The sequence below is a fragment of the Dipodomys merriami genome, unplaced genomic scaffold, assembly GCF_024711535.1.
Source record: "Dipodomys merriami isolate MVZ:Mamm:240054 unplaced genomic scaffold, mDipMer1.0.p SCAF_88, whole genome shotgun sequence".
NCBI lineage: Eukaryota > Metazoa > Chordata > Mammalia > Rodentia > Heteromyidae > Dipodomys > Dipodomys merriami.
Genome location: NW_027206490.1, coordinates 4,118,935 through 4,191,023, shown reverse-complemented (window position 1 = coordinate 4,191,023; position 72,089 = coordinate 4,118,935). Strand labels below are relative to the sequence as shown.

Here is a 72,089-nt window from a genome sequence, read left to right as displayed (position 1 = left end):
TATTGTCAAGGAATATTTAATAAGGAGTAAAACAAAATATTTGTGGAATGATATTCTCTTTAATAAGTGGTGATAGGTTAGCAAGTATTGGGGGAGAATTAAAAAATAAACATTGACTTAAACATAACAATTTATTCAAATATTAACTTCAAGCAGGATTAAAACATGGCATATAAAACAAAAAGAGTGATGTAAATGTAAATCAAAGAAAGATGTCTTGACAATTTTGGAGATGAAGTATTCTTAACTTAGGCATTAAACTTATAGGAAAGGAAACTTGATATAGTAGAACTCAATAAAAGTGTAAAATAGAATTTGGTCTGTGAAAGCTCATATACAAGTAGTGAATACCAATTGGGAGCAGAGGGCTTATGTATCTCATCCTAGCTACTTGGGAGGCTGTGATTTGAGTATTGCTATTCGAAGCCAGCCCACAAAAAAAATCCCGGAGAATCTTATCTCTGATTAATTTACAAAAATCAGTAGTGAGGCATGACTCAAAGGGTAAATTGTTAACAAAATGCAACAATTCTCAGGGACCCTGAGTTCAAACCACAGGACCATACATACATGTACAAAAGTGATAGTAGTAATACTAGTAGTGATGATGATGATGATGATGATGATGATGATGATGATGATGATGGTAATGATGATGATGATGAAGGGTACCCAGACTCAAGGATAAAATATTTGCAAATCCTATAACTGAAAAATACCTCAAATCGAGACTCTACTTAGAACTCTCAAAACCTAATGTTAAAAAAAATTGAAACCAGCAAAATACATCTTGTGAAAAATAAGCACAAGAAAATCATCATTAGTCATCAAATAATTGCACATTAAAAGTAAAATGACATCATAAAATATAGATGAGAATTACTTCATGTAATACAATAATGACCATACTAAATGCTATCAAGAAACAGAGAAACTATGGATCATGGCAGGAATGTCAAATGGGAAAGCCACTTGTGAAAACATTGTGACAGGTTCCTAGAATATGAAATATGTAACCCATAGCATAGCACAGGAATTGGGCTCTTCAGGCTTTGTCTCACAGAAATAAAATGTAACGTTCACCCCAAAGCCAAAACACAGAGGATTATAGCAGCATTATTTCCTCTAAAAAATAGAAATCAATTCAGGCTTTCTTCAGGTGAATGGGAAAAGAATTGTGCTACGTTCTCTAATAACAGAACCAAAAGGCAACTCTCATAAATGCAATACAATATTAAGGCATACAATAATTGGGAATAATCTATCATATATTTGAAGGCAATCTTAAAAACTTATTTATTGCATGATCTAGAAGTCAGAGAAAAAATGTGTTACCAGGATGAAACAGGTTTCGGATGGGACAAAGAGAAGAAGTGGGTTTAATTATAAAAGAATAGCATGAGACAGACTCATTTTTGGTAAAGAAACGTATCTGTAAATATAGTATATTCATATAGAGTTGATAACATTATATTGGACTTAATATGTGAACAAAATAATTAAAACAACTGAATGCTGCTTAAGGTACTTGTGAAATATTAATGTCTACTTGTGATGTCTTACAATAAATATTTAAAGAAACTGGGGAAAGTATTCAAGGGATATAACTGTGTTCTTATAACATCATAAAGATCCATACTAACCTCAATAGAATTTAATGATATCAAGAAAACAGAAGTCAATATTGAATGTTTACATTGAGAACTAGTCTGGGTCCAAGCTTGAGATGAAATATACCTTGCTAATTAGAAAGCAGAGACTTAGAAGATTGATATCAGGGCCAATTTTTACAAAAAAAGTGAGAAATTACCAAACCAAAGTAAGCTAGATATAGTGTAATTTCCCTGTTACTCACGTTTGTGCAAGCCATAGGTAAGACATGATTGCTCAAGGGAGGCTTGGCCTGAAAAATAATATAAAGTGGTTAGAGCTTTGGCAACTTCAAGCACCAGTATTATCAAAGGAAAAAAAAGAAAACAGAAAAAGGAAAGGACAGAAAAGGCAACTATTTGCTCTTCATTCTTGTAGTTTCATGTCATTGGTACAAGAATTGAGAATATTTTGTTTACTGTTTGAGGATTCAGGCCTCTCAAATATGAAAGCATTTATTTCAAATAATTATTGTATTACTATTATTTATTAACTTATTTTTAGGCCTTCTTGGAGATTGAACCGATAGCTTTGTATATATTAGTCTAGTTCTACAACTGAGCTGTACCCCAGCTCTCATATATAGATTTGGAAATTGTTTATGAATTCTTCAGTAGTTAACTATTCTACTTTCCATCTTATCTTTTCTCTCCCTTTTCCTCTATGCATTTTAGTTTATGTGTTGAAAACTTTCCTCAATTTTATCTTCTAAACTTACAATGTTGCTGTTGAGTTTACAGGGAAGTCGGTTGTTATATGACATCTTTTAAAATTATATGCATATATATGTATTTCACATGTATGATTGATTCTTAGAGTTCATTTCAATAAGCATCACTTTATCTGGTCATATGCACATAGCTATTGAGCTATTGTGATCCTCTCCTAAGAATAGCTTCCATTGCTCTTGCCATGTGAATGTTTAGAGTGCTGTTAATCATATCCAAGTGCAATTATATGTCATTTATTATCTGTTGCATTACCTTGTAGATTTATGGATATATCTAGTTATTAGAAATGAGGAAAGCCATGCAGCATATACTTATTTGGATGTGGCTTATTTCACTTAATATTATTGTTTCCCAGTCTTTCTATTTCTTCAGGAATGGGGTAATGGCATTTTTTCCAATGGAAGCTCAGAATTCCATCAATACAACAGAATTGAAGATCCAGAAATTAATCCACACCTATAGGTATATAATCTTTGATAAGGAAGGCAGAAACACAGGATGGAAGAAAAACAGCCTCTTAAAAAAGATGTGCTTGTAGAATTGGCTGTACACAGGCAACTGAAGTTATATCCTTATATATCCCCCTATACCAGAATCGATTCCAAATGGATCAAAGACCTCAATGTATGTCCAGATACCTTGAAAATGTTACAGGAAGAGTTAGGGGGAAACATGGGGGCTCCTTTGCATAGGTCGAAACTTCCAAAGTAAGTCTGGATAAATGGGATTACATCAAACCAAATCAATCATTTGTCAGACTCAAAAGCCATGAAAAACAAAGATAGTGTAGCACAGATTTATTAGGGAACAAACCTACAAATGAGTGTCTCAGCCAATGCCTTTCTTCCTTTTCTAACTAGGTTATTTATAGTGGGTTTACATGAATATAAGAGTTTTCTGGTGAGGATTATTAAGAAAATAACTAATGCTAAAAGAGTGATAATATGTGAACTGAGTTGTAGCTGGAGAAAGGGAGGGACTAAGGCGGGGGGGGTCTAGTTCAAAGCCTTGGCTTGGTGCCAGTTTAGTAAGGGATAGCTGCAACAGGGAAGAGGGGTAAAAGAGGAGTGGTTATTAAAAAAAGCACTGGTCTGAAACCTCAAAATAAGGACCCCAGTCTGTGTGGACCAAACAGTCTCTAACATGAGGTTCTTTTTAAATTAACAAGCATGATTTTAGATTTTTGCAGAGTGGGATGATACATAGTTACAGACGAAGTCTGATATGTCAGGTAATCCAGTCTGCTCTTTCACATGTTACCCAATAGCCAGGTTTCAACACAAATGACTACAATGAGATTGTCCAAATTATACTGTGACATTTACCTGTCATGAATCAAAATTCTGTCTAATAATTTGTTTTCCAGATGTTTTCACAACATTTCTCATGATCTTTTCTACAATTTTGTCTTCATTATTGATGTTCATACTAATTTTTTTTGTTGTCTTGTGTGTATATGACATTTTTGGGCTTGAACTCAATGTTTAATGGTCTCCCTTGTGTTTTTTGCTCATAGCTGATGACAGGCTATTCCTTGAGCCACATCCACACCTTCTGCCTCCTGCTGGATAATTGGAGATAAGTTTTCACATTTTGTCTGTTTGGACTGATATTGAGCTAAAATTTTCAGGTGTTAGCTTCCTGAGTTTCTAGGATTCTACACATGAACAACTAACACCAAGCTTTGCTATACCATTATTTTAATTATGTCTTAGAAGAATGTGGAAGTATATTTGTGTTAAGTGTGCAATTTTAAAATACAAGTTTGAATCTACTTGATATAATGTAACTGTTATCAATTTTAACAGTTAAATCAATGAATACTACACATTCCCAAAGAAATAAAATTGAAAAAAATGCATAATTATTTTAAACAAGTAATGGAACTATGAACTTCTTTCAATTTACAATTCATGTTTTAATTAGCAGACTTCCATGACTAAAAGTAAATATATTAATTTTATCCTACAAGAAGCAAAGTGATTATAGTTAAGAATAGATATTTCATCACAGCCAGAGGATAAGTTTTTGAGCATTCTCCCTATAAAGAAATGTTACATGCAGAAATTAATGGATATGGTGTGGCTTGATCATTAAACAATATATAAATGAATGGGATTATCACTCCATACTTCATAAATGTGTAAAAAATAATTATGTTGCAAGGCGCCAATGGCTCATGCTCGTAACCCTAGCTACTAAGGTGGCTGAGAGGTGAGAATCATTGTTCAAAGCCAGCCTAGGCAGGAAAGACCGTGAGACTCTTACTTCCAAATACCCACCAGAAAACTGGCTGTGGCTCAAGTGGAAGAGCACTAGTCTTGAGCTGAAGACCTGACGGATATCGTGCAGGTGAAGATTGCAAGCTCCATGACCGACAAAAATTAAAAATAAACAGTTACAAATAAACAAATATTTTGGCATAAATGTTAAAATATGTATAATAAAACTTTTAAATCCTCACTAGATATACTAGTTGTTATTGAATCAATTGTGTAAATCACATATTTCTCACTCAATTCATAACTGTATGTTTATATACTTATATGCCATAAGTATAATTAACTGATACGTGATAGGCAGTGTTGTTTTAGGAACCTCCCTTGGCTTTCTAACATTAATCCTTCTACCGTAAAATAAATATACCCTCCAAACATGTAAGAGGTTTCATCTCATTGAAGCATAAAAGTATAAACCATAATAATTTTTTGGAACAACTGTAATATTTTACATGCATTTCACTTAGTTTAAGAACCAAAACATTAGCTGGGCGCTGGTTGCTCACGCCTGTAATCCTAGCTACTCAGGAGACTGAGATCTGAGGATCGTGGTTCAAAGCCAGCCCAGGCAGGAAAGACCGTGAGACTCCTATCTCCAATAAACCACTAGAAAACCGGAAGTGGCGCTGTAGCTCAAGTGGTAGAGTGTTTGCCTTGAGCTGAGCTCTGCGCCCAGGCCCAGAGTTCAAGCCCCACCACCGACAAAAAAAAAAAAAGAACCAAAACATTCAAGTCATCTTAACCGTACAAGTTATAACAAAATGTCTTTTGAACTTTTCAGTCTCTTAAGAGATGAAAACTTTCAATTATATATCTATTTTTTTTCTGCCTAACATCCTATTCCTTAGGAAGATATTTTGTGTAACCTTGTGTTCCTGATTAGAAGACAGGAACAAAGGCAATAATGAAAATAGCCAAGAAAAATATTTGAAAACAATTATATAACAATCGCAGACACTCCTGTTTTCACTGGTTTCAATGAGAATATACGTTAAAGTATCACGTTTTTGTTATCATTTAAAGAGCAATAATTAAACTTTAATTAGCAGTGAAGAAGGGAACAGAAAACTGAAGGCAGCTTGACTTTGAACAATCCAAAATAAGCAAAAGGGATTTATCTTGTTATTCTATGTAGTTGCCAAAATAATAGCAACACCCAAAGTCAAGAAAACTCCTAAGTCAAAGCAGTAAATGTTTGTCTATAAAATAATGGTGAGCGTCTGACTCTTTCAAAGTCAGGTTTGGAAAAAAGAAAAGTGTATTTGCTTTAGTGTGAACGAAAAAAAATTAAAAAATCCTTTATTAATGTTTTACATATCTAGACTAGGACTTCTAATGTTGGAGAAGAGGAAAGCTATGAAAAAGTTCAAGATTGACTATGCCCCAAGATCATTCTTCTTTATCAGCTATAGCAATGCCTTGGTTACTCATAGTATCCTGCTAGTTTACATTTAGAAGCATTATTTGTTCCTGGGTCATACGCTGCAAACCCTTGAGTATTAATAAAGTAATTTCCTAAGAGATGAAAGTAGCTGTGTAAACAAATCTAAAATGTCAAAGACTTAGCATAGTGGAAACTATTTTCTAGCTATATCACAATCTGTAGGTGTAGATTTTGTTTCCCATTGTTCCATGGGACCCATTTTTGTTAACTTCTTTTTCACCATCTGGTGATCCTATAACATCCTATACCATCCTGGGATTGCTTATCTTTACGGGATTCTCTAATTTCTGTTGGAAAGTTAAGAAGGAGAGAAGATTGAGTTACTGTTTCCGTTTTACCTTATTTTTTTATTACCTTAGAAACTGTAAATCAAAATGACATAAATTATCTTGATAATAATAGGAGACAGATTTCGTTTCTATATTCTTACCGTAGCCTTCTACATAAATTTGGTACTTAGTGATCTCCAAATGTGAAAATGAAGATAGGGAGCTTCTTGTTTAAATATTATTTAGGAATTCAAGACTTCATTAATGCAAGGCCCTTAGTAGTATGTATATCATACATGTGTACAAAGCTGGTGGCAACTTTTTCTTATTCTCAGAAACTAGGACGTGTGGTATCCTTGTAGTTGCATCAGGAAAAGGTTGTAGTTGAGTTAGCTTACCACAACAAATCTGCTGTAAAATATTTCTACAAGATAATTGGCTTGAATAATCCATATTTATCATTTACATTTCTAAAGGACAGAAATCTAAAATAAGTCTCACTGGATTAAAATTGAGCCCCCTACAGAGCTAAAATATTTTTCAAGTGATTCTAGTGGAAAAAGCCTTTATTTCCTGTTCTGCTTTCCAGAAACTTCAGAATCTGTGTTCTTGTCTTTTCCTTTATCTTGTAATGTAGCATCTTTACATCATTCTGATGATTCTTACCTAATGATGTCCCTTTCGAACTACAGCTTGGACTTTTGAGTATACTTTGCCCATCTGATAATTATTCAAATTTGTGTTCCTTGGGTAATGAAAGGTGATTATTTTACAACCTTATATATAAAATGTAAATCAACATTTTATGGATTAGATATTTCGGGACTATAGATATTTTGGGAAGGTATTTTACTGCCTACCACAATGAGTGTGTAAGCATTCTTTCTACAGGTTATAACCTGTTACCCTTTCATTAATTTTGAACAACATATTTCTTTAATAAAATATAACTAGAAAAAATTGGGTTCCTGAAAGCATTTAATCCTGATTATCATGTACTAGCAATCTTAAATGTCAGACAGCAGCTCCTGAAGCAGTTCTAGCACTATCACTTTTTGAATATTCTGCTTACAATCTTCTCTTTTCAAGAGCATTTGATTGTTGTTATTTTGGAATTATGGTTAACAGTTATGTGACTGCTATTTTTAAAGAATGCACTACCAATACTGGTTCTCGTCTTTTAACTTGTTTATGTGTAATCTATTTCTGAAAGAAACACAGCTATTTGAATTACATGAACTGCTTATTGAAATGTGGAGAGGAAAAGAAGAAAAAAGATGTCCCTGTGTATATGTCATATTGAAAATGTACCTAAAAGCTATTTATCTTAACATCATATATTTTTCATTTTGTTTGGATTCTTATAAAATTTAGCCTCTCAACTCACACAATGTTAATGCAGTCTTATTTTATGCCTACCAAAAGCAAAGAACAAATTACTATATATTTAAAATTTTTTAATTGTTAAAATTATTATTTATTAAAAAACAATATTTAAAAAAAATTAGCCAAGGCAAATTGTTTATTAGATGTTTAGAGTCGTGTTCAGACTCTATTGTTGAAGCCAGAAAGGGGAAAAATCATGCTTTGCTTCTTCCTTGAGCCACTCTGATTTATTTCATCTATTTCTGAAAGAATGAAATTCTGGCTTTGAAGCCTTTTGCTTGATATCCACATGTGTCATTCTTTCTTTATTAAAAGGAGAATTTGGAGAAAGGATAAAAATTCTCAGTAGAAAAAGGAGAAGAGGAAAAGAGAAGTGAGAACTCTAGATATTTTGTTCTTCCTCATCTCAATCACAAGTTCTTGATAATGATTGTGGATGTTATATACAGTGCTCTAGAGTGATTAAATACATTTATAGAAAAAGTTAACCCCTCAAGTGATCACATAGAGAATGCTTATTTATTTAAAAAATGTAATAGCATCAAACAGGAAGTGTTATCTTTTTTTAGTACTTGTTTAGTATTTCTTAAATTCTGATGTGCTGTAGTCATACAAGAATGGTAAGAAATTAACATTAGTATCACATTCTAATATTCGCTTAATTCTTTCTGTGTTTGAGTTTTGCCTCATTTTACATGCTATATTCTTCCAGTATATAAGTTGAAAAAAGATTCCCTCTGGAAATATGCTATTTTTATAGCTAAGGGAAAAAAAGTTAGCTCTTAGACACAAACAATGGGATAGAAATCTTCCCCTAGAAATAGCCTTTCACCACTTCTGGTTCATTTTTGTAAGCCAAAGTAAGTCACATGACCAATCTTGACATTGCAGAGTAGAGGTAAATCTCACCTACAGGAAGCTGATGCAGGGCAGTCTAATATGCCAAAATATGCAACACTTGAGATAAAGAGGAAAAAGAAGAGAACTATAATACAATCAGTCATACTTGCCATCACATGTCTCTGCAGGAAGGAAAGTATTATGTACCTTTGTTCCTAAAATTACTGAGATCTTCAAATCATGTCTTTTATGCTTCCATGTTACTGGAATTAGAGAACATCTTAATACTGAAGCAGCATAAAATCTCAAAGAATTCAATACTACATTTTGTTCTGCTAGGAGATGAAACCATTTTATAGACAATAATTTATACTGGTAACTTTTTCGAGAACTGGATTTCGTTAATATATGTGACTATCCACCAGAATAAATGTATTCATTTATCTGCATTTTGTGCAGACAGCATATTCAAGTAGATGTGAGAGTTCGTCAGTAGCACTTTTTAAAATTGCAAAAAATGTGGACTGGGAGCCAATATACATATTTTTCCAACATCATCTTCCACATCCTCCTTCTTCCTTCCTAGGAAATATACCCAATCAATTAAAAAGGCTTCGATTTTTGACTCTTGAACTTGAAATTGGAAGCAGAATGTTATGGATGTCGGGGATGACTTTTTATTTTTTTTTATATAATAATATAACATGCAACATCTGTATGAGTCCTGCAGGTCTTCACACTGTACTTCTGTAGGAATGTGATAGGAATGTCAGCCTTACTGGACTTAGTATTGTTTTCCACTTCCTTTTCTACCACCAAGCCTAAATTATAGTACATAGTAATTGAATGAAAAAGTAATGCCATATTAATAAATTCATTTAGAGCTCTGGGAATGTGGCTTCATGCTACAGTGATTGCTTAGAATGCATGAAACCCTGGCTTCAATTCCTCAGTACCACAAAAACAGAAAAGGAAGTGGTGCTGTGCTTCAAGTGGTAGAGTGCAAGCGTTAAGCAAAATAAAAAGAGAAAAATCTCAGGAAGAGTTCCCTGGCCCTGAGTTCAAGCCCCAAGACTGGCAAAAAATGCATTTACCTAGTAAATGCCAAATAAAGAACCTATATTTGAATATATAATTGCTCCTTCCAATTATGACTTAACAATCGTTCTTAATTCATGTACTTTACCTATATTAGAAGGCTGTGTTGATTTTAAAAAATGGTTTTGTTAGTAAGTCACAGCAATTAATGTCAGGAATGTGCTTAGATATCAGGTGAATATTAATCCTGGAAATTCAAAGATTCCAGGCTTTTGAGTGGTCACTGCTAATCACAATGTGGAGGGTAGTCTAAGTGAGAATTATAAATCTTTTTGGTCAGTTATTGCACCAAAAAGGCTCCAGCTAATTAATAGTTGTGATAGAAGTGAAGGAATAATCCAGATCGAAGAAATAAATGACAATTGTTACATTTTTTAAAAAAGAGGTAGCTGAATAAGAACAGCACCATGAACATGGTATTCAGGTAAGGAGTAAGTTTATTCTTCGTTCTGGCTGGCACCAGGCCATCTTGGTCTTCCACGCGGTGGGGAAAGGCCTGGGAAAGAGAGCTGGGAGATCTGGGAAAGAGAAAGAGCTGGGAAAGAGAGAGAGAGCTGGGAAAGAAAAAAGAGCTACAAAAGAGAAAAAAAGAGCTAGAAAAGAGAGCATCTGGGAAAGATGGGAAAGAGAGAGCTAGGAAAGAGAAGAGAAGGAAAGAGCTGAGAAAGAGCTAGAAAAGAGCAGAGAGAGGACGTCTGGGCCTGTGGTAGGCCTTATCTAGCGTATGGGCGCAGAAAGGTGTGGCCACATCAAATTCAGATGTGACCTCAGCGGATGCAGATGTGACCTCTTCCAGGTGTCCCAGTTGCCTAGGTAACGCAGGTACTGTGTGGAGATTTTGCTGAGAGAAGGGTGGAGTCTGTTAGCCATCCAGGACTGGACCTTACAATAATAATAACTAAATTATACCAGAAACTGTTCTAGGGAACCATATTTGGTTATTGAAGAACTAGTTATCAACCAAGCTTATTCTTCATTACCTTTAGCATTCTATATCACTTAGGCTAATTCTTAATCTCTGTGTGATAAATTGTATGTCATTCTATGTTGTTCTTTCCTATCTGATCTCCATTGCTTTCTAAAAATATCAGGCTTTCTATATTTCTTTACTAACAATTATTTATACTAAGTCCACCATCGCAGACATCAGAGGATGCTAAAGTAAGAGTCCAATAGCTCATGACTCATTAATTTAACAGCATGGGAAAGGAAGATATATTAATTGCTACCTCAAATTTTCTGAAAAGCTGAAATGTCATTATTTGATTCAAATTTTCATTTTTTGTCTACAGTGTCATTAAGTGCACATAAATGCAAATATGAGCCGGGTGCTGGTAGCTTACGCCTGTCATCCTAGCTACTCAAGAGGTTGAGACCAGAGGATTGTGGTTCAAAGCTAACCTGGTCAGGAAAGTACATGAGACACTTATCTCCAATTAGCCACCAGAAACCAGGAAGTGGTGCTATATCTAAAGTGATAGAGCACACAATTTAAGCTCAAGAGCTGAGGAACAGTGCCCAGGATCAGAGTTCAAGCCCCACGACCAACAAAAAAAGTCAAATATAATTTTAGTTTCCCCAAAAGGAACTATGAAGTCAATAGTAATCTTCCCAAGCAGAAGAAAAGTTTCCAGTATGATTCAGTGCACCTACTTTTGCTGAATTATTTAAGTTATGGCTTCTTTGCTGGATGTATTCTCCTCTTTTAAAAATTGTCAAATATTACCTTTATAATAAACTTCATCTAATATTTCTTTGTTCAAAAGAGAAGTCCATACATACAGTTGGTGTCACTTAGCTTTCTTACTATCTCAGTTCAAAGCCAACCCAGGCAGGAGAATCTGTCAAATTCTTATCTCTAATTAAACCCCCAAAATCTGGAAGTGGACTTTTGTCCCAAGCAGTTGTGTACTAGCTTTGGGGGCAGGTGGGCAGGAAAGACAAATGTTCAGGGACAGGGTCTAGCCTCTGAGTTCAAGCCCCAGAAGCAGCTCAAACTAAACAAACAAACATGAAACAAAGAAAGCCAAATATTTTTTTGGACCATCCTTAAAGCACTGGTTTGAAAAGAGGCTCCTTTTGCTGATCATACTCACTGGATCCTTACTGGAATCCTTATTGATATGGTGAACTGAGGACTAGAATAAAGGAATAGATATCTGACTTTTACAAGAGAATCATCTCAAGAGTTAAATATCCATGCATAAGATATTTTAAAATCTCCGTGTCTTTATTTCTTTGCAGAAGATTGTACAACAATGTTATTTCCATTTTTTCTATGCTTGCCTTCAAATGGCATATTGTTTCCTTTTGTAATACTCTCAACTAGAAGTTTACAGAAAGTTTTATGAGTAAAGAACACACTCGAAAAAGTCAGGGACAGTGATTCCTTCAAGCCTTGGATTATTTTCTTGTACAGTAAAAGGATCACACAAATTAAGTTGAACTTTGTCTTTTCCCTATGTTCAATTTCTCTCCTGGATTCAGTTTCTACTTCCTGTAAAAGTTCCTTCCAATTAGTTCCAGTAACAATCTACGGTGCTGCTCCAGGAAAAATGAATGTTTTCTGGCTTAATTGAAATAGCACAAAGACATCTTTGGGCATGAGGTAACACGTGTTTCAGAGACAACTTAGTAACGAGAAAATATGGAATTTAAATGATTTATAAAACATTATCCATGTTCATATGGCCATATAAGATTATGTTAAGTGAAATGAGCCCCAAAATAGGGACACAACTTGTTTTTTTCTTTTTTACTATTGTTTTTAACTGTATTTATTTTATTTTATTTTATTTTATTTTATTTGAGAACATACTGTACAGAGGGGTTACAATTACATGGGCAGGATAATGCATACATTTCTTACCAAGCATTGCAGCCTCCTCCTTTGCTTACCCTTCACCTCCCTTCCCAGCCTCCCCCCTCGACCCCACCCAATCATACCCCACTCCCCCCCACACACCGACATTGTTAAGCTGGTTTTGACATGACATTTTGTACTTCTCATTGTTGCAACAGGTCCACCTGTTTTTTTCTGAATAGAGACCGGAAACACAACAGATCAAAGAAAGGTTGGACAAATGGGATTGCATACGGTTGCAGAGCTTCTGCAGGGCAAATGACATAGCTAGCAAGATCAATAGAAAGCCCACTGATTGGGAGAAGATCTTTACTAGCCATACAACGACTTGTTTGTCCCCATCTCCTCCACATGTTATACTGACATCAAATATACTGGAAGCGGGGGTTACACTGTGGGGGAGGGACATACAAAGCAACAAAAAAATAATCTTATAGATGCGTTAGAAACACATGCATGAAAGAAACGAAAACATTAAAATACATATTTAAGGGTTCATTTTCCTAACATTACATTATCTGACCTTTATGGCAATACTTCCCAAGGCTATCTACAAATTCAACGCGATACCTATCAAAATTCCACCCTCATTCTTCAAGGAAATAGAAGAGGCAATCCAAAAATTCATATGGAACAATAAAAGACCCTGAATAGCAAAAACGCTCCTCAACGGAAAGGACACTGCTGGAGGAATATCAATACCAAATTTCAAACTCTATTATAAAGCCATAGTAATCAAAACAGCTTGGTATTGGCATAAGAACAGACCTCAGGACCAATGGAATAGAATTGAAAACCCAGAAATGAACCTACAGACCTATAGCCATCTAATCTTCGATAAGGAAGCTAAAACAATAGAATGGAAGAAAGACAGCCTCTTCAGTAAATGGTGCTGGCAAAATTGGTTAACTACATGTGGAAAACTAAAGCTAGATCCTTATATATCACCCTGCACCAGAATCAACTCCAAATGGATCAAAGACCTTGAACTCAAAGCAGACACTCTGAAAACATTACAGGATGGAATAGGAGAAACCCTAGGTCTCCTTGTTTCAGGCCGAAATTTTCTGAATAGAGACCCGGAAACACAACAAATCAAAGAAAGGTTGGACAAATGGGATTGCATACGGTTGCAGAGCTTCTGCAGGGCAAATGACATAGCTAGCAAGATCAATAGAAAGCCCACTGATTGGGAGAAGATCTTTACTAGCCATACAACGGACAAGGGTCTCATATCTAAAACATACTTATAACTCAAAAAATTAAACCCCCCAACAACAAATCGGTAAAGAAACAACTGCCCAATAAATAAATGGGCGAAAGACTTAAAGAGAAGCTTCTCTGAAGAAGAAAGAACGATGGCCAATAGACACATGAAGAAATGTTCAACATCCCTAGCCATAAAAGAAATGCAAATCAAAACAACATTGAGATATCACCTCACTCCAGTTAGAACAGCAAAAATGAAGAACTCTAACAACAACAGATGCTGGAGGGGATGTGGACAGAAAGGAACCTTACTTCATTGTTGGTGGGGATGTAAACTTGTTCAACCACTTTGGAAAGCAGTATGGAGGTTCCTCAAAAGACTTCACATAGATCCCCCCTATGATCCAGCAATCCCACTTTTGGGCATTTACCCAAATGTTTACAAAGAAGACCACACAAAAGCTACCAGCACAACTATGTTTATTGCAGCATTATTTACCATAGCTAAGATATGGAACCAACCCAGTTGTCCCTCAGTAGATGAATGGATCAAGAAAATGTGGTATATATACACAATGGAATTCTATGCCTCCATCAGAAAGAATGACATTTCCCCGTTTGTTAGGAAATGGAAAGGTTTGGAAAAAATTATATTAAGTGAAGTAAGCCAGGTCCAAAGAAACATAGGTCCCATGGTTAACTGTATTTTTTTTTGTCTTTTCTTTTTTGGTACTGGGGATCGAACCCAGGACGTTGCACTTGCTAGGCAAGCGCTTTGCCACTGAGCTACATCCCAGCCCTTTTACTTTTGTTTTTAATGTATCTAACATGTATTATGTGATTTTTTTTGTTTCTCTTCTATTTTCTTCCTCCATGGTATAACCCGTTTCCACTGTTTGATATAGGTTAACTGCATCGTGCATACGCATTTTTCTAATGTGGGGAGGGGAAGGGAAATAAAATGGTAAATCAAGGATACAACAGTATGACCTGTTGTAACAATGAGATGAACAAGACACTACGTTGAAAGGAACTTTACAACTTGGGGATAGGAGGGGAGAGTTGGGGTGGTGGGGAGAAAAGTGATGGCAGGGGAAAGACAAAAGAGGAGGTAACAATGCTCCTTAGATAATGTAGTCATTAACTTACTTATGTAACTCAAACCCCTTTGTCCACCCTTTTCACAATAAAAAAATGAAAAAAAAACATTATCCTGGAGTACATTAAGTTCAAATTTCCTAAGTGCTATGTAAATTAAGACAAATTTTAAGTGGGAAGAAGGTTCTCGGAAACGTTTTTTTGGTCAGTGTTTGTGTTGTGCATTATTACCCAAGTGTACATAAGTTAACAGAAGGAGAAACAATAGGTATAGGAGAAAGAGAAGTTCTGTATTTAAGTATAATGGTTCAATACTCGATAGAAGACTCTGAAAATAAGACAACGTTGAAATAATAAAGCCAAGGCCAGTATGTAGATCTATAGGAGTGACATAGAGAAAGCATTACTACTAAGTGGAACATGAAGGGTGAGACCATTCTCTTTCTTCTACTAGCTCTAAATCATGATAGCTAATCATGCAGATTTGTAAAAAGTAGAATGGAAGAATAATTCTGGTTCCAATCAAGTCAGAGATAAGACCATGGACTTAACTGGAAAAAAGTCCATGTCGAGAAAACAGGAATTATACTAGCAATAAACTAGTGGCTAAGATCACATTTCTTTTTTTCTTCTCTTTCTTTCTTTTTTTTTTTATGGTAGTGGGGCCTGAACTCCGGGCCTGGGCACTATCCCTCTATTCTTCAGCTCAAAACTTTTTCTATACCTTTGAGACTCACACCACTTCCAGTTTTCTTGTGGTTAATTAGAGATAAATGCCTCAGAAACTTTCCTACTCATGCTGGATTTGAACTGCAATCCTCAGATCTCAGCCTGCTAATTAGCTAGGATTACAGGTGTGAGCCACTTGAACCCTTCTTAGGATCACATAGAAATGTGAAAACAGTGTACACTCAGCATACGTAATGTGTATGTTCATTTATCTTTATATGAACTTGAGTTAAAAATCTGGGCTACAGCTGAGATTTTACACTCACAAAAATGGTTGTAGTTCAAAAGTTGATACCCCTGGAGAAATAAAACTTAAGAATGCAAAGGAGTCTGGGAAGTTCATTTTGCATCCAGCTTGGGCAAAACAGTCTTTGAGACACTATAATTAACCAGCCAAAAGATGCATTAGAGAATGGCTCAAGTGATGGAGTACTAGTTATGAGCAAGATTGCTGAAGAAGAGCATGAGGTTTTTGCATACATATATACATATAAATACGCACATATACACAGAGGCACTTATATGATAAAACACACATTTGGAACAACTCTCAGATTCTGTAGAAAAGTTAGAAAATATGTCCTAAGTAAGACTAAAATCAAGTGATAATTTTTAATACTAGAAAGTCTTCAAGTGAAATTTCCCCAAAAAGCTTGAGAATATTACGTAGGTGGGAACAAAAATAGTAAGAAAATCAAGTCATCATTAATAAAGGGATCGGATCCAGGAAGAAATGAATCACAGACCCCTTCAGGTGCATCTGAAAATGTTCATATCCTGTGTCAAATGTTAGAACATCTTTGAAAATAGTACATGAACAGTCTGAGCCATCAGTCTAGCGGAAAATATTATTGGAGAAGTTCAGAATTTCTAGTATGTATCTAGATTAAATAAACCAACAAACTATGGTAAGACAATGTGATACAAGCCAGGAATTCTATCACTCAGACTTAAACAGGTAATTAGAGAATGGAATGACATAGTGATACTTTCACTGGACTAGGTAGTATAATTTTATCTCAATAAAACAAACCAAGAAAGGAATAAAAAATAATTCAGAAAGAAACACACAGTTGGAAGTTTGGGCTAATTTTGTCATTACGTTTTGAGAAGTCAAGTTTCCTATTGAACTGCAACTCATATATTTAAACTCAGTTGTGTTTAAATATCGTCTTCATTACAGAACATTACTAGATGCAAAAGTGAACATGATTCCCAACCAAGAATTTGAAAGAGCAATAATCATTCTGTTAGATTCCAAAGAAATGATGAAGGATTACAGAAGCTTAAGCCTAGAGAAACAGGAAAGTTCATTTAATGTAGGACTTTGTAGACCTGGCTAAATAAGAATTGAGATTTAAAATAAATATTTTTGTTTGTAATTTAATATTCTATTAGATACTATAAAATTTTTTTTAAGTAGAAGGTTTAATTTACAAATTCACAAATGATTCTGGCATTCTATTTGCCTAAAATATTCGTCAAGTGAGGTATAATTAGAATTTAGTTAATAGTTAATTTCAACAGTTCATAAGTAACATGATAATGTGAATAATCTAGACAAAGTTGCCAACAAATTGATGCTATTAATTTATGAATTTAGCAAAAGAGCAATTTTTTGAGACTTTGCTGTAACATGGTATGAAGAGAGTAATTGTGTGACATCTTTTTTTCTACATCTTTTTTTTCTATACATAACACAGGAAGAAATTTCCTTAATTATGTACCTCTGTATACAATGAGAAAAATGTTAGGGTTAGGGTTTGTTTTTGTTTTGTTGTTTGCTTTGTCCTAGGGCTTAACTTCTAGGCCTGGGCATTGTCTCTGAGCCTGCTTTTGCTCAAGGCTACTGCTCTACCACTTGAACCTCAGTGCCACTTTTCGTGAGCAGTTTATTGGAGGTAAGAATCTAAGGAACCTTCCTTCCTGGGTGGAATTTGAACCAGGGTCTTCATATCTTAATATTCAGACATTCAGATCTCCTGAATGTCTATGATAGATAAAATATATAACTGTAAATAATATTTGCAAGTGTTCTGATCTCAAGAATAACACTGGAGCCAGGCGCTCCTGGCTCATGCCTGTAATCCTAGCTGATCAGGAGGCTAAGATTTGAGGATCGCGGTTCAAAGCCAGCCCGAGCAGGAGTGACCGTAAGACTCCTATCTCCAGTAAACCACCAGAAAACCGGAAGTGGCGCTGTGGCTCAAGTGATAGAGCGCTCGCCTTGAGCTGAATAGCTGAGGGACAGTGCCCAGGCCCAGAGTTCAAGCCCCAAGACCGAAAAAAAAAAAAAAAAAAGAATAACACTGGTGGAAAATGATGCAGCAAAGTTTAGTGTAGTGTTCTTTCTACAATACGAAGGGCATCATATTAGCAGAAGTGTAGTATTTTTTCACAATAATTATATGCTTTTCCTGTTGTGAAATTAAGGAATTTTAAGGTGCACATTACAAGTTGGAAATTGTTGAGGTAGGATGACTTTATGGCAGAAAACTTGGGATTGATGGTCATAGATATAATGGCTTACTTTGATGAACAAATGTTTACTCTAGAGGAATTAATATAGATACTTCTTAGTTTTACCTTCACCAGAGTGTGGCTATTTTTTCTGTTGAATTTAAATATGTAATGCCACATTGAAAACTGCACCTATTGCAGAATTAAATAAAATGCAAACAGGTACTTTTTTGAATGTCTCTAGTATGGCATGTTCAGAATTTGAAAATGAGTAGTTAGTAATAATAGGAATATTGAAGAACACATATACTCTGCCCTGTTAACAATTATTCAGTTTGAAAAGTTAAGAGTTTCCATAGAATGGAACTATTTCTGTTTTAGTATGAGACAATACTAAAATAATGTGTTTTTCAAAATAATGGCAAGTAAATTCTGAAAATATTGTATAGTTTCATAATATTCAAGATGATGACCCTCTGATAAAGGGGTAATTAATTCAAATTAGTAGCCAAAATGTTCATTTCTTAAAAAGGTAATACACATAAAATAATATTTACTATACCAATACAGTGAAATTATATTTTATGCAGCTCATTTTTAATATAATTTTATTATCAAGGTGTTATATAGAAGGGGTTGCAGTAATTGTAAGGTTTGAATACATAACATGTTGAACTTTTTACCCGCTCCCTCATTTTTCTCACAGTTTTCCTTCACCCCTATACAGCTCATAAGTTGTAATGTAAATTTCCAACATGTTGTTTTTGAGTATTGATGTTGCATTGGTTTGGCCTTTGTTCTTTGTCTCGCCATTTCGTTGTGCGTCCTCCCTTGCCAAATTAAGATAAATGTATCTACAATACACAGGATACTGAAATCAAATATAACAGGGGATAAACCAAAGAGAAAACACAAAAGAAAAAAGAAATCACATAGTACATTAAAAACAACAACCACAAACAGAAAATTCTGTTCCCATATCCAGGAGGTCATTTTGCTCATCATCATCTTATATGGTCATAAAAACATAGTTATTGAGCAATTTTGCTCAACTGCTAAGACTATCCTAGACATTTCTAACTTATTACAAATGAGGAAACCACGGAATCTGTTTCTTTGTGTCTTGTTTATTTTACTTCATAGGATTTTTCCAAGTCTTTCCAGTGCATACATAAACCACATTTTGTCAATTCGTTCATCTACTGAGTGGCATATTGGTTTAAAACATGACTGCATATAACTATCACTTAGTGTCATTCAAAAATGAGAGATGCCACTTCGCCAGACATTCTAAAAGCATGATTTCTAAGTAAGATAGGATTTTTATGGTGCTAAGAGTTTTGAGATATCTGGATGAGTCTCGTGTATATCTTGCACTGAATTAGGCAGGAAGATATCCAATATCATAGAGGATAAAAATGGTAGTGACAAAAATATTTCCCTTGAGAAAGATATAGAAGGCTGCCAGAAGTATAAAGTAGTTCAGATAATTTTGAAGAATTTAGAAACGCAAGCTTAAGTATGTCTCTTTAAATAACAATTATGTAAGTGGAAGTGCAAAAGAAGGGGAAGAGAAGAAAATGACTGACCGCATATCATTGTCCCAAGATAGAGTATAAAAAGACATAATGTATAACTTTCAAGTTAAAGAGAGACCAATAGAATACATCCTACTTAATTTAGGTTCATGCAAAATAATTACTTGGCTTTTTCCTATTTTAATGCTCCAAAACAATTGAAGAATTATAGAAAAGTTATGTGATTGCCATTGCTTTAACCTGAACACTAACTGTGATGAGCCCTTTTTTTCTCACTTTGCAGTTGGAAAATAGTCCCTGGTTGATGATGTTGTGGCTGATTAAAGTCAGAGTTAAGGGCTTGTACTTGTACAATTATCCCAGAATAGGTTAAAGCAGTTTTTTCCCCAAGATATCCAAGTACATTGTCTGAATTTGTACTTTGAACACACCCTCACACCTGAGCACATTATTTGAAATTATACTTCAGCATTTCTTGGCACATTCTATTTTGTGCCCTTGTCTTCTTTGCACATTCCTTTTGAGCTCATATTTGCTCTATTTCCATTTCATCTGTAAAAACTGATAAGAAAATTGTTCAACTACCACTTCTTCTTTGCACATGCCCTGTCTATGTATGAAGGTACAATATCCATGTTAAGCAATAGTGTAGTACTAACTCTCTGAGGAGAAAAGTTCCACAATATGACCCTATGTCCACATTAGAGTGTGTAGAATTTAAAGCATTTTAAGACAAACCGTGATATTGGAATTAGAAGGCTCCTTATGGACATTTTCTTGGAGCTCATTAGTTTTCCCAAGAGAAATATAAATACCCACAAAATCTGGATTGATATTTTTAATGTTACCACTGTGCATGCATCCATATTAAAAATTTGCACAAATAAAGAAACAAAAATACTAAACCATAACAGGTAGATTGACTATATGCTTATATCAAATTATGGAATAGATTTTGGAAGCATTGCAAATTCCTAACCAGTATGAAATAACTTCCTCTCTCCCCATCACTACACACAAAGATTTAAGAGTGTGAACAGAATTATTTCAAGTAATATAGTATAAATGTTACTGCAATATCATGTGTATATCTAAAATTACCTTGAAAGTAATAGATTCTACATTCTATTGAAATATTAGTTATTCTATTCTAGGAAACTTTTGGAACAATAGACTGTATGTCTTTGAAATGAAAAAGGTAAAAAAAATAGCATAAAAGTTTTAGAGTAAGTCTGTGTTCAGCAACATATATATATATATATATTATATGTAGAAAGACATACATTTTTAGAGATTATTTGTCATCAGAAATATATACATATATATGAATTTATGTGTAGAACGATGTATATTATAGTGAAACAAAAATCTTAAAACATAATTAAAATTTAAAAAATACATCCAACCAAGCGCCAGGGACTCATGCCTATAATTTAAGCTGTTCTGGTAATGAGGTCTTAGAATTGTGTTCGAAACTAGTTCAGACAGGAAAGTACTTGTTAGGGGGCTGGGAAGGTGGCTTAGTGGTAGAGCCCTTGCCTTGCATGCATGAAGCCCTGGGTAAGATTCCTCAGCACCACATAAGCAAAAAGAAAAAAAGCTGGAAGTGGCTCTGTATCTCAAGTGGTCGAGCGCTAGCCTTGAGCTGAAGAGCTGAGGGACAGCCCCCAGGCCCCACTACTGGACCCCCCCACTAAAGAAGTACTTGTTAGATTCTGATCTCTAATTAACCACTAAAAACCGGAATTACCTCTGTGCTTCAAGTTGTAGAATGCTGGCTTTGAGCATAAAAAGGCTTAGGAATAATGCCCAGGCCTTGCAAACAACAACAACAAAATATATCACATTAATTTCACAAAAGCACCATTTAACTGCTGTGAACATTTCTTAGAAACATGAATACATGCCCCTGGAAAATGTTAGGTAAAAGGTATAGAATATTTATGTTTATGTTAAAGACATGACTATTTAGTTTGTTTAAGATATTAAGGTAATAATTAAGAATTAAGAATAATGATAATTTATTGGGACTGGTCTTTTATTCTATTTTACTATAGGAATAAAATGATATTTGTAATGATTGTATAAAAATACTCTTGTTTGGTATTTGAGTTTTAATAAGTAATAAACACTTTTAATTGATTTCCAAAAAAATCATTTTCTTAATGGTATCAATCCTTTTGTAATTTCAAAACAATTAAAAATATTAGTCCAGTGCTGGTTTGATCCAAGGCTATATTTGTTTTCTTGTTCTAGTTTTAATATGTTGGTAGAAATTAAAATTCCAAAAATTCATTGGATATTGATATTCAGGAACATCTTCATAGGTACTAATATTGGAGTCGCTTAAGTGGAATTGTTTTATTTCATTTGTTATTTTCACAAATAAATAAAGATGATTATATATTTTGTTTCTTTTCATTGCTATTGGCTCTTACCTTGAGAATATTTTTTTTCCTAGCAAAGTAGTGAAAAGCAATTGAATTGAGGAAGTAACATATGACTTTCATAGAATGCAGATGCATAGATTTGGGTCTTCTGTCATTTGCTAAAAGTTTCTTGCGGAAAAGGTTATCAATTACTTATATGTGATGCATAACTCCTAGATATTACAGTTATCACATACACTTTTTGATTGAGTTATTTCTGTATGAACTCAAAAAAAAACGGACCAAAAACACTCAAAATACACAAAATCACATATTTGTTTTAAATGCTGTAGTTTACAAAGAAGTTTTAGTCAATATTGAAAACATCTTTTTAGGTATTCTGCAATTTATGTGAAGTATTTTAACAATTGTTTTGTTTTTGCTGCCATGAAATTTACATGCAATATTTAATCTCCTTTTATTGTATAGATTTAGTGCTTTGGAAGTAAATTATACAATAATAGGTTTTCCAAGCCTAATTTTCACAAACTTGCATTTCTTCAAATAGAAATGCTGTAAATTTTAGAACAGACATTAAAATAGATATAAAATTCACTTACAGGAATTTGTCCAGCATACATCCTCTATAGTGTGTCTTTTCGAATTTGTTTTTGGGGATTATTTCCAGGGTCTCACACATATTACTCAAGTGCACTGTCAATGAACTACATTCCCTGTCCAAACAAGATTTTTACTTCTCTTTAATACATACATAGAAGTGTAATGGCTGGATCATATACAATTCTCTTTGACCTTTTGAAGAATTGAAATCTTGCTTGCTAAAATGATCGAACTATTATACAAATCATTCTCCTATGTAGAGCTTATCATTTTCTCCACAAATGCATTACTATATTTTGTGTCATCTTTTTATATTAGGTTCAGACTAGTGAGTATTCTTTGTCTTTTTTCTTAGATACTAAAGAGGAACTTATTTTATATGCTCCTTCTATTGACTATTAATTTGCATATGTTCTTCAAAGAAATATCTTATTCAGGAAAAAATTTATATAGAATTAGAAGATATAAAAATACTTAAGATTCAGAATCATTGTAGCATTAACATTGGAGCATTAACACATATGTTCCCTCTATCTGTTGGATATGTTTTCATATAGGGTTATAGGGTCCTTTGAATTATGAAATGCTATCACTTGATATAATCCAGTTTATTCTTGCTTATCTTTAGCCACTAATGCTTTCCATGTCAAAGTTTTAGAAACCTATACTGATGTAATGTCATGAATTTTTATATTTATATTTTATAGGTTTTCACATCTCACATTTAGTTTGATAATCATTTTTTATTTTAAATTTTTGTGTAAGGATGGAGGTAGGACGTGTGCCTGAGGCTCATATCTGTTACCCTAGCTACTGAGGAGTCTGAGATCTGAGGATCACAGTTTAAAGCCAGCCGTGGCAGGAACGTCCATGAGACTCTTATATCCAATAAACCACTAGAAAACCAGATCTGGTGCTGTGACTCAAGCGGTAGGGCACGCGCGTTGAGCAGAAGAGCACACAGACAGCACCTAAGCCCAGAGTTGAAGCCTCATGAATGACAAAACAAAACAAAACAAAACAAAAAAGTATTGAGGTAGTAGTGTAAGATCATTCTTTAAATCTCAAGAGACAATAGTGCCAATACACCATTTAAGATTTTATTTTTATTTCATAAAGTTATAGGATATTTTTCAAAATTTATTGACCATAAAACTAAGAATTTATTTTTGACAAATCTGTTACAATCTTCTATGTATCTGCTCTTATAGTAGAACTATTTTGTCTTCACTAGTAAACATGGTAATAAGATTCAAAGCTAGAATGAAGGCTGAAGCTACATCATTTTACATGATTGTTCTGACTGACCTGTATTCCTTGAATTTACATACAAGTTTATTGAGCAGGTGGACCAATATTCTACAGAGATATCTAGATGTTTGATAGTCACTCATATTTTGTACCTTGTAAAAACACAAGACCCCAGATATTATATATCGAGAAATGTCTTTAGAGAATACTTGAAACAACTAAAATTAATTTAGGAATGAGTTAAGATTTAGATAATGCTGTAGCATAATAAATCTGAATGATAACAACTTGAGCTATACAACAGAGGAGAGTGAGAGGGGAAAGAATGATGGACCATGTAGGAGCTATATGACATTGCTATTGTGTTTCAAAAAACAGAAAGATTTCAGAGAAGAGAAGGAGAAGAGTAATTGTCCTAAGTCAAGTTTCTTTTTAATCCATCTAATAGTTTGGAACAAAAGTCAGTGAAAATGGAAAAATAAAATAAAAAATAGAGCATTGTATATACCTGTAACAATGTAAGGATATTGTAAAAAGAATATGATAATTAATTCTCAAAGAAATAAGAGAAAGAGTAGCTAAACTCTAAAGGAAAAAAAAATGAAGAGAGAAAAGAAGCAAAGTAAAACCTTTATCAATAACAAACACAAGAGTTTGGAAGTGGAAAGGCAGTGGAAATATTCTAAGTAACTAAATATTGCTAGCGTGGATAGAATATGGATCACGTTTTATCATATATTATTTTGAAAAAACATACTAGGAATGAAATTTTCAAGGTCATGATTTAAAACACTATTTTGATTATAACTAGGCAGTATAGCTCAGTGGTAAAACATTGGCCTAGCATGTGTAAAGCAATGGTGTGACCTCCCAAACATTACAAAGTACACAGAAAGTGCACACACACAAAAACCATATAAACACACACATACACACCACATACACATATTTGGAATATAGATTTTATCATATTAAACAGAGGAAATTATAATAAATAGTAAAAGTATGTTATATGATATCATAATATTGCTTGTACTATTTAAAAGTTTAGTAGAAATAAAATAATCACAGTATGCTTGGATTTTAATAGCTTAAGTAAATTGAAAATTAATACAAGAAATGAGAACCTTTGCAAATAAGTTTTAAATAATAAACATTTTGAAACGTGTCCTTTTATTTTGAAAAAAGATTGATGTTACTTGTATTTTAACTCAAGATTTAGAATATGATAGCGAGGTGCTGTATATAACACTAGCGATGGCTATATCTCTAATCAGTTCACTATGAATAGTTTTATAATAAGGTCACAGAGTTTCTCAGTATCTCCCGAATTACAAACTCTATTTACACTTCCCACCATAGCTAGAAAATGGATTCCACAAATCAACATGCCGAGCTCAAACATTTTTTTTTAATTCAAGTAAAAATATTTCCAAAAAGTGACCAAGTAATGAAGCCTTTCTTAATAAAGTATGTGCTTCTTGAAAATACAGTAAGTATTTGTTACCTGGACAAATATGTTCATAAGTATAAGAAAATAAATTTATTTAACATCATTAACATTATAAAAATTAAGAAAACAATTTTTAAATAGTCACATGTTAAATATTATAAAAGCAAAATACATGTCTGAATAATTTACATGTGTAAAAATCATGCAAAAATAAATAAACTAATTCTACAACTCTGAAAAAAATGAATTATCCTAAAGAAACAAATGAAAACATTTAAGCACAAAATATGAAATTTAGAAAATAAAATGAAGTGTACTCTTTAGTTGACTTAATTTAGTGTAAACCCTCTGTATATCAACCCATTGATCAATAGCAACAGCAAAAGTATCAGTGGTTCTTGTTTTGAGTGTACAAAAATATCGATGGAAGATATAACAATGTTCCTTCCCTAAGAAATGTATTCATTACCTCATTTATGTAACTTTAACTCCTTTGTACATTACCATTACAATAAAATTAATTGAAATTTAAAATAAACCTATATATATATATATATATATATATATATATATATATATATATATATATATATATATACCAATTAAGAATTCTTAGAAGCCATTGGTTAAAAACTTTCTAAAAATCTTCCCTAAATATGCAAGGAATATACTTTGATGATACTATTTAAATACTTCAACTTTAGCAGAAAAGCAAAAAGTTTAAAAACTATTACAAAGTAAAGTAATAAATCAGAATATATTACTATTAATAATAATCATAAGACGAATTTATAGTGGTAGTCAAATAGGTAAGAAATGAGGCAATTTGCCATTCATTTGCACTTAATAAGTGTGAAAGAATTTTCTAGGACTTTTTAAATTATCATAAGTTTAATGAAGAAACATCATATGATAATCAGATAAAGCTGATATTAAAGAACAGATTGTACTAAGTTTTTGATTGTTCATGTATATACTTAATTTGGTTGTGGGAAATTGTGGGTATTTCAAGCTGGAGTATATTTTTCTTTCTAGGCCAGCGTCATATCAGTGGTTAATTTTAGGATAGGGATTTTCTTTCCACAAGAACATGCACCTGATCTGTCCTTTTAGCCTTCCCATCATCAATGGCATCTGACATGAACACCAACTTGTCTAGCCTGCTACCTTGACTGGCCTGGATCCGCAGTCCTTCCAATGTTAGTAACTAGATAGTTAAGGATGTTGGAAATGATCCAATGCACCCAGCTGTAGATTGAGAAGGAATTCCACTAAACTTTTGGCCTGGGTTCTATTCTCAAGCCTCTTAAGTAGGTAAGAGTATAGATGGGAACCCCTGGTACCAAGCAGTAACTATTTTTAAAGCAATTAGACATATATATAACTTAGGCTTGTGATTACCTCACCTCAGGAAATGAATAAAAGAGCAGTGAAGCATAGAGGACACCCAGAATTTTAACTAGGTACTCAGAGGCTGAATAAGCTTAGCTAGCAACTAGGGAGTCTGAGATCTGATGACCACTGTTCAAAGCCAGTCCAATCATGAAAATACAAGCGATTATCTAAAAATAAAAACAGAAGTGGCTGAAGTGGTAGACCACTATCCTTGGGCACAGAAGCTGAGGAATATTTCCCAGGCACTATCAAGCCTCAAGAATGATGAATGCATGCATGAGCACATGTACATATGAGTTTGCATACTCACATGCGCATGAACACACACACGCAAATGAGTATTTCAATGTGAAGTTCTTTAATTTTTACCTTGCTGTACTTTATTTCCCTGTATTAGGTCACAAATTAACAAAATCAGCTAAGGACCTATTTACATAAAATTCATCATGTTTCTCTAAAATCTACTCTCATTTTGGAAGCCTGCTTTTATTTGACCCAAAAGTAAATTATTCAGGTAGTCAAGTCATCACTCTCAAGTCTACAGTATTAGATGATTGTTTAGGTTCCTCCTAGCAATATGATTTTGTGAAATCCTGCATCAAGTAATATATTTCTTTCACTAGAAGGGAAGCTTCTGTCAAACAATTAATAATAGGGTTTTCTCCTCTTGGCATGCATCTGTAGTTATATTATCTTCATATATTTCATGATCTGTGTATGACAAAGACTACCGTGAAAGTAAAAACACCCTTCTCAGCGTTTAGCATTTGTATACCATTCATAGATCTCAAGGTGTTTAAATGTTACTGAAATTGCTTTGGAATAAATAATGTTCACCCTATTTTGAGAAAGAAGAATTGGTTTCACAGCACTTTAGGTAAGAACTTGAGGGAAATAAACAAAAGGAAAAGTAAGGAACAAATCAATACATACATTCAAATGAAACAAAACAACACAAGAAAACACAAATTAATTCAGTACTCAAGAACCTGCAGGAAATGAAAAGATTAAAAAAAATCAGCTATGACAAACTTTTGAAAATCCTGACTACATGGGAGTGCACTGTTGTGAGAACAGTGGCTAAAGCCCAGACTAGACAGAAAGATCTGTACATAATACCATGCACTTATTATTCTAAATTGCAGGAAGAATAACATAAAGTGGACTGTGGCCAAGATCATACACAAGTAGGAAGCCAGTTTCTATCTGAAAAATAATCTTGATAATTTAGGGCTGGGCACATGACAAAGTGGTGAGAACACCTATTTAGGGGGCACAAGACACTGAATTCAAACTGTAATATTAGGGGTATTAAAGATAAAAGCTATGATTTTAAATAATTGGAATAATTGTAACATTTGAGTATTTGAGACGAGAAAAATCCATGAGAGAGACAGAATGAACCTACGTTCCAATGCTTTCTACTTCAGTGATAATATGTATTGGTACTTCAGACAAAACAGAGTTACCTTGCAAATGAGCATGGATGTACATTTGGGTGATGGAAATACGCTACTTACACAGGTGTAAATTAAATAATTTTTTTTGGGTAGATTGTAGTTCTTGAACTAAGAGCTTGGGTGATGTCCCTGAGCTTTTTCTCTCAAGGCTACCACTTTATTACTTTGAGCCACAGTTCCAATTCTGATTTTCTGTTGGTTGTTTGGAGATAAGAGGCTCATGTACTTTCCTGCCCAGGATGGTTTTAAACCATGTTCATCAGATCTCAGCCTCCCGAGTAACCAGGATTCCAGGCATGAGCCATCGATGTTTTTAATAATTTAGTAAATTGTATAGTTACAGAAGTTATAAATTATCATTGTAACCTGTGTAATATATGTATGTGTGTATTTATCAATACATACGGATAGAAATAGTTTAACATATTTTTGTATCTACAGTACATATATGAAATCATCCTTCATTATAAAATAAAATGGAAACAAAAGTTAATGAGGAGGAAAACAAAGGGATTGTTACATGTTTCTTTTTGTTGAATGAAATATGAATCAGTTTGGGAAAACCATCTCTACTTTAACAAAATGGATAATTGCTATTAATTCCAATCCATCTATTTACCCATATTGTACATCCTCGCACATGCGTGTCAAAATCAAACCACACTTTTTGTCTTTATTTAACTCACCTGTTATAATTTAGGGGCTAGATGAAGTAATCAAATAAAGATTAAAAGAATAGTAAGTGAGGCTATAAGTTAGAGCTGAAAAAGATTTTAAATATGATAATAGCTAAATAAAATGCATATTTCTTACTTTTACACTGTTTTTATGTCTCTCATTCCCACATTAGGAAAGTACATAGAACGTTTTCACTAAATTTATGTAATTATTAAAAATGTATTGAAAGAATATGGGCACAGTGTGGTTTTAGCTTATTGAGACCTGTATGGGGTAGTTTGTTTTTGAGGATTTGCAATACGTTGTGATGGAGATGAAGGGAAGGATGTGCTTATTCTAGAAAACTGGCTATAGGATTGCTCCCAGAAAGATAATGATGAATTCTTCTAAAAGGTTACAGTAAAATCACTTTCACAATCATCTTCATTACTGCACTATTCACCATAGCCAAGATGCCCTTTGGCAGAAGGATGATTGGAGAAAGTGTGTCATATATACACAATTGTATTGCACCTATCCATTATGAGGACTGTTACATTATTTACAAAGAAATGGATAGATCTAAAAATATGTTAAGTAAATGAAGTCAGATCCAGACACACAAAGGACCCATGTTCTGTCTCGTATTTGGAAGCCAGAATTATATGCAAGTTAAACAACAATATTAACCAAAGCTTTCATTTTTCAGAGCAATATTTAAAAGGTGTAATTTCTTATAAAATTGAATTTTAATCCAAAAAATTGAATACCAAGAAACAATCACTTGGAAGATGTGAGGGGAAGTCAAATGGAAGGAATAAAAAGAGTTATGGAGTAACAGTGAAGACATTATATTCAATGGAAATAATATGAAACTAGAAAAAATTAAAGTGGGGTGAGGTTTGGAAGGGTAGGAAAAGTTATATAAAGATCCATTATACTTAAAAAACTCATTTATTGAATGGAAATTCCCGTGTACAACTAGTTAAGATAATAAAAACATGATTAAAAACAATGGAGACATTTGATCTTAAACTGCATTCTCTTAAGCCATGAGTCATTATAATAGTTTCCTCCTCAGAAATTTTCTTTGCAGGTATTTTCCTCATAGTGACAGAAAAGTGATCAATGCAATGCATATCAATACATCACATTGCACATATAAAATCACAGTAAAAATGCTTGATTTCATCACATGATAAAATAACAGGTAGAATGTGCCAAATGCTAATTGATTGTTTTTCCAAGTATTTTACCTATGGTATATAATTTAATCCTCACAATAATTGCATGAAGTGGAGCTCCTTACATTTTTAATTCTCAGATGATTATATTGAAGTCTTCAGAGTTGGAATTACTAGTACAACATTGCAGACATGGTGTTAGCCTGAGGTTCATCTCCCACTGTATCAATTATCCTCATTCTATTTTATGACTAAAATACCAGCACTTAGTCTACAAATTCTAGGAAAATTTCCCAGAATTATTGTGTACACTCATAATATTTTACTTTATCTTAGAAAATAGGGAATTGTAATATGAATACTCAAAGTTCAAAATCAATGCATACCTCCCTGGTGAAAAGAACTGCTAAAGTATAACATTCTTGATTTCTAGCTCAAAATAGTAGAAATCATATTTTAACCCTTCACTAAACACTGAACTGCCTGGGGACCCTATCTCTATTTAACACTGTCTTACTGAAAGAATGACCTCCATAATTCCTGATGGAAACAGACTGCAGGTCTTATGGACCAATCATTTCCACATTGTAGCTCAACTAAGTTGTTTACCATTAGAAGTATTTTGATTGCTTTTTATACCCAACATTTTGAGAGAAAGGTACTACTTTAAAATGCTATTAAAGCAAGACTGATATAAAAATCACCTTTGACCCTAGATAAATATTTTATCTTTCCTATAACCAAAAATGCACTCTGACCTATCATTAATGTTAGGAATGAGAGGTTTAAAACCATAGACATCAAGGCCTAATTATGAATTAAAGACTCTCCATTTTGTGAATACTATTGGTTTAAAAAGACATGAAGGGCTGGGAAGGTGGCTTAGTGGTAGAGCGCTTGCCTTTCATGAATGAGGCCCTGGGTTCGATTCCTCAGCACCACAAAAGCAAAAAGAAAAAAGCTGGAAATGACGCTGTGGCTCAAGTGGTAGAGCGCTAGAATTGACCTGAAGAGCTGAGGGATAATGCCCAGAGTTCAGGCCCCACTACCGAACGCCCCCGCAAAAAAGACATCAATACTACCAAATTTTTCAAAATTTCTTATGATGCTGAAGATTCAATTATAAACTATTAACACTTGATCATAACTCATTTTCATGGGAGTAGAATACAAAACACAAGATTAATCCTAATCATTTTAAAAGACCTTTATTTATACTACAAATTCATTCTTATAACTACAAATAATCTAAAAATAACAAGCACAGTAAGACAAAAAATAATTTAACTGCATCATCTACATTCAAAGGACTGTGCTAATAGAAAACAAAATTATACTAATAATTAGGTTACCCAATTCACTTACATTCTTTTATTCTATTTCTTTTAGTTTCATAAAAACTGGCTTTTCATGAAATGATGCATGAAAAGCCTATATACCCACTTACATTTTCAGATCTTAACAATATTTATTTCAGAAATGTCTTTAGCTGTATAGTCAATGAACTAAAATAATAGTAAAATATTTAAATGTTTTTCAGAAATTGCAAAACTCGCTCTGGGATGTTATTTATATTGGAAAAGATATTCGAAAAGCCTTATTTGTTAAAGTTGTGATAGTTACTCCCACGAAAGAACTATTAATGAAGAAACCTTTGTATGTACAAACTTCAAATGCATCCACAATCTGGAGGTGACACATGTTTTTGTTTTTGTTTTTGAAATATATATCTAACACGCATAGCCACAATACTGATTTTCAGTCAATATGATGGGATATTCAAACCTTAAAAATACGGATTTTATTATCTTAGTGTGAATAGATACGATCTTACAAAGAAAGTTATTTTTAACAGAAATCCGGAGTTTACCTACCTTGAGTTTCACAGAAATAACCAGAGAGTAATACTTATTTGTTCAAGTCGGTCAAAATCACTCCATGAGTATTTCTTAAAAATATAATCAATTTAAGAGGTCAAATACATATTTTGAACTGACAGTCATAACTTACTACCCAATTATATGTGTATCTTTTTACCTAACACATACTAAACGCTGAAAATGATCTCTTTTATCTAACTTAATGTTGTAATTGCTTTGATTATGATGATGTTATTAACAAATAAAATGTACAGAAGGGTGTTTCCACTGAAATGACAGGACAGAACACCGATAAATAAAAAACATTTTAAAAAACATTTTAACACAGCTCTTTTCAGCCTCACCCTGTTCATATTTGCAAGCAACATTGCAACAGCACACACACACACACACACACACACACACACACACACACTTAAACACATATGTGTGCACATGTACACATATACACGCATGCCAAATTCAGAGTTTATTGTACAAAAAAGTTCAAATAAAATATTAGTGATTAGGACAAATTATAATTTGTCTTATTACTAAATAATACATATTCCAGTCACCAGGGTTGTTACATTTTACCTGCCCCTCCACATGTGACCACTTATTTTATTTTAGGTAATTAATTAACTAATTCATTCCTTCATTAGTTAAATACTAATACTAGAGCTTGAACTCAAGGCCTAGCTGTGTCCCAGAATTTGTTATTTTTTTGTTTTAGTTTTCTCAAGACTAGCATTTTACTGCTTGTAAGACAGCTCCATTTCTAGCTTTTGCTGGTTACTTTCAAACCAGAATCTAATGGACTATTTTTCTTGGTCTGGTTTCAAACCACAATCATCAGATTTCATCTTTCTGATTAGCTAGGAATAATGACATGAACCACCAGTGTGGCTCCTACTTTTTCCTATACTTATCTATTGCATATACTTCGATAGCAATTAAATATTGAGAGTATAGAAGCAAGATGTACACTGATTATACTCTTCTCTCAGAAATTCAAGTTAGTAATGTAAATTTCTTCTTAAGATCATACACAAAAATACTTAAGAAGAAATCTGATGATGATGATGATGATGATGATGATGATGTGTGTGTGTGTGTGTATGTGTGTGTGTGTGTGTGTGTGTGTGTGTGTGTGTGAGTGTGTGTGCTACAATATGTTTCACATATAAGCACTGTGCAGGGGTGTCCAGCCATTCAGATTTATCACATAAATACCTGCCGTGAGCTACTAACTCATGGACAATGTCTAAGTGTCCGCTCTAGGCTTCCTGATGAAGAGGGGTATACTCATCCTCATCCCTAGTATTCATGAGTGGCCTTTTTGGAAAGTAGAGTCCGCACTGTAGTAAGCTACAAGAAAAACACTCTAACACTTATCACCTTCCCAGCCCAAGGATTAAGATTCTTGTCTGGGGGCTAGGAAGGTGGCTCAGTGGTAGAGCGCTTGCCTTGCATGCCTGAGGCCCTGGGTTTGATTCCTCAGTACCACAAAAGCAAAAAGAAAAAAGCCGGAAGTGGTGCTGTGGCTCAAGTGGTAGAGTGCTAGCCTTGAGCTGAAGAGCTGATGGACAGCGTTCAGGCCCCACGACCGGACCCCCCAAAAAAAAAAAAAAAAAGAAAAAGATTCTTGTCTGTAATTTAGTCAAAGCTATGTCTCTTTATGTAGGTGACTAAAAATGTATGTGCTAATTTCAAGTAAATACATAAATTCTATTTCCATCTCTTTTAACAAATAAAACAATAAAATTGCTTTATAAATAGATCAGAAGCATTGATTTTGTGGATAGCTAGGTCATTGCACATCTGTATCTCTCTTCCTCTCTCTCTTTCATGATTTTCATAGACAATATGGTTGCTCCATAATTGTCCTAATTTATTTTGCTTTTATATTTTTGGTTGCATCATTTCACTTTCTGCTCTATCATTTCCCATATCAGCACCACATAAACAGAACCACAGAAGTGATTCTGTGGTTCAAGTGGTAGAGCGCTTGCTTTGATTTGAAGAGCTCAAGGACAGTGCCAAAGACCAGAGTTCAGGCCCCACAAGTAATTTTTTTTAAAAAAAGAATCTAAATCCTTGATAACTCTAGGAACAAATATGACTGAAATCAGTTGAATCACACTTTTCCTGCACAATGAAAGAAAAGGTCCAGGCTAGGAAAGCTGATAGAGAAGGCAGGCAGATTGTATCTGTGAAAAAAAAAACTTTGAGGAAAATGGTATCGAGGATTACTTACTGGTGATCCACTTGCATTGGAAACATGATGCTGAACTATTACTTGCTGATTCTGAAATATTGCTTCGATCATTATATTCTCCAAGAAGAAAAAATGAAATTTAATTGATATCAAAGGAATACTAATACATTTTGACTTCCCATTAAGCATCTTTAATCATCAAAATCACTTGAAAACAGTAGATAGGCCAACTTTTTTAGATGAAAACAAGTGTCTTTAAAAAAACAAGGAATTTAAATAGTCATGCAAAGGACTTCTATTTTACTACTGTATTATACATTTTTTTTCTAATGTTGGGTACCAATAAATAATGGATTTATTAGAAAGCTCTTAAAGCTCATATATTGAATAGTAAGTTCTCTTACAATATATCATAGTATTTCCCAAATCATATACATAGAAGGCATTGTTTCCTATTTTCTCCTTCCTAGAATAAGCTGCACATGAAGACACCACTGGTCCTCATTTTCAGTCTGTGCATTTGAATACGGAGGAAATCTTTCCTCTGCTCTCTATCAATTCACTACTATCCAGTTAGAATAATTTAGAATAGTAAAAATGGAAAAAGAGAAAATAAATCATGGTGAAAAAACATATGCAGAAAATTCACCGGATTTTCTGACCATGTCAACCAACGTGAGCTACTGGGGAAATACATGGACACCTCATTCCCACTATTACTCAAAGTCTCTGGTTAGGCAATTCTGATGAAGACAAGGAACAAGATGAAAACGTGAGGAATGGTATCAATTGCAAGAAAATAATGGAGAAGAATCCATGCAAATTTCTTCTTTGGGATGCCGAAATTAATCGACTTACTAGAGTTCCGAGACTACTTTCCCAAAAGGCCACTCATGTGTATACTAGGGATGAGGTAAGTATACCCCTCTTCATCGGGAAGCCTAGAGTGGACATTTAGACATTGTCCATGAGTTGGTAGCTCAAGGCAGATATTCATGCAATAACTCTGAATGGCTTGGCACCCCTGCACAGTGCTTATATGTGGAATAACACCAGAATGGATTCTTTCTTACTTCATCATGATGAAGATACCAATCCCCAAACTAAAGGTCTCTTGACACCCTTGCATCTTGCTGCTGGGAATAGAAATAGCAAAGATATGCTGTATCTCTTTCTGTTGAAACATTATATCAAACCGGGTCTAAAGAACAACTTGGAAGAAACTTCATTTGATATTGCCAAAAGGATAAATATGTATCACTACCTCTTTGAAATTGTGGATGGCTCTACAAATTGTTCTCTTACGTAGAAGTTTGGTTAAGTTTCTTAAATTTCAAAAGTGCCAGTCCATCCTTTGTGTCCCTACAACATATTTTCATATACAAAGCAACAGCAATATCTTAATTTAAAAATTCATGGATTCCATAGTATTCTTCCACGTGAATTGCCAGACTTTGATATCAAAATGTATTCAAGAGTTGTTTGTATGCATCTATAATGATTGCTGCAGAGGTTGAGATTTTTTTTAATTTTAACTTATGGTTGAAATGAATAGTATATAAACTAAAGATATTCCTGGTGCTTGTCTAAAAAAAGTATCTATGTTTGTATAAAGTCCATAATATATTTCATTGTCTTCTATATATAATACGTTGAAGTCTACATTGATTTACAATATATAGGTTCATTCATAAATGTGTCCTTTCAGATTACATTCCATAAAGTAAAACTTTAAGATTCCTTTTTCCTAGGTCCTTATATTATTTGTTTTTTATTTTTTTATTTTATTTATTTTTTAACAATTACGATTTTTTTATTGTGAAAATACCATACAAAGGAGTTACAGTTACTTGGGCAAGACAATGAGTACATTTCTTAGCAAGAATTGTTGCCTCTTCTTTGTTTCCTTCCCATCTCTTCCCATCTCGCACCCCCAACCCCTCACCTCCACCTACTCTCCCCCTACTCCTTACCCCGGCCTCCCCTCCACCAGGCCAAAGTTGTAAAGTTCATTTTTCAACATAATGACTTGTACATATCGTTGTTGCAAGGGTCCACCTGTATCCCTATTTAAATTATTTGTTTTTTTCCGTTCCCCTCCACAACTTATCCCAACATCAAATACTGTGAAACCAGGGGTTAGACTGTGGGGAAGGGACATAGAAAGCAACAAACAAATCATGTTATAAATGTGTTAGAAACAACAACATGAAAAAAAAACATTTTTATTCCACCTTCCCATCCCTTCCCATCCTTCCCCCTCCTTCCCACCCAGCCCTCCCTGCCCCCCTACCAAAGTTGTAAAGTTCATTTTCGACATAACAACTTGTACTTGTCATTGTTGCAACGGGTCCACCTGTATTCTTATTTAAAGGACTTGTTTTTCCCCTTCCCCTCTACAAATTATAACGACATCAAATACAGTGAAAGCAGGGGTTATACTGTGGGGGAGGGACATACAAAGCAACAAAGAAATAATCTTATAAATGTATTAGAAAAAATCACATGAAAGAAAAAGAACATTTGAATACATATCTTAGGGTTCATTTCCCTAACATCACCTTATCTGACCTTTTCTGCTTGACTCAGACATATACTAGATATGGCAAATAAGGAACACCATAGGACCTATGTATCTTTGGGCTTGGCTTACTTAATATAATTTTTTCCAAGTCTTTCCATTTCCTAACAAATGGGGCAATGTCATTCTTTCTGATGGAGACAGAGAATTCTATTGTGTATATATACCACATTTTCTTGATCCATTCTTCTAGTGATGGGCATCGGGGTTGGTTCCATAAGGTAGTTATAGTAAATAATGCTGCAATAAACATAGTTGTGCTGGCAGCTTTAGTGTGGTCTTGTTTGTAAACATTTGGGTAAATGCCCAAAAGTGGGATTGCTCGTTAAGAGGGGAGCTCTATGTGGAGTCTTTTCATGAACTTCCATACTACTTTCCAAAGTGGTTGAACAAGTTTACACTCCCATCAACATCCCCTCCAGCATCTGTTGTTGTTAGAGTTCTTGATTTTTGCCATTCTAACTGGGATGAGGTGGTATCTCAATGTTGTTTTGATTTGCATTTCTTTTATGGCTAGGGAGGTTGTGCATTCCCTCATGTGTCTATTGGCCATCCTTCTTTCTTCTTCAGAGAAGTTTCTCTTTAAGTCTTTAGCCCACTTATTTATTGGGCAGTTGTTTCTTTGAGGATTTGTTGTTGGGGGGTTTGATTTTTTGAGCTGCAAGTATATTTTAGATATGAGACCCTTGTCCATTGTATGGTTAGTGAAGATCTTCCCCCAATCTGTGGGATTTCTATTGATCTTGCTAGCTATGTCCTTTGCCATAGAGAAGCTCTGCAGCTTCATGCAATCCCATTTGTCCAAACCTTCTTTGATTTGTTGTGTTTCTGAATCTCTATTAAGAAAATTTTGGCCTGCGCCAAGGAGACCTAGGGTTTCTCCTATTCCATCCTGTAATGTTTTCAGAGTGTCTGCTTTGACTCCAAGGTCTTTGATCCATTTGGAGTTGCTTCTGGTGCACGGTGATATATAAGAATCTAGCTTTGGTTTTATACAAGTAGTTAACCAATTTTGCAAGCACCATTTACTGAAAAGACTTTCTTGCATTCTGTCTTTTTAGCTCCCTTATCATTAGATGGCTATAGGTCTGTAGGTTCATTTCTGGGTTTTCAATTCTATTCCACTGGTCCTGAGGTCTGTTCTTGTGCTACTATCATGCTGTTTTGATTACTATGGCTTTATAATAGAGTTTGAAATTTGGTATTGATATTCCCCAGCAGTGTTCTTTCCGTTGAGGAGCGTTTTTGCTATTCGGGGTCTTTTATTGCTGCATATGAATTTTTGGATTGCCTCTTCTATTTCCTTGAAGAATGAGGTTGGATTTTGATTGGCATCGCTTTGAATTTGTAGATAGCCTTGGGAAGTATTGCCATTTTCACGATGTTAACCTTTCCAATCCAGGATCATGGGCATTTTCGCCATTTTCTTAGTTCGGTTTTTATATCCTCTTTCAAGTTTTTACAGTTTTGATCATAAATGACCTTCACTTCTTTGGTTAAGTTAATTCCTAGGTATTTTATTTTTTGTGGGGCTATTACAAATGGAGTTGCTTTCCTAATTTCAGCAACACTTTACTCATTATTGCCATACAGAAAAGCCATTGATTTGGGGGTTTAATTTTATACCCCGTTACTTTGCCAAAGTTTGGCATCAACTTCAGTAATTTGGGAGTGGAGTCTATCGTATTCTTTAAATACAAGATCATGTCATCTGCAAAGAGGGAGAGTTTTATTTCTTTTTTCCCTATTTGGATCACTTTTATGTTTGCATCTTGTCTTAGTGCTGTAGATAGGAATTCTATCACTAGATTAAAGAGAAGTGGTGATAGTGGACATCCTTGTCTTGTTCCAGAGTTAAGAGGAATGACTTTAGATTTTCACCATTAAGTAAAATGGTGCCTGTAGTTTTGTTATATATAGACTTTATTCTATTGAGGAATGTTCCATGGATTCCTTATTTTTCCAGAACCTTCATCAGAAAGGAGTTTTGGATCTAGTCCAATGCTTTTTCTGCATCTATTGAGATAACCATGTGGTTCTTATCCATGCTCCTGTTGATGTGATGAATTATATTAATTGATTTGCGAATATTGACCCAGCTTTGCATCCCTGAAATGAATCCTGTTAGATTGTGGTGTAGGATTTTCTGAAGACGATTGGCCAAAATTTTGAGAAGTTTTGCATCAATGTTCATCAAAGAAATGGGCCTATAGTTCTCTTTCTTTGATGAGTCCTTTCCTGATTTTGGGATGAGAGTTATGATGGCTTCATAGAATGTGTTGGGTAGTGAACTTTCTCTTTCAATTTCATTGAAGAGTTGGAGTAGTATTTGTGTGAGTTCTGCTTTTAAAGGCCTTGTAGAACTCTGCTCTAAACCAACTGGACCTGGACTTTTCTTAGCTGAGAGGTCTCTATTGCAGTTTCTATTTCAATGCTTGAAATGGGCCTCTCAAGATGGTTTAACTAATCTTGGTTTAGTTTTGGCATGTCAATATTTGCTAGGAAAAGGTCCATTTCTGCCACGTTCTCAAACATATTAGCATAAAGTTTTGCGAAATATTCCCTTATAATGTTCTGAATCTTGGTTGTTTCTGTGGTGATGTTTCTATTCTCATCTCTGAGTTTTATTTGGGTGTGTTCTCTTCATTTTCTGATAAGATTTGCGAAGGGCCTGTCAATTTTGTTAATTATTTCGAACAACCAAGTCTTTCTTTTGTTGATGTTTTCTATAGTTTTTTTGTATTCTAATTCATTTATTTCTGATTTAATTCTAATTAAAATGAATTAATTGAAATAATTATTTCTTTCCATCTATTACATTGGGGTATATCTTGCTGCTCTTTTTCAAGGAGGTTCAGATGTCTCATTAAATTGTTACTTTCAGATCTCTCCAATTTGTTGATGTAAGATCTCAGAGCTATAAACTTGCCTCTAAGTACTGCCTTTGCTGTGTCCCAGAGGAGCTGGTAATTTGTGTGCTCATTTTTGTTGGATAGCATGAACATTTGAATTTCCTGTCTAATCTCTTCCATGACCCAATCATGATTCAGCAGTGTGTTGTTCAGGCTCCATGTGTTACAGGACTTTCTTTGGTGGCTTTTGGTTTTGAGTTCTAATTTTAATCCCTAGTGGTCAGAGAGAATGCACGGTATCACTTCAATGTTTCTGAATTTGGACAAGTTTGCATTGTGGCCTAAAACGTGGTCTATTTTAGAAACTGTTCATGTGCTGCTGAGAAAAATGTGTATTCTGATGCTGATGGGTGAAATATTCAGTAGATGACTTTTAAATCTAGTTGATCTATGAAGTTGTTTAGATCTGGGTTTCTCTGTTGAGTTTTTGCCGAGTTGATCTATCTAGTGGGGAGAGTAGTGTGTTAAATCCACAACAATTAATGATTTTGGACTCTATGGATTTGAGGGAAAGTAGTGTTTCTTGGATAAATTTGGATGCTCCCTTGTTTGGTGAGTAGATATTTAAAATTGTAATATCCTCCTGAAGGAGAGATTCCTTAATTAGTATGTAGCAACCTTCTTTATGTCTTCTCATGAATTTTCATTGGAAGTCTATTTTATCTGATATTAGGATTGCAACTCCCGCCTGTTTATGGGGGCCGTTTGCTTGGTAGATATTTTTTCCAACCTTTAACATTGAAAATGTGTTTGTTTTTACTGGCAGGATGTGACTCCTGAAGGCAGCATATAGAAGGATCTTGCTTTTTAGTCCTACTAGACAGTCTATGTCGCTTAATTGGAGAATTAAGACCGTTATTGTTGAGAGATAGGACTGAGAGGTATTTGGGAGTTCCTGCCATGTTATCCACCTTGTTGGGGTCTACAAAAACTGGGTCTTCCTATGGTTCTTGGATTCTCAGTTTGGGTGCAGTTTCTAGGCCTTTATTGTGGTCTTGTTGGTTTTCTATGTGTAGGACATCTTTAAGAATCTTTTGTAGGGCTGTTTTGGTAGAGATGTACTGTTTCAATTTTTCTTTGCTATGGAAGGTTTTTTTTTTGGCCTTCAGTTATGAAGGAGAGTTTAGGTGGATACAGTATTCTTGGTTGGTAGTTGTTTGTCTTTAGGGCATGGCATACATCATTCCAGGCTCTTCTTGCTTTGATTGTCTCTGCTGAGAAATCTGAGGTGATTCTAATTTGTTTCCTTTTATAGGTGATTGATCTTTTCTCCTTGACATGTTTAAGGACCTTTTCCTTGTTCTCAATTCATCCTATTTGGATTATAATGTGACGGTGGGATGTCCTATTCTGGTCTGGTCTATTTGTAGTTCTAAAAGCTTCTTGTATCTGAATAGGCCTATCTTTTTGCATGTTGGGAAGTTCTCTTGTAGGAGCCTGTTAAACAAATTTCCTAGACCATTAACTTCTGTTTCTAGGTGTTCCGCTACACCCATAGTCCTCAGATTAGGCCTTCTGATTTTGTCTTCCAAGTGTTGGATAGATCTATCATATTTCTTGGACTTGACTTGGATGGTTGTATGTTCTTTCTCTATAATATCTAGGCTGTCTTCAATCCCCGAGTTTCGATCTTCTGCATGGTCTAAACTGCTGTCAAGACTTTCTATTTTAAAATTTCTTTTCCTTCTAATTGGTCAGCTTTGATGGCTTAAAATTCTTTGTTGAAGCTTTGTTTTTGATGTTGTATGAACTTTTTTACTTCCTTAATTTGGTGTTCAGTGTTTATTCTCAAATCACTTAGTTGAATGTTTATGGTTTGCTTAAATTCCCTTTTCTTCGGTTGGGTTCCATTCAGTATTCCCTTTGTGGTCTCCCTGACTTTCTTCAGCTATTTGTTAATGGATTCCATGTATACCTTTAGTGATCATTGTGTATACTCTCAATTCCTGTATTATTCTTTGCTTAGCTTCCTCATGTTCACGCCATTCCTGTAGTTCTCTTTGAGTGTTCTCAGCCTGCTCATGCCATTCCTGCCTTTTTCTTTGAGTATTCTCAAGCTGTTCACCCAAATCCTGTATCAGTTTTTGAGTAGCTTCCTAAGCTCAGAATATTCCTGTATAAACCTTTGGTTTGCCTCCTCTCTCTCCCTATCACACCCATACAGAGTCCTTTGTAGGTTTTCAATCTTTTCCTGTATTGACCTTTTGTTTGCCTCCATTGAACTTTTGTTTGTCTCCTCTCTCTTTCTCTCTCTCTATCATGCTCATACAGACTCCTTTGTATATTTTCAATCTTTTCATTTATCATGTTTGCCAGCACTGTTTGTAGAGCTAATTGGGAACTCTCCTCTGGATTATTCATTATCTGTTCTGTCCCCTGATTATCATGAGTGGGAGTTGAGATACCCAGGACTTGCCATTTTTCTTGTCTTTTTCTGGCTTACTCGGCCCATTTGGGATGAAAATAACACCAGTTTAGTGCTAGAACACTAACTTAAGACAAGCATCAACCAAAGTCTGTATTTGTACAGTCAATAGTCTGCAGATACAATTTAGTTCAATAGGTACATCTATTCAACGTCAAACACCTATGTATTAATGGGCTAACAACGACAAATATGAATTTGACAAACCAGAAATTATTAGGGTTAGGGAGAGATATGGGTAAAAAATAGGAAGGCCCAGGGAGAGTTAACTTAATTAAGTCTTAATCTCAAAGCAGGAAATAGGTGGGATAGGTTGAAAGTAGAGATAAAAGAAAAAGAAGAAAGAGCAAGGGGAAAAATAAGAGACCAGAAAAAATAGAAAAGTAAAAATTAAAAATATTATGCAGATTCAAAAACGAAATATTCAGAGAAGCACATGCATATAATGCAGAAGGGGAGGGATATAAAGGAGATGTGAAAAACTTAAAAATAAAAATACTTAAAATATTATATAGGTATAAAGAGGTAGTACTGCCATTAAGGAATTTAAGTCTAAGAGGTTTTGAACTGAATAATCAATTCTTGGATTAAGTGTGTACACAATAAAGGATAAGGTCTAATATTCAACTGTGGGCATGTCTGAGGATGTGCAGAAAAACAATTAACTCACATAAAAGAGAATGAAAGAAAAGAAAAGGGGAAAAGAATAAGAAAGAAAGAAAAAAGATCAGAAATTCAATAGAGCAAAACAAAAAACAAAAAAAAATTTAAAAGAAAAAAAAAGAAAGAAAAATGCATACACACATTTACCTCTAAAAGAAAAATAATAAGAGGGAAAAAATGTTACTAGGAAACATTTTATTTTAAAAAAGGTAAAAATTAAAAAATAAAAAAAAATGTTTTAGAAAAAATTTTTTATAAAATGTACAAAAAAAGGAAAAAAAATAGTTCTTTATTTTGGGAGTGGTGGGAAAAATCCTGTATCTCCCTTGTGTCTATAAACAGCCTTTTGTTTGAGTCTCTGGTCCGCTTGTGGTGTTTGATTTTCCTGTGGCTTGGTTGGTTTCTTAAGTCAGTTTGGTTGAACAGGCAGAAAAATGCTCTGCTTTACCCAGGATTTTGTGATCCTCCTCTCAGTTTAGTTCAATGGGAGGGATATGCTTTGATTATCACAAAAGAGGGAGATGGCTTTTTCCTCAAGTTTGGAGATGCTGTGATGAGGCTAGGTTCTGGGTAGAGTTGAGGCCTTTCAGCAAACAGTAGCTTTTCCTGGGAGCTATTTTGTGAGAAACTCACAGAGCCCAGCCTGGAGCCACTCTCTGGATTTATGTTTACTGAATTTCAATTGATTGTCAAGGCTGCTAAAGGGAGGGGCAGCCTCTGGCTCTGATTACCCAGTGAAGAAAGCCACTCCTGGGGCTTGCGCCTGAGTTGGATTAATTTTCCCTGGGTCGAGCTGATTCTGGCAGGTCACATAAGCAAAAAGAAAAAAGCCAGAAGTGGTGCTGTGGCTCAAGTGGTAGAGTGCTAGCCTTGAGCTGAAGAGCTGAGGGTCAGGGCCCAGGCCCAGAGTTCAGGCCCCACAACTGGACCCAAAAAAACCACAACAACAAAAAAATATAATTGTTCATTATACCTATAATTTCAAAAGTAGCTAAAGCCAAGAAGATGAAAAAGTTGTTCATATGCATGTTTACTTAATGTCCTGGCCTGTCTACCATACAACCAGGTAGGAACTTACACTAATGACTTTCTATCAGCAAATATTTCCATAGCTCCTGGAGAAGTCTATATATTTCTCCTCGATATTAGGCCTTAAATGGGTAATGTTTTAATCAAAATGTTTCCTCTTGCCTCCAGGCTTTAAATTTACAAATGGTAAAGCTTTAGGTCTAACTCTACCAAAAACTGAGGTAGAAATAATGGGATAATACTTTAAAACAGAGTTGCCTTTGATACACTAACCACACAGAACAATGCATAACAATTTCTTATATTATATCTACTTATATATTTTATATTTATATGTGCTGATCTTAAATTTCACACAGTGAATCTAACTAGAATTAATTTATAAATTGACAAATAAATTGAAATTTATTCCCATAAATAGATTGGAACATAAATAATTAGGTTTAGAATATATATTCGAATATAAAAAGTATCAATTCATTGTCTTTGGTATAAGCTTGTGATAGCTTCTAAGTGTTCTTGATCTTCTGAATTCACATAGTAAAAAAAAAACAGTATTGTTTTCCTCTAATCTAGAAGAGATTTTACACTGCTGCTGTGTTTATTGTAATAACTCGCTGGTCCCAAAGTGTTTTTCTCCATATGATGCCTAAAAGCTATTATTCTTCTGCAGTACCCACGGGTCCGAGGATACCAGATCCCAGTTATCTGCATCATCAGATAACAATGGCAAGTCTTCTCACCTTGGCCCATGCAACATGCTAACAGAAAGTAATTGAAGTCCCATCTCAATTTCTCATTTCCTATAATATTTCAGGGCTCCAATTCCTTGCAGTAATTAGCAGTAAGCAATTGTGAAATGTAAGGCAACTTAAAATGAAAGAGGAAACCACAAGATATGAGAGAAAGTACTGTAGTTCAAACTTTCAATTTACAGATGACAAGCCCATATGAGTAAACAAAATCACAAATGTCACAAGATTTTTTTAATACCTCTCTCCTATTGATGAATGAAAGATTTCAGCCCAGCATAAGTAGGCCAAAAAAATTCCTGGAATGATAGATCCATAATTGTTCTACCAAGGCTAGGAAACTTGACTTCGATGTCAAGTATAATTTAGAAAAACATTGAGAAGACCCTAATGCTTCAAAACACTGGTACTTCAGTAAAACTTGGTTCTGTAGTATAAAAATGTTGTCATTCTCAAACCAATGTAACTTACATTTAATCTCCTGAAAGTATGTTACTTTTCAAATAAACTTTTTAGAATCATATTCACCAAAATAACACTTGACAAGTAGATGATAGTGATATTAAAAGTTTCTCAAGTGTAGGAATCAAGTTACAATAGAGTTGATTTATTTACCGAGCACTAATGCCAAATAAGTTCAACCATTCATTAAAGTGTGGAAATAGTATCTCCCACCATTTGCGTTGTTCAGTAGGTGCCTTCCAGAAATGTGTTAAATAGATCAGTCTCCCATATTTCAAACCCAAATATTAGCTAATAAAGTAAATTTCATCACATAAGAAGGTACATTTTAAAAAGTCACTAATAGTTGCCTTATCATGTGTTGCCTTATCATATATTTTCCCTATCTGTCTAACATAGTAATAAATATGACTGTAAGTCTTGAATATGGGTACTGATCAGAGATGTGACAAACATAAAATCTATCTTCTATTTCTATAATATTCCTCTAAGTAGTAAATTTTAGTTTTCTTCTTTTTCCAAAACTTATAGGTAGTAGAAAATATCATCCCATGTAAAATCAAATAATCACAGACCATTGCACAAAGCCATTTATAAAAACTGGTAGTTAGCTATAAATTCTAAGCAATTTTTAAACTTTCTTGTTGACTAAAGATTAATCTTCCAAAAAGATGAGAATAAAATCATGTTTAGGTGCTTCACGTCTCCAGTCTTGCAAATTGTTATTACAGATGAATGAATTATGGAAGTATATGCTGACATCAGTTCAAGTATATGCAGGATTGAAACTCCATGGAATATATATAAACGTTTCAAAGTATTAACAGACAATTTAACAGAATAACTATCAGGAAGTTGAAACCAGAAAGAAATAATAGTAAAGACATAGAATGAATGAAAAATGAAACAAGGGGCAAGTACAGCTACAATACTCAATGTACACATATAATAAAAGAAGTGGTAAATCTGAAATAAATCTTGAAGAAAGTGTTGGTTGAGAATGATAGAAGGAGTGACTCTGATCCAGGAGCATTGGACAATTTGATGGACATATTTAATTGTAACACAATTGCACAACCTATTGAACTTCAGTTAAAAACACAACTACAAACAAAAACACACAAAAAGCACAACCAAACAGCAATCTCTAGAAAGTATGTATATGACCTCACAAAATTTTAAGCAGTTAATGAAGGGCAATCTTGGGAAAAGCAAACAAAGCTGTTCAAAGAGGGCAGTTTAAGGTAGGGGAGAATTTTGAACAGATTTAAATAGATTGTCTAAGGTTATAAATCACCTACATCTACTGCACATATTTTCTTCTGTGAGTATTTCTTTTTTTTTGTTCTGGTCATGGTGCCTGAATTCTGGGTCTGGGCGTTGTTCCTTAGCTCTTCAGCTCAAGGCTAGTGCTCTACCACTTGAGCCACAGCTCCACTTTCGGCTTTTTTCTTTTTGCTTATGTGGATCTGAGGTATCGAACCCAGGGCCTCAGGCAGGCAAGGCAAGCGTTCTACCACGGAGCCGCTTTCCCAGCCCCCATTCTGTGAGTATTCTTTGTCTGAACTGTTTACTCCAGTCCTGAGCTGTGGCTTTATAGCTTATGAAGATAGAATGGAAGAATCAAGATCAAGAACCCATTACACCACTGGAGAGAAAACAGTACCCAATGGTTTCTCTCATCTCTCTTCACTACTCTTTTCTCATACTTTTAATAAAGTCAAGTGATTTTGAATTATATTTCCTTCTTTTTCAGAGAATTATTGTTTGGTAATTAAATGTCAATTCACAAATTTTGATGTCTTTTTTTTTTAAAGAACTTTGAATTTAAATTCCACTACAACTTTGTTTCACACAGTGAGAGTATATTTCCTGGGTAAGGACAATTCTCAAGGGAACCTAAAGGATTTACAGCAAGGTTTGTGAGGTTTGTTTGTTTAGTGTGAAAATGAGCCATATTCACCCACATTGTTCCCTCTCAGCTAAGTCTCCATGGATTTCTTTGCATTAAAGCCTATTTTCTCAGACAATTTTAAATTTTCTTAATAGGCTAAGTTGTTAAAATGTTTGAACAATTAAAATTTACCTGTCAAAAATTTTTAACTCTTTTTAAATTCCTTTATCAGAATCATGAATTCACCAATCTTAATCCCACCTTTACCATCAAAAACAGTTAACATGTTGTTTTAATGATATAGTGTCCATGAAACTACTATTTTCCAGTGGGTTTGTATTGCGTATATTTGACCACATAAGCTGATGCTGAACAAAATGAATTCCAAGATATGGAAACAGATATTTATTTGCAGTTGGTTTTTTATGTACTATGTGATTTCTAGTTTCTTTGAGATTTTCCCCTATGGTTTATCCCCTGCTGTGTTTGATTTTGGTACCCTGTGTATTGTGTATACATTTACATTAATAAGGAAGGGAACAGGAACAAAAACAATGGCGAGTCAAAGGACAAACAGCAAACCAATGCAATAGCAATTCTCACAAGACAATAAGTTGCAAATGTACATTACAACTTGGGAGGGTTATTAGGGTGAAAGAAAAACTTAGAAAATTGAGTGAAGGGATAACAAATTTGAAAAGTTATGTACTCACTACCTTACAATGGCTGTAACCACAGTGCACATCATTTTCACATTAAAATTTAAAAAAATAAGCTGATGAAATAAAATTTCACTGTTTTGGTATAGTACATAATAGTACATATTATTCTTTATGTAGTAACTTTTAAAAAATCAGTCTTATTGGCATCTAATTTGAATTAATTACCTCTTCTTTATCAAAGGGTCATCAACTTGAACGATATCCAACTAGAAAATTTTTTCACAATATTTTGAAAATAAAATAAATATAGTACTTTGTAATACTAAAACAGAAAACAGTTTAATTCTATGAAATCCCATAACTTTTAAAAGTAAATAAGTTGTTAAGAGGACAGAATGTATGTGTTCTTCAAAATTCTTATGACTAATAAATACTCATTTTCAAATTCTGAACCTGTTTGCATGTTATTTAATTCTGCAGTAGATGCAGTTTCCAATGGGGTTTTACAGACTGAAATGTGAACAGAAAAAGAGCCACATTCTGATATGGGATAAAACTATGAAGCATCTTATAATTAATTCTTCAAGATTAAGCAGTTGTTTATCAGATTAAGCTATTATTTCTATGACCATCAATCACAAAATTTATGCCATAAAGTCATCCTAGTGCACCAGTTTCCAACTTGTAGGGTGCACCTCAAAATTCCCTTAATTTACATCAAAAATAGCTTATGTCCATTGTGAAAATACACTGCACCTCTGCTAATGTGATGCCCAATATATTCTGAAAAGAACACCACTATAAACAGGGTTGTATCATTTTTCCTTCACTGGTATTCTTACAAATATTATTTATATTTATACTTTTTTAACTATCATAGATAATCAGGATGCGAAGATTGGAAGATTACAGTTCAAAGACTGTGAAGACTCAGCGTCTATGTTGAAGGGGCAGAATGATGCAGGCTCTGGCCTCAGGATTATCTGAGGACTGTGTTTGAGTATTAGGAAAGCTCTTGGCATTCCGGGCTAGAGAGGTAAAATGTTCTCTCTCCCTACCTCAAAACACATGTCACAGACTCCTGGGAGCTGAGGAAGTGGCTCTTCTGTGCTTGCTTAAGCATAGATGAACACCTGGTCAAGCATTTTCCTGAGATTGGAGAAGTGGTTTGAGCTTGCTCTAAAATAGTTTAGATAATAATATTCCAAGACATTATCTCAAAAGTCAAGTAAAAATGTATCTGTTGAAATATTTGTGTGAATGTCTTCTGACCACATCTTGGCAAAGATCATGCTTGCTTGTTACAATTGGCGCCCAAACAGGGACCCTGCATTGTTGAATTCAGGAAAGGATATTCAGGAAAGTACTTTTAATTACAGGGTGATGGGACAAGTTAAATCTACTCTGTACTTACATATGCTTAATCATTTACTTGCTGCTTATGCTGTAAATATGTCTTCTTATGACATAGAAATGTGTATTAATGTAGTTTGGGAATGGAATCCTTGGTTCCCCGAGTAAAGTATAATGTAGAAAGAGCTGTTCGAGAATGGGAAAAGATTCCTATTATATTTTTGTCCATTTGGGCTATTTTACATACCCTTTTTAAAGCTTTGAATGAGGAAAGATTAATAGCAGATGTAAAGAAAGAGTTCCCCCCTTCTTTTGTAGATTTACAATTGGACTCTGAGGTTAAAGATGCAATAGATAAGGATGCATTGCAATTAACAGAGAAAAAACAAGAGCTAAAGGCTGAAAAGGAATAAACTGAAAGTATAAATAAAATGTCTGAGCAAATGGAATTGATTTTATCAAGATTACAACATATGGAGTTGGAAATTAGCAGAGTGAATGGAGAACCTGAGAAAGTGAAAGTAAAGCAGCCTTCGGCTCCTCAACTGGCTGATGGAATTTTTACAGCATCACTCCCTCCCAAAACAGAGGGCTCAGACAGTGAGTTTGATGATGAAATGCCTATTTTTTCTTATCCTGTAATTCAACCACCCCCTATGAATGGTATAGCTCAACCAGCCAGATATGAAAGTGTTGCTGTTTATGATATTGGTAAACTTAAGAAGGCAGTTGTATGGTCCTCAGTCTCATTATGTTAAGGAATTGCTTAATGGGCTTGCCCGAAATTACAATAATTTTGCTCCCATGGATTGGAAGATGCTTTGTAGAGCCTTGCTTAAGAAACCTAAACACCTACAATGGCAAATGTGGTTTACTGAGTTATGTACAAAAAGGGCTAGACAAAATGCACAGAGCAGTAATCCACACCTTTCCCATGTTAGGTGGAACAGAACAATATGCGGATGCTCATATAAAAGTAAACTCTCCTGAAGAAATCCATGAGCAGTTAAGAGACATAGATATTGAGGCATGGGAAAGGATTCCACCGGTAGGAGAGCATTATGTCTCTTGGACTAAAGTAATTCAAAAACCTAGTAAACCCTATGTTGAATTTTTATCACGATTGAAATTCACCTTGGAACGTACTGTTGTGGGAGAGGCTGCATGGCAACAACTGCTGCGCGTGTTGGCTTATGAGAATACTAATGAGGACTGTAGATGAGCCCTATTGCCTATTAAAGAATCTGGGGATGTGAATACATATTTAAGGGCCTGCAAAGACTTTACATCTGAATCCAGGCCTATGCAGGTGTTTGCTGAAACTATGGCCACTACCTGGCATGCTATGCAAACAAACCCTCTAATCTAAAGTGTTTTGGATGTGGTCAAATGGGACATATAAAGAAAAATTTTAAAAAGGCTACTGATGTTAACAAGAGAAGACCTGGAATTTGCCCTAAGTGTGAAAAGGGGAAGCACTGAGCAAGGGAGTGTAGAGCAAAAAGAGACAATAAAGGAATTCCTATAAAATATGCTTACCCTATGCAGGGAAACTCTCCATTGGGCTAGCCCCGGAGTCCAGGATTAATAACCGAGGGCAGCCAACCATCTTTTCCCTCGTCCCTGCCACAGCCCACAGCACCGCAGTGGACATACCAGCCTTAAAAGATTTTATTTTGAAAGGTGGTGATAAGCCACAAAAATTCCTACCAGAATTTATGGGCCTTTACCTGAAGCAACATTTGGCCTATTGACCGGTAGATCCAGTCTTAATACAAAAGGAGTTTTAGTACATTTAGGAATTATTGATGCTGACTATAATGGGGAAATAAAAATTTTAATGTCAGCTTCTGCAGATAATTCCTTTAAAAAGGGAGAACGAATTGCTCAAATTTTGTTATTACCATAGATATCTATTGGAAAGTCATTTAAACCCCACATTGGGGGATTTGGAAGTATTAACCAACAAAAATGTGTTTGGACTACTTATATTACTAAAATGCACCTAAGATTAAGATTAATATTCAGGAAAAGATATTGACAGGACTAATAGATACTGGCTCAGATATTACAATTATTAACACTCATGAATGGCCTAATCATTTATTATATAAAATAATCTCCTGTAATATTAAAGGAGTTAACAATACTCTTGTAAATTTTATAGGACAAGCAGTGTTGTATGTTACTATAACCTCAGAAGATAGACAGCTGTCCTTAAACCTTATATTATGGAAGTTCCAGTTAACATAATTGGTAGAGATGTACTGGAACAATGGGGAGCTCATATTCAATTTTAACATTTTTAGATGGAGCCCATAATGATATTATGGAAATCTGAGGAACCTCTTTGGATTGCGTAATGGCCTTTATCGAAAGAAAAATTAGAAGCAGCTTATCAATTAGTTGAAGAACAGTTAACCAACGGACATATTGAGCCGTCTATGTCACCATGGAATTCTCCAATATTTGTTATTAAAAAGAAGTCAGGGAAATGGAGATTGCGGATTGATTTACGAGGAGTAAAGGCATCCATGTACCCTATGGGGGCTTTACAACCTGGTTTACCATCGCCTGCAATGCTTCCTAAAAATTGGCCAATAGTAATAGATTTAAAGATTGCTTTTTTACCATTCCTGTACATGTAAAAAATTGTAACAGGCCGGGCGCTGGTGGCTCACGCCTGTAATCCTAGCTACTCAGGAGGCTGAGATCTGAGGATCGCGGTTCAAAGCCAGCCCGGGCAGGAGAGACCGTGAGACTCCTATCTCCAATAAACCACCTGAAAACCAGAATTGGCGCTGTAGCTCAAGTGGGAGAGTGCTCGCCTTGAGCTGAAGAGCTGAGGGACAGAGCCCAGGCCCAGAGTTCAAGCCCCACGACCGACAAAAAAAAAAAATTGTAACAGACTTGCCTTTTCTTTACCACAAATAAATCATCAAGGCCCTTATCAGCGCTTCCAATGGAAGGTGTTGCCCCAAGGAATGATGAATTTTCCAACTATGTGCTATATGTTGATAAGATATATGTTGATAAGGCCTTAAAATCTGTTAGACAAAAATGGCCTCACATTTATATTTTTCATTATATGAATGATATTTTAGTTGCAGGACCAAATATGACAGAATTAAAAATGGTGTTACAGTGCTTACCCTCTATATTTAAAGAATTTGGATTAATAATAGCACCTGAAAAAATACAAAAAGACATGTTGGTAAAATATTTAGGATATGTTGTCTGTAGACAAACAGTCTACAGACTTTATCTTTATGACGTGATCAATTACATATGTTAAATGATTTTCAAAAGTTCCTATGAGATATTAATTGGATGGAACTGGCCTTAAGAATTCCTACTTATCAATTACATAATTTGTTTTCATTGTTACAAGGGGAGCCTGATTTACATAGCAAAAGAACTTTAACTAAGGAAGTTGAAAGAGAAGTACAATTTGTAGAACAGAGAATAAAATAAATGGTTTTACATCGAGTAACGCTAAATCAACTCATAAATTTATATATTTTAGATACATGGAAACACCCAAAAGGAATTATAGGACAAAATGAGATACCATTAGAATGGATTTATACACTGCATAGATTTACAAAAAATATGCCTTATGAACAACAGTTGGCAATTATTATTCAACAGGCCAGGCAATGGGTATTCACCCTATCAGGGTATGATTTATTTGAAATTATCCTTCCTTTGCCAAAAGACCAAGTAAAATATTTGTTAAACATGTCTGAAATGCTATAAATTACATTAGTAAATTTTACTGGGCAATTTTCCTATCATTTTCCCAAAGGTAGATTGTGGAATTGCTTGCTTAAACAACAATTTGTATTTAATAATATAATTACCAAGGTCCCTATTTCCACTGCTCTTACTGTTTTTACAGATGGCTCCAAAACAAAAAGTGTTTATTGGACGACAAATAAATATTGGGTTCAAACAACTACTTTAGCATCAGTTCAACAAAATGAACTTTTTGCTATTATTAAGGTGTTACAAGATTTTGTGGGAGATGTTAATATTGTTACTGATTCTGCCTATGCTGTAGGGGTTGTGACTAATATAGTCACTGCTGTTCCTTCTTCATCTAAACCCCAGCTAAACCAATTATTTAAACAATTACAAGCATTACTGCAACAACATAAGGCCAAAGTGCTAACTCACATTAGGGCTCACTCTTCATTACCTGGGTACCTTGTATATGGTGATAATCAGGTTGATAAATTAGTTTTGCTTCTGCTAAACAAGATCATGCTCATTTACATACAAATGCTGGCCATTTACATATGCATTATAAAATACCTTATTCTCAAGGTAAACAAATTATAAAAAGGTGCCCTATCTGCAGACCAATGCATTTGAGAGTTGTACCTGCTGGAGTAAATCCTCAGGATTACAACCTAAGGAGCTCTGGCAAATGGACATAATCCATGTACAAGCCTTTGGCGATTTTTCCTTTGTACATGTTACAATAGATACTTATTCCAAATTTGGGCTTTTGCCCTTACGGGAGAAACTGTTAACCATGTAATAGAACACTTATTGGAAGTTTTTGCCATTAAGGGAGTGCCTGCCAAATAAAGACTGATATTGGATCAGCCTATAAAAGTATCAAATTTAAAAGATTTTGTGAACTTTATGATGTGGTACATATTACCGGAATATAATATAACTCCCAAGACAATCCATTATTGAACGAGTTCATTGCACACTAAAACAACAAATCAAAAAATTAAAAAGGAAAAGGTTGGATGAAGGTATGGATATTTTGTGGTTTTCCATGCAAAATCCTAAAATAATTTTACATCAAGCTCTTTTTATTCTTAACGTTTTTAACTTACCACAAGGAGATATTTTACCTAGAGCTGAGCGCCATTTTGAACAAATATCACAAAAACCTTATTTAAATGCTCCCACATAGATTAAGATTACATTGAAAGCAGAATGGCAACTAGGAACATTACATAAGGGATGAGGATAGAGTTTTGTGTCTACACAGGATGGCAAACAATACTGTCTTCCTGCACAATGGATACAGACGCGGCCCAGTGAGGACAGCCCCATATCCTGCAAGGAATCAGCCACCAGTTGAGGAAGAAGAAATCCCCACTGCCCACCTGGGGGCAGGTAAAAAAGTTGACTGGAGAAGGACAGAAGATGTTACAATGCACTGGTAAACCTGTCATGGCTGAGAACTTGTTCTGGCCATGTGTGCCCTGCTTGTTGTAAACCCTGTCCATGCTAATGCTAATGTAAGTTATTGGGCCTTTGTTCCTAACCCTCCTTTATTGGAACCTGTTGTTTGGGGAGACATGGATATAACCATCTATAATGTTCCTGCTGTTTAATCTCTCCTTGGAATAATTTGACATTTTGCAATAAGGATGATGGTAGCTTTTTAAATTTTACTTACTATACTCATCCCTTGTCTGTTTGTCTGGGGCCTCCTCCATGTTTAGTTATGAATTGGCAACATTGGGTTTTACCTGGGAAACGCACTTCCAATTCTAGAACACAGCTGAAGCGATTAACTACTTGGTCCATAAATAGTAGCTGCGAAAGTGTCACCTTTGATGGCAAGTTATCCTTACCTATGTGTCCTGATTTTACTTATATTGATTTATAATATCAGCCTTTTGTGTGGCAAGAGTGTAGAGGGACATTTGGAAAAGTGTTCAATAATTTTATTAATTAGGGACTTTTTGGACAGTTTATTAACACATGTTCAGAATGGAATAGTACCAGATGTGATTTATCAAAAGTTACTAGGATGCTGGAAGCCATTAATGGATCACTTACTGGAGATCGATTGATGGCCTAGGGAGATGGAGGCATTGCAGATGCATGCTGGGTTTCATGGCTGTACTCACTGCTTTTCAGACTCACCTTTGGAAGGTCAGAGCAGTGCTGAAAACCGTGATGCTATCAAATGGATCGTTTTCAGGGACATCGAACTCTGCATCCACTTATAATTTTACTTTGTACAAATCTTATGATGTTACTGCTTGTATACCTATGCCTTATGTATTTTTAGTGGGAAATTTTACATTTTCTCCTAATATTTCTTGTTTTAATTGTCGCCTGTATTCTTTTTTTTATAATTTTATTTTATTTTATTTGTGAACATACTGTACAGAGGGGTTACAATTGCATGGGCAGGATAATGCGTATATTTCTTACCAAGCATTGCAGCCTCCTGCTTTGTTTACCCTTCACATCACTTCCCAGCCTCCCCTCCCCCCATCCCAATCCTTCTCCTTCCCCTCTCCCCCCCCCGCACCGACGTTGTAAAGCTCATTTTGTACATGACAACTTGTACTTCTCATTGTTGCAACAGGTCCACCTGTATCCTTAAAAAACTGGGTTTTCCCCATCTCCTCCACAAGTTATACTTACATCAAATATAGTGAAAGCAGGGGTTATACTGTGGGGGAGGGACATACAAAGCAACAAAGAAATAATCTTATAAATGCATTAGAAACACATGCATGAAAGAAAAAAACATTAAAATACATAACTAAGGGTTCATTTTCCTGACATCACATTATCTGACCTTTTCTGCTTGACTCATACCTATACTAGATATTGCAAATAAGGGAAACCATGTGACCTATGTTTCTTTGGGCCTGGCTTACTTCACTTAATATAATTTTTTCCAAGTTTTTCCATTTCCTAACAAATGGGGCAATGTCATTCTTTCTGATGGAGGCATAGAATTCCATTGTGTATATATAGCACATTTTCTTGATCCATTCATCTACTGAGGGGAATCTGGGTTGGTTCCATATCTTAGCTATGGTAAATAATGCTGTAACAAACATAGTTGTGCTGGTAGCTTTAGTATGGTCTTGTTTGTAAACATTTGGGTAAATGCCCAAAAGTGGGATTGCTGGGTCATAGGGGAGATCTATGTGAAGTCTTTTGAGGAACCTCCATACTGCTTTCCAAATTGGTTGAACAAGTTTACATTCCCACCAACAATGAAGTAAGGTTCCTTTCTGTCCATATCTCCTCCAGCGTCTGTTGTTGTTAGAGTTCTTGATTTTTTGCCGTTCTAACTGGAGTGAGGTGATATCTCAATGTGTTTTGATTTGCATTTCTTTTATGGCTAGGGATGTTGAACATTTTTTCATGTATCTATTGGCCATCCTTCTTTCTTCTTCAGAGAAGTTTCTCTTTAAGTCTTTCGCCCACTTATATATTGGGCAGTTGTTTCTTTGAGGATTTGTAGTTGGGGGGTTTAATTTTTTGAGTTCCAAGTATATTTTAGATATGAGACCCTTGTCCGTTGTATGGCTAGTAAAGATCTTCTCCCAATCCGTGGGCTTTCTATTGATCTTGCTAGCTATGTCATTTGCCCTGCAGAAGCTCTGCAACTTTATGCAATCCCATTTGTCCAAACTTTCTTTGATTTGTTGTGTTTCCGGGTCTTTATTAAGAAAATTTCAGCCTGAGTCAAGGAGACCTAGGGTTTCTCCTATTCCGTCCTGTAATATTTTCAGAGTGTCTGCTTTGACTTCAAGGTCTTTGATCAATTTGGAATTGATTCTGGTGCAGGGTGATATATAAGGATCTAGCTTTAGTTTTCTACATGTAGTTAACCAATTTTGCCAGCACCATTTACTGAAGGGCTGTCTTTCTTCCATTCTATTGTTTTAGCTCCCTTATAGAAGATTAGATGGCTATAGGTCTGTAGGTTCATTTCTGGGATTCCAATTCTATTCCATTGGTCCTGAGGTCTGTTCTTATGCCAATACCAAGCTGTTTTGATTACTAGGGCTTTATAGTAGAGTTTGAAATTTGGTATTGATATTCCTCCAGTAGTGTTCTTTCCGTTGAGGAGCGTTTTTGCTATTCGGGGTCTTTTTTTGTTCCACATGAATTTTTGGATTGCCTCTTCTATTTCCTTGAAGAATGAGGTTGGAATTTTGATAGGTATTGCATTGAATTTGTAGATAGCCTTGGGAAGTATTGCCATTATCACGATGTTAATCTTTCCAATCCAGGAGCATGGGAGGTTTTGCCATTTTTTAAGTTCTGTGTTGATTTCCTTTTTCAAGATTTTAAAGTTTTCATCATAGAGGTCCTTCACTTCTTTGGTTAATTCCTAGGTATTTTATTTTTTATGGGGCTATTACAAATGGAGTTGCTTTCCTAATTTCAGCCACACTTTTCTCATTGTTGGCATACAGAAAAACCATTGATTTTGGGGGGTTAACTTTATAACCTGCTACTTTACCAAAGTTTTGAATCAGCTTGAGTAATTTGGGAGTGGAGTCTATGGGATTCTTTAAATACAAGATCATGTCATCTGCAAAGAGGGAGAGTTTTATTTCTTCTTTCCCTATTTGGATCCCCTTTATGTGTGCATCTTGTCTTATTGCTGTAGCTTGTCGCCTGTATTCTTGCATTAATTCCTCTCTTAATTTTAATGACAGTAATAGTACTATGATATTACAATAAAGAACTCATATTTGGCTACCTGTTAAATTAGGAAGAGAATGGTCCCCAAATCCTTTGGATAGTGTTGTTATTGAATTTTTTACCAAACTACTAAAACGTACAAAGCGTATGATTGGAGCCATTATCTGTGATCTTAAAGTTAATTGCTATTACCACTGTTGCTGCAGTGTCTGGAATTGCCCTATACACTTCCTTACAAACTAAGCACTTTGTGGAAGAATGGCACTGGGATTCACATGAATTGTGGGTCTCACAGGTAGAAATTGATGCTCTAATATAAACACAGATTAATATTCTTAAACAGACAGTGGGATGGTTAGGAAAAATGTTATTGGTTGTGGAAAAACAGTTATTATTAAAATGTGATTGGAATTTTACTACCTTTTGCATTACTAATATAAAATATAATAAATCTATACATGATTAGAATGTAATACAGTAGTATTTATCTGGAAATTCTACAGCTGCTCAATTGATTGCTCAGTTATAATTTAATGTACATGATATTTTTGGTAAACAATTTACAAATGATGATGCTTCTAATATTGCTGATGCATTTATTAAACAATTGGAAGGGTTGGATCCGAAAGAAATACAACATAGCATTTCAAATACTACTAGTAGTATGGGAATCATGATTGTTATTATTTTGTTTGCACTTGTACTGTTATATTTGATTTTTATGAAACCAATGCAAGCGTCTATGATAATGCTGTGGAAAGCTTTTCTTTTAAAACAAAAGAAAAAAGAATAGAGTTGTGAAGACTCAGGGTCTATGTTAAAGGGGCAGAATGATGCAAGCTCTGGCCTCAGGATTATCCAAGGGCTGTGTTTGAGTATTAAGAAAACTCTTGGATGCCGGGCTAGAGAGGGAAAATTTTCTCTCTCCCTGTCTCAAAACACATGTCACAGATTCTTGGGAGCTGAGGAAGTAGCTCTTCTGCTTGCTTAAGCATAGATAAGCAGCTGGTCAAGCATTTTCCTGATATTGAAGAAGTGGTTTGAGCTTGCTCTAAAATAGTTTAGATAATACAATACCAAGACATTGTCTCATAGGTCAAGTAAAAATGTATCTGTTGAAATTTTTGTGTGAATGTCTTCTGACCAAATCTTGGCAAAGATCATGCTTGCTTGTCTTTAAATACCACTGACAATAAAGCACAGCATTCAGTGGCAATTTCTGTTTGCACTCTGCATCCCTTATGTCTTGGTGATTTCGTTACCCTTACCCAGGGATCCCAACGCAGTAGATGTTGACAAAAGCCCACTCGGGCAGGAAGGTTTCCTAGATTCTTATCTCCAATAAACTTCTCAGCAAAAGACAGACACAAGTGAGCTGAGGTTGAAATAGTAGGGCACACGCCTTGAGAATAAACAGGCTCAGAGAGAGTGTCCAGTCCCAGAGTTCAAGCCCTAGGACAAACCAATAAAACAAAAACAAAAATAAAAACAAATCCCAAACCTAGCATTTTTCTCACTGTATACAGAGGAAGTAATTAAGGGAAATTGCTTCCTGTGTTACATACAGTTAGAAGAAAGAAGATGTCACACAATTATTCTCTTCATACCATGTTATACCAAAGCCTCAAAAAATTGCCCTTTTACGGGCTGGGAAGGTGGCTCAGTGGCAGAGCGCTTGCCTTGCATGCCTAAGGCCCTGGGTTCAATTCCTCAGCACCACATAAGCAAAAAGAAAAATACCGGAAGTGGTGCTGTGACTCAAGTGGTAGAGGGCTAGCCTTGAGCTGAAGAGCTGAGGGATAGCGCCCAGGCCCAGAGATCAGGCCCCACTACCGGACCAAAAAAAAATTGCCCTTTTTCTAAATTTATAAATTAATATCATCCATTTGTTGGCAACTCTCTCTACATTATTCACATTATCATTTTATACATGAAGTGTTGTAATTATCTATTAGCTGGGTTCTAATTATAACTCTTATGAAAGAATATTCTAGGCAAATAGAATGCAAGAAACATTTGTAAATTTGTCAATTAAACACTGTACTTAAAAAGAATTTTGTAAGTATCTTATAGAATATGAAATTACAAACAAAACCAAAGTATTTATTTTAAATCTAAACTCCAATTTAGCAAGATCTACATAGTCCTTCATTAGATTAACTTTGCTATTTCTCCAGGCTTAAGTTTTTGTAATCCTTCATCCTTTCCTTGGAATCAAACAGAGTGATGATTACTTACTTTTTCAAATTTTGGATGGGAATCATGATCCATTTTGCATCTAAGGTTCTGTAATGAAGAGTGCATTTAAAACACAACTGAGGATTATATATGAGTTGCACTCCAATAGGAAACTTGACTTCTCAAAACATAATGACAAAATTAGCCCAAACGTCCAACTTTGTATTCCTTACTTGTTTGGTTTATTTTATTAAGACAAAAGTATACTACCTGGTCCAGGGAAGGTATCACTGTGTAATTCCACTATCTAATCTCCTATCTTAATCTCAGTGCTAGAATTCTAGCCTTGTATCACATTGCCCCTCCATAGATTCTTGGTTTATTTAATCTAGATACAGACTAGCAATTCTGAACTTCTCCAGTAATATTATCCACTGCACTGCTCAGAGTGTTCATGTACTCTTCAAAGATGTTCTAACATTTGACACAGGATATGAACATTTTCAGATGCACCTGCAGGAGTCTCTGATTCATTCCTCCATGGATCTGATCCCTTTAATAATGATTACTTGACTCTCTTACTATCTCTGGTCCCTATCTATGTAGTATTCTTAAACTTTTTTGAAGAAAGTTCACTTGAGGATTTTCTAACATTAAAAATTATCAATTGATTCTAGTCTTACTCAGGACATATTTTCTATTGTTTTCTAACTTTTCCACATATTCTGAGAGTTGCTTCATATGTGTATTTGTGGACATATAAGTGCTTCTGTATATATGTGTATGATTGCATGTATGTATGCAAAGCCTCAACATCTTATTCAGCAATCTTGCTCATGACTGGTATTCCAATAGTTGAGTCATTCTTCCAATCCAACTTTTGGCTGGTTAATTATATATAGTTTCTCAAAGACTGTTCTGCCCAGGCTGGATGCAAACTGAACTTCCCAGACTACTTTACATTCTTAGGTTGTATTGCTCCAGTAGTATCAAATTTTAAATTACAAATATTTTGTGAGTGTAAAGGCTAAGGTGTAGCATAGATTTTTAACTAAAGAATTTATATAAAGATAGATGAACATGCACATTACATATGCTAAGTGTACACTGTTAGAAATGTGATCCTAAGCTTGGTGGTGGTGAGATCTTCGGATAGGGTTTAAAGCCAGCCTGGACAGGAAAGTCCCAGAGACTCTTTTTCCAATTAACTACAAGAAAATTAAAAGTGGCACTGTGGCTCAAGTATAGAGCATTAGGCTTTAGCTGAATAGCAGAGGGACAGCTCCCAGCCCTGTGTTCAAGTGCCAAGACCACCACCAACAAAAAATATATAAGTAAAGGAAAGAAAATAAATGTGATCTTATCCACCAGTTGATGGCTAGTATAATCCCTGCTCTCTCAGGATGGACTTTTTTTCCAATTAAGTCCATGCTCTTATATCTGATTTGCATTGGAAACAGAATTATGCTTCTATTCTACTGTCTACAAAGTTGCGTGATTAGCAAGCATGATTTAGAAAGGGAGTGGCCTCATACTTCGTGTTCCACGTAGGAGTAATGCTAAGTGACATCAACTGTATAGACGTCTCTTCAAAGAAGAAATACTAGATGTTTATTGGAAAGCTAGTATTTGACTTTTTTTATTGTGAGAATACCGTACACAGGAGTTACAATTACACAGGCAAGATAACGAGCACATTTCTTATCAAGCATTGTTGCCTCTTCTTTGTTTCCCCTTCCCTTCCATTCCCATACCCCCTCTCCCCTCACCCTATCCTCCCCCCCCACCAAAGTTGTAAAGTTCGTTTTTCAACATAATGACTTGTACATCTCATTGTTGCAATGGGTCCACCTGTATCCCTAAACGATTTGTTTTTAGAGAATATGTCCAGCAAAGATTCTATAACATAACTCAGCAAAAGTAGGTGCACTGAATCATTTTGGAATTAATTTTTTTGCTTGGGAAGATTATTGATCTTGTCGTTCCTTTTGGGAAAACTTAAAGTCATATTTCACTTTTTGTTGGTTGTGTGGCTTGAATTCTGATCCTGGGCACTGTCCCTCAGCTCTTCAGTTCAAGTTGAGCGCACTACCACTTTAGCTACAGCACCACTTCTGGGTTTCTGGTGGTTAATTGAAGATAAGGGTCTCGTGGACTTTCCTGACAAGGCTTGCTTTGAAACACAATCCTCTGGTCTTAACCTCCTGAGTAGCTAGGATTACAAGTGTAAACCACCAACACCCAGCTCATATTTGCATATATGTGCACTGAATGACACTGTGTAGACAAAGAAAGGAATTTTTAACCAAATGATAACATAGTAGATTTTCAGAAAAATTGAGGTAGCAGTAAATATGTCCTTTTCCATTTTGTTACATTAATGACTCATGAGCTATGGGACCCTTACATTAGCATCCTGTGACATCTGTATAGGTGTATTTAGTATCAGGAAATGTTCATAGAGAAATGTAGAAAGAATGAGATTTTTAGAAAACAAAGGAGATAAGGTATGAAAGAACAGCATAGAAGGAGATACATTTATCATGCAGAGATTAAGAACTAGCCTAAGAGATTTAGAATGCTAAAGGCAATGAGGAAAAGCCTACTTGAAAACTAGCTCTTCAGTAACCAAAAATGGTTCTCTAGACCAGTTTCTGGTAAACTTAATTACTATCATTTTTTCCTTCCATCTGGAGTTATTCCTTATTTTCTGTCACAACTATTAATTAGCTTCTGCCTTTTTGGTGCAAAAACTGACCAGAAAGTTTTCAAAATCACACATAGACTATTTTCACTTTGTGATTAGCAGTGATGACACAAAATCCTGGAATCGTTGAATTTCCAGAATTAATCTTCACCTAACATCTAAGCACATTCCTGGCATTAATTGCTGTGACTTAATGGACAAACCTTTTTTTCAACACAGTGTCCTAACATAAGTAAAATACATGAATTAGGCGCTATTGTCAGGTGTCAGTATGAAAGGAGCAATTATATATTTCAAGTATGGGTTCTTTATTTTCCAATTACTATTTTTTTGCCAGTTCAGGGGCTTAAACTCTGTGGTAGGGAATTATTCCTGAGCTTTTTTTTTTCTCAAGGCTAGCACTCTACCACTTGAGGCACAGCATTCCTTTCAGTGTTTTTCTTTTTTATGTGTTACAGTGGAATTGAACCCAGGGTTTCATTCATGCTAGGCAATCACCATACCATGAAGCCACATTCCCAAGCCCTAAGAGAATTTCTTAAGAAGGCATTACATTTTCATTCCGTAAGTATGTATCATAAGTTTGTCCAGGTGCTAGAAAATGATGTAGAAAACAATACAATATAATAAGTCCAGTAAGGCTGGATGGACAATGAATTTCACAGTCTAGCCAGGGCACAGTGGGTCTTACCTTAGGGAGCTGTTTGAACAGGCTAAGCGAGACAGCTCGTGACCCAGAGCCCACCTCCAGAATGAGAGGGTCACCTTGGATTCCAGCCATATGGGGATGCTGGGCCCCTCCTCCAGAACCCATTCAACCAGTTTTTGTGAAAGAGAGAGAGAAAAGTCAGAATTACAATTAAGTCGGGTGGCGGTGGCTCAGAACTCTAATCCTAACTACACAGAAGGCTGATATATGAGGATCATGGTTCATAGCCAGACCGGGCCGGAACGTCTCTGAGACTCTTATTTCCAAAGAACCACCAGAAAACCAGAAGTGGTGCTGTGGGCTCAAGTGGTAGAGCACTAGGTTTTGCTGAGGAGCTCAGAAACAGCGCCCATGCCTAGGGTTCAAGCCCCCAACTGACAAGAAGTGGACTTCCTACCACAAGAAGTGGATTGAATAGCACCCATTGTCCTTGGGAGCATGGTAATGAAGTCAGGACGAGTTTCCTGTGAAGTTAAAATGATAAGGAGATCACCTGACTTCTCTGTGCCTCGGTTTCCCCAGATGCAAAACTCAACACAGTGAAGCATCCCCTTCCTCATGGGGATAGGGTAATGATGAAAGAGAGCCATGTTTTGTTTCAAAATCCCCACCTGTTTTTGACATGACATTTTGTACTTCTCATTGTTGCAACATGTCCACCTGAATCCTTAAATGACTTGTTTGCCCCCATCTCCTCCACATGTTATACTGACATCAAATATAGTGAAAGCGGGGGTTACATTGTGGGGGAGGGACATACAAAGCAACAAAGAAATAATCTTATAAATGCGTTAGAAACATATGCATGAAAGAAACGAAGGGGGAGGGGGGAGGCTGGGAAGGGAGGTGAAGGGTAAACAAAGGAGGTTGCTGCAATGCTTGGTAAGAAATGTATGCATTATCCTGCCCATGTAATTGTAGCCCCTCTGTACAGTATGTTCTCAAATAAAATAAAATAATATTAAAAAATAAAATAAAAATAAATAAAAAAAGAAAATAAAAAAATCCCCACCTGTTGCATGATTAATAACTGAGCCCTTTTCGGGTATCTTCCTGTCATTTGCTAACAGAATAGCCGAGAACCTTCTCTAAAGGCCACTCCCTCCATGCCAAGTCATGCTCCAGAGATTCCCTCTGTATAAATCCCTTGTTTCCTCAAAACTGTCCTGTGAAGAGAATGAGGTCTGATGGTTGTGGTCCTACCCAGGGCTTCACCTGTGGTCAAGAATCGGCTGCTGTGGACTAAATGTTTGGGATAATCCATCTAAATCGATGACTGAGCATGGTGCTACATGTCTACCATCCCAACTACAGAGGACCAGGTCTGGTGGAGCGGTAGAGCATACCTCTCCCAGATAGGAGGACCTCAATCCAGTCCAACCAGAATCATATATTGAGTCTCTGTTTCAGAAATGCACAAGACAGAAAGGTGGCTCCTCAGAGCCAGCGTGAGGAAACAAGCAGGGGGTCATGGTGCCCCCAGAGGGGTGTCTGACCACGGGTAGTGGTGATTTGGGGGCAGCCACTCACCTGTGCTGCTGGGAAAAGCTGCTGGGGGCTGCTCCAGGTGGGGCAAGCATCAATGGCAGTGGCATTGCAAACAGATGGGCCAAGAGCAAAGAACCAGGGCCAGGGACCAGGTCAGTGCTTTAGGAGGGCTGGCAGGCACCTTTACCTGAGGTTTGAAATCCCGCACCTGAGGAAGGGGGGAGGGAGCCAGGGTGTGGGCAGGCTTCTCAATTTCCTACTATAATCCAAAGTCGCTTGAGTCTCTTCCTCACCACTCAGCCACCTCTACCTTCCTCAACTGCTGGTAATGTTGTAAACTAACAGAGGGAATCCAGGTGCTACTGGGCATCACAGAATGTGGGCGTGGTCACCATTCTTGTATCCCATTGGTCAGAAAGAACCATGAAATAATGGGGGTGTGGCTGGATTTCTGTGATGCAAGCAGCATGGGTGGAGTCAAAAAGACAGCAGCTCCCACAGCCCTTTTCCCAGGGACCAATTCAGTTGGAGACAAGAGGGTGACCTGCTTTAGCTGGATGGCTGCACAGATTGTTGTGTATGTCTGTTTGTTACCAGACCCGGACCTTGAACTCAGGATCTGGGAACAGTCTGTGAGCTGCTTTTGCTCAAGGCTCGCCTTCCACACTGGAGCTCTGGGCTTCTGGCTTTGTTGGAACTGAAGTTGGACAGAGGTCTCAAGGACTTTCCTTCCTAGGATGACTTTGACCATGATCCTCCCATTACAGCCTTGTAAGTATCAAGGAGGACTGTTGAGAGCCACTGGTGCCTGCCTAATCATTGGTCTTGCTGATATTCTTGGACAGACCGGTGCGTACCCTATCCCCAGGTTGAAGTGTTGGGAGCTGGAGCCCACAGTTGGAATCCTGGTCCTGCCACCTCCAAATGGCAGGAGATTCTAAGGAACTCATTCCTATCCATATGAATACCAATGGAATGTGATGTATGTCCTGATTGAATGGGCAGTTCTTGAATGATTCTAGGATAAAATTATATACAATATATTATAGGACACTGATCGATTTTAGTTAATTCTTTATTAAGCATTTAAACAATCACATTCATAAAATTTAGACATAATAAAATACATAAGAATTGGGCCTCACATACTGCAAAAGTGCCATTTTTCTGCCAGGTCTGGGATTGAAACTCATGGTCTTAGTAACTCTGTTGCACTGTGTGGGAATGGGAAGCTGGCCTCCTTGAAGTCAAGAAATTCCGGTCTGTTCCTTATGCCTAAAATAGATCCTCACCACTAGAAAATATCGTATTCATTTAGAATTTACATATATGATTTATATTTATATACATTGGTTGACTCCATATTGCATTCAGTATAGTTATTTTATTTTTTGTTTTATTCATGTATTGACCATTTATTTTATTGACTATTATGGAACATAAAACATTGATTACATTGATTACAAAGGATATAGGTCTGCATATGTATTCCACTTCATACCTTACACCCAGAACTTTCAGAGAAAAGGAAAACATGTGTCACCATCATCTTCTTCCTCCACGATTCATTTTTGGTAGTGCTGGCATCTTAACTCAAGGCCTACAAGCCTAGAAGGCCCAATTCATGAATGGGTGAGTGTTAGCATGCCATCCTGGGGCAAATTGAGCTGACAGGGTGTTCCCAGGACCTCAGATCAAGCCCCAGGGGTTACCAAAATAAGAAAAGATTGACATGCAGATGGCAGTACGCTAATAAATATATATCTTTATAGAGTGTCAAAGATGTTATATAAACTACATTCTTACCAATTCCTGGGTATTAATTGTGCCTCAATGTAGTTAATGTAATTAATGTAATGTAATTAATAAATTGTTTCCATTCTTAAACTATTAATGAAATCAATGTCCTGAATTTATTGCATTCCTTTAAGTAATAATATTCATTCAATGCTTCATAAATATTAAATCAATCAGCCTCCTGAAATGATGCTGTCTAATTTTATAAAGCATCATCCATGATCAATTCATTCAACCCTGTCATTGACAACATTCCATTGTTAATCCTGATACTCTGGCAGCCTTCAGCAATGCAAGGTGAAGTACCCTTTGCAACAGTGTCATTCAGACCCATGATGGTCACCATGCAAAGGAAGAAAACGTAAAATGGCCATTTTTGTGCATTGCTTTCCCTGCAAGGCCTGGGGGTCTAGGATCCCAGGAGGAGCTGTAGATCTAGTGGCTGTACCCCAGCCTAGGGTTATCAAAGCTGAGGCAGAGTTGCCATAACCTGAGTTCAAGCGCCGTATTGAGAAAAGTAAAATAAAAAAATTAGCTCCCTGGCTTGCAATTCATGCTGTTTATTCTTCCAGGCTTTGGATTCGAACTCAGGATCTGGGTAAACCTGCAGCAATGGGGATGAAGATAAAAAAGTCAGGCCTGTTCACTAGTACTGAATTCAAGCCCCAGCCCTGGAAACATACTATTTATATACATTGTAAAGATAGGATATTTACTTACCTATAGATGTTCAACCATATATGTTTGGTGTGGTTGTTCTTGTACCTTTTGTTATATTCATTTATTTACCATTGATTGTACTATGATGAAACCCCTTCCATGTATTACATTGATGACATCTTTTCACAGAGCATATAGATTTATAGAAATGTTCTCCATCATACCAGGATTCTCAGGATCACCAAGGATATTCAGAGAAAAGGAAAACAAGTTTTACACTTCGCTTCTTACTCCACGATTCACTTGTTGGTAGTGCTGGGATCTTAACTCAGGGCCTAGTAGGACCAATTGGCCAATAGGTCAAGGTGAACACACTAACCTGTGAGCTACTAATGAGCTAGGCCATTCCCAGGATCTGACAGTGATCACCAGGGTGGTCCACTACAGTCATGAATTCATAATTTAAACATACGATCTATATTGACATACGTGTGTGTACAACATCTTGTGTTCGGTGAATTTCTCCTTATGTTGTTTCTACTTTATGGAGGTATTGTGTATTTTACTAAGTAAGGTGACAGGTTTAACTGTGCTGACATGGAGGACAACCTGTTCCCATGGTTATAGGGTTACATATGAATTGCCCTTCCTAGTTGAGACGACTTACACAGGAGATGAAAACATTTAAAACAACTGGCTTCTGACATCAGGATGAATATTTTTGTGAGTGCCGGGATTTGAATTCAGGTTTCGATAGCTCTGTTGCACTGAGGGGGAAGGGGAAGCTCACCATCCTTGAAGACTATAATGTCAGGCCTGGTACAGGGCCTGATTTAAAGCCCCAGGACTGAACAAAATAGCAAACGCACCTTTTTATTTTTTATTTTTATTTAAATTTTATTTTATTTTATTTGTGATCATATTGTATGGAGGGGTTACAATTACATGGGCAGGATAATGCGTACATTTCTTACCAAACATTGCAGCCTCCTCCTTTGTTTACCCTATACATCCCTTCCCAGCCTCCCCCCTCCCTCCCCAATCCCAATCATTCTTCTCCCCCAAAACCGACATTGTAAAGCTCGTTTTGGACATGACAACTTGTACTTCTCATTGTTGCAACAGGTCCACCTGTATCCTTAAACGACTTGTTTTTCCCCATCTCCTCCACAAATTATACGGACATAAAATATAGTGAAAGCAGGGGTTATACTGTGGGGAAGGGCATACAAAGCAACAAAGAAATAATCTTATAAATGCGTTAGAAACACATGCATGAGAGAAAAAAAACATTAAAATACATACCTAAGGGTTCATTTTCCTAACATTACATTATCTGACCTTTTCCGGTTGACTCAAACAAATACTAAATATTGCAAATAAGGGAAACCATGGAGCCTGTGTTTTTTTGGGCCTGGCTTACTTCACTTAATATAATTTTTTCCAAGTTTATCCATTTCCTAACAAATGGGGCAATGTCATTCTTTCTGATGGAGGCATAGAATTCCATTGTGTATATATACCACATTTTCAAGATCCATTCATCCATTGAGGGGCATCTGGGTTGGTTCCATATCTTAGCTATGGTAAATAATGCTGCAATAAGCATAGTTGTGCTGGTAGCTTTTGTGTGGTCTTCTTTGTAAGCATTTGGGTAAATGCTGAAAAGTGGGATTGCTGGGTCATAGGGGAGCTTTATGTGAAGTATTTTGAGGAACCTCCATACTGCTTTCCAAAGTGGTTGAACAAGTTTACATTCCCACCAACAATGAAGTAAGGTTCCCTTCTGTCCTCATCCCCTCCAGCATCTGTTGTTGATAGAGTTCTTGATTTTTGCCATCCTAACTGGAATGAGGTGGTATCTCAATGTTGTTTTGATTTGCATTTCTTTTCTGGCTAAGGATGTTGAGCATTTCTTCATGGGTCTATTGACCATCCTTCTTTCTTCTTCCGAGAAGCTTCTCATTAAGTCTTTCTCCGAGTTATTTATTGGGCAGTTGTTTCTTTGGGGATTTGTTGTTGGGGATTTAATTTTTTTGAGTTCCAAGTGTATTTTAGATATGAGACCCTTGTCCTTTGTATGGCTATTAAAGATTTTCTCCCAATCCGTGGGCTTTCTATTGATCTTGCTAGCTATGTCCTTTGCCATGCAGAAGCTCTGCAACTTTATGCAATCCCATTTGTCCAAACTTTCTTTGATTTGTTGTGTTTCCGGGTCTCTATTCAGAAAATTTTGGCCTGAGACAAGGAGACCTAGGGTTTCTGCTATTCCATCCTGTAATGTTTTCAGAGTGTCTGCTTTGACTTCAAGGTTTTTGATCCATTTGTAGTTGTTTCTGGTGCAGGGTGATATATAAGGATCTAGCTTTAGTTTTCTACAAGTAGATAACCAATTTTGCCAGCACCATTTACTGAAGAGGTTGTCTTTGCTCCTTTCTATTGTTTTAGCTCCCTTATCTAAGATTAGATGGCTATAGGTCTGTAGGTTCATTTCTGGGTTTTCAATTCGATTCCATTGGTCCTGAGGTCTGTTCTTATGCCAATACCAAGCTGTTTTGATTACTAGGGCTTTATAGTAGAGTTTGAAATTTGGTATTGATATTCCTCCAGTAGTGTTCTTTCCGTTGAGGAGCGTTTTTGCTATTTGGGGTCTTTTATTGTTCATTATGAATTTTTGGATTGCCTCTTCTATTTCCTTGAAGAATGAGGTTGGAATTTTGATAGGTATCAAGTTGAATTTGTAGATAGCCTTGGGAAATATTGCCATTTTCAAGATGTTAATCTTCCAATCTAGAAGCATGGGAGGTTTGCCATTTTTTAAGTTCTGTGTTGATTTTCTTTTTCAGGATTTTAAAGTTTTCATCATAGAGGTCCTTCACTTCTTTGGTTAAGTTAATTCCTAGGTATTTTATTTTTTGTGGGGCTATTACAAATGGAGTTGCTTTCCTAATTTCAGGCACACATTTCTCATTGTTGGCATACAGAAAAGCCATTGATATTGGGGGTTAATTTTATGACCTGCTACTTTGCCAAAGTTTTGAATCAGCTTCAGTCATTTGGGACTGGAGTCTATGGGATTCTTTAGATACAAGATCATGTCATCTGCAAAGAGGAATAGTTTTATTTTTTCTTTCCCTATTTGGATCCCCTTTATGTCTGCATCTTGTCATTGCTTTAGCTAGGCATTCTAATACTAGATTGAAGAGAAGTGGAGAGAGTGGACATCCTTGTCTTGTCCCTGAGTTGAGAGGAAATGGCTTTAATTTTTCACTATTAAGTATAATGTTGGCTGTAGGTTTGTCATATACAGCCTTTATTGTATTGAGGAATGTTCTATGGATTCCTAATTTTTCCAAAACCTTCATCATAATGGGTGTTGGATCTTGTCGAATGCTTTTTCTGCATCTATTGAGATAACCATGTGGTTCTTATTCTGGCTCCTGGTGATGTGATGAATAATATTAATTGATTTGGGTATATTGAACCAGCTTTGCATTCCCGAAATGAATCCTGTTTGATCATGGTGTTTGACTTTTTGGATGAATTGTTGGAGTCGGTTGGCCAAAATTTTGTTTAGAAGTTTTGCATCAATGTTCATCAAAGAAATGGGTCTATAGTTCTCTTTCTTTGATGAGTCCCTGCCTGGTTTTGGGATCAGGGTGATGACGGCTTCATAGAATGTGTTCGGTAGTGAACTTTCTATATCAATTTCATTGAAGAGTTGGAGGAGTATTGGTGTGAGCTCTGATTTGAAGGCCTTGTAAAATTCCGCTGTAAAACCGTCTGGTCCTGGACTTTTCTTAGCTGGGAGGTCTCTTATTGCTGTTTCTATTTCAATGCTTGATATGGGCCTGTTAAGCTGGTTTAACTCATCTTGGTTTAGTTTTGGCATGTCAATATTTGCTAAGAAAAGGTCCATTTCTGTCAAGTTCTCAAACTTATTAGCATAAAGTTTTGACAAGTATTCCCTTATATTATTTTGAATCTTGGTTGTTTCCTTGGTGATGTTTCCATTCTCAAATCTGAGTTGTTTTATTTGGGTGTGTTCTTTTCTTTTTCTGATAAGATTTGCTAAGGATCTTTCAATTCTGTTAATTTTTTCGAAGAACCAACTCTTTGTTTTGTTGATTCTTTCTATAGTTTTTTGGAATCTAATTCATTTAATTCTGATTTAATTTTAATTATTTCTTTCCGTCTACTGGATTGGGGTTTATCTTGCTGCTCATTTTCAAGGAGGATGAGATGTCTCATTAAATTATTGGTTCCAAATCTCTCCAATTTGTTGATGTAGGATCTCCGAGCTATAAACTTGCCTCTGAGTACTGCCTTTGCTGTGTCCCAAGTAGCTGGTAATTTGTGTGTTCATTTTTGTTGAATAGCATGAACATTTGAATTTCCTTTCTAATCTCTTCTATGACCCACTCGTGATTCAGCAGTGTGTTGTTCAGTCTCCATATGATACCAGACTTTCTTTGGTGGCTTTTGGTGTTGAGTTCTAATTTTGTTCCCTTGTGGTCAGAGAGAATGCAAGGTATAAAATCAATGTTTCTGAATTTAGAGAAGTTTGCTTTGTGGCCTAAAATGTGATCTATTTTAGAAAATGTTCCATGTGCTGCTGAGAAAAACGTGTATTCTGATGCTGCTGGGTGAAATGTTCAGTAGATATCTGTTCAATCTAGTTGATCTATGCAGCTGTTTTGATCTGCGGTTTCTCTGTTGAGTTTTTGCCAAGTTGATCTATCTAGTGGGGAGAGTGTTATTTTAAAATCCCCAACAATTAATGTCTTTGGATTTATATGGGATTTGAGGGAAAATAGTGTTTCTTTGATAAATTTGGGTGCTCCATTGTTTGGCGAGTAGATATTTAGAATTGTATTCTCCTCCTGAAAGAGAGATCCCTTAATCAGTATGTAGCGACCCTCTTTATCTCTTCTCACGAATTTTAATTTGAATTCCATTTTATCTGATGTTAGGATTGCAACTCCCGCCTGTTTATGGGGGTCGTTTGCTTGGTAGATTTTGTTCCAACCTTTAACATTGAAAATGTGTTTGTTTTTACTGGCAAGATGTGACTCTTGAAGGCAGCAGATAGAAGGGTCTTGGTTTTCAATCCAACTAGACAGTCTATGTCGCTTAATTGGAGAGTTCAGTCCATTAAGGTTAAGAGAAAGGACTGAGAGGTATTTGGGAATTCCTGCCATGTTATCCACCTTCTTGGGGTTTGCGAAAACTGGGTTCTTCCTATGGTTCTTGGATTATCAGTTTGGGTGCAGTTTCTTGGCCATTATTATGTTTTTGTTGGTTTTCTATGTGT

The 72,089-nt window shown here is 35.5% G+C and overlaps 1 long non-coding RNA gene across 1 annotated transcript; it reads right to left on the bottom strand.

The window, feature by feature from the left end:
* Positions 1 to 31,874: 31,874 nt before the first annotated feature.
* LOC138820406 (uncharacterized) lies at positions 31,875 to 59,526 on the bottom strand. Its single transcript, XR_011369865.1, has 3 exons — positions 59,475 to 59,526; positions 34,104 to 34,181; positions 31,875 to 31,932 (listed from the first exon to the last, which is right to left on the bottom strand). It is a non-coding gene; the product is annotated as an uncharacterized lncRNA (long non-coding RNA).
* Between the last annotated feature and the right edge of the window lie 12,563 nt (positions 59,527 to 72,089).